This window comes from Magnolia sinica, chromosome 7, assembly GCF_029962835.1.
Source record: "Magnolia sinica isolate HGM2019 chromosome 7, MsV1, whole genome shotgun sequence".
Taxonomy (NCBI): Eukaryota; Viridiplantae; Streptophyta; class Magnoliopsida; order Magnoliales; family Magnoliaceae; genus Magnolia; species Magnolia sinica.
The window spans coordinates 55,356,930-55,417,877 of record NC_080579.1 but is presented as its reverse complement, the minus strand read 5'-3'; the positions used below and the strand labels follow the sequence as shown (position 1 = coordinate 55,417,877).

General features: G+C 40.0%; 3 protein-coding genes and 3 long non-coding RNA genes across 12 annotated transcripts in view; 4 read left to right on the top strand and 2 right to left on the bottom strand.

Annotated features, from left to right (window-relative positions):
- Window positions 1–10,645: 10,645 nt before the first annotated feature.
- On the top strand, window positions 10,646–17,906 carry LOC131250635 (putative receptor-like protein kinase At3g47110). Its single transcript, XM_058250919.1, has 2 exons — window positions 10,646–10,742; window positions 16,726–17,906. Exons 1-2 carry the CDS (start codon window positions 10,646–10,648, stop codon window positions 17,904–17,906), a joined length of 1,278 nt encoding a protein of 425 aa, XP_058106902.1.
- A 116-nt stretch (window positions 17,907–18,022) lies between these two features.
- LOC131250634 (probable LRR receptor-like serine/threonine-protein kinase At3g47570) lies at window positions 18,023–21,561 on the top strand. The gene is made up of 2 exons (XM_058250918.1): window positions 18,023–18,326; window positions 21,185–21,561. The coding sequence occupies exons 1-2, from the start codon at window positions 18,023–18,025 to the stop codon at window positions 21,559–21,561; spliced, it is 681 nt and encodes a 226-aa protein (XP_058106901.1).
- Window positions 21,562–23,354: 1,793 nt separating this feature from the next.
- Window positions 23,355–24,567, bottom strand: LOC131251364 (uncharacterized). The gene is made up of 2 exons (XR_009173778.1): window positions 24,536–24,567; window positions 23,355–23,724 (listed from the first exon to the last, which is right to left on the bottom strand). It is a non-coding gene; the product is annotated as an uncharacterized LOC131251364 (long non-coding RNA).
- A 17,402-nt stretch (window positions 24,568–41,969) lies between these two features.
- LOC131252079 (uncharacterized) lies at window positions 41,970–43,040 on the top strand. Its single transcript, XR_009174154.1, has 2 exons — window positions 41,970–42,415; window positions 42,698–43,040. It is a non-coding gene; the product is annotated as an uncharacterized LOC131252079 (long non-coding RNA).
- Window positions 43,041–49,746: 6,706 nt separating this feature from the next.
- Window positions 49,747–52,407, top strand: LOC131251363 (uncharacterized). 7 transcript variants are annotated; one of them, XR_009173774.1, is made up of 4 exons: window positions 49,747–50,013; window positions 50,523–50,664; window positions 50,877–50,990; window positions 51,224–52,010. It is a non-coding gene; the product is annotated as an uncharacterized LOC131251363 (long non-coding RNA). The 7 variants fall into 7 exon arrangements; XR_009173775.1 differs by lacking the exon at window positions 49,747–50,013 and adding an exon at window positions 50,248–50,409; XR_009173777.1 differs by lacking the exons at window positions 49,747–50,013; window positions 50,523–50,664 and adding an exon at window positions 52,094–52,407 and having other exon boundaries at window positions 50,671–50,990; window positions 51,224–51,750; window positions 51,968–52,011.
- A 3,123-nt stretch (window positions 52,408–55,530) lies between these two features.
- Window positions 55,531–60,948, bottom strand: part of LOC131251362 (small ribosomal subunit protein cS23-like) — a 12,879-nt gene continuing 7,461 nt past the window's right edge. The window contains exon 2 of the mRNA XM_058252045.1: window positions 55,531–56,040. Within this exon, the coding sequence (XP_058108028.1) occupies window positions 55,744–56,040 (297 nt within the window). The 3' untranslated portion in view covers window positions 55,531–55,743. The remainder of the gene's footprint in view (window positions 56,041–60,948) is intronic.

The following is a 60,948-nucleotide window of genomic DNA, read 5'->3' as shown; positions in this document are numbered from 1 at the left end:
TCCAGATCAGCACCAACAAGATAGACAGTTCGAATCTAGAGAGCGGATTAGGTGCGGCCTCGGACTCACCACAGACGGTGTGGCCTTTACTGTGGGGCTCACATTGATGTTTGTATTTTATATCCTCACAGAGATTCCTCGAATACACGAGGGATGAAAACGGAAAGAATTTCTAATAATTGGAAATAAATTGATTGATGAAAAATAAATAAATAAATAAATTACTATCCTTTAAGTAGTGAACTTAAACCTAGGATGAAGTTTTAGAATCAAACTCTAACTCAAACTCCTTGAAAACATGACTTATTATAATAAACGATAATGATTCCTACTAGACTTCATGGTTTTCTCTCAAAAATATTAAGTATCCAATTTGGCCTAACCACATTATTCTCCTAATTTTGTTAAGCCCTTTTCATGTCGGCCACAACTCCTAAAACGCAAAGGATCAAAAGTTATGATGGAATTAAAAGTTACTATTTATAATAAAAACAGAAATAAACTGGACATTCGACTGTCGATCTGATTGAATATCATACTTATACACCAAAATAATATATGATATGTCCAAAAACTCATTCCAGCTTGGGAGATAAAACTATTTTAAGGTTCTGACTGACCTGATCACTACCAACTCCGATCAGGCTTTCTCTAGTCCATCTTGGCCATGAAAATGACCACGACCCACTTGACATCAAGTTGTTACATCATGTATAGTTTAATCAAAGAACACCATCAGCGAATATGACTTTTAGGCCATGCTTTGTTCACATTGAACCTTGTAATGTTCAGGGTTTGAATTTCTTACATGCATACCAAATGTATGGTCAATGACGGGATAAACTGCTACCATTTTTAAATGGCGGTAAATTATCACCAAAGTCCAAGTCTAGCTTAGAAGGAAAAATGGTTGTTAGATAAACACTGATCAATTTTTGTAGAAAATGTGAAAATTATAGCCGTTGATTTAGAGTCATATTTGGCTACTCAAAAGGTTTTCATAACTAACTTGCTAGGTGGGGGACAATGACTGATGAAAAAAATAATTATTTTAACTCTTTCTTTGGGATCTTTTTGTGGGCCAATAACAGTAAGTTTAGTCTCTTTCACTCACAAGGATTTTTTCAGGCTTGCACGATTTTTAGGCTCAAGAATTAGAGTTCCTTACTCTAGACGGCAACCTGCTCATCCACCAATGGTGGCAATGGTCGTTGCACGGGGCTTTATCTGAAAATGATTGGATGACAATAGTTGTTCACCTTATGGTTGCTACCTTGGATGCATCGTTTTCTTAAATTCACACCCACGAAGATGGTTCTGACCATTGATATAGTTGTTTACCAACCAAAAAGAAAAATTTCAGCGTGCACATTGAACAATAGAAATCAGGGGTACCATCACAGTTTAAAATTACTATTTAAAATAGGTCGATCCAGATCACCACCAACAAGATAGAGAGTTCGAATCCAGACAATGGATTAGGTGCAGGCCCAGCCTCACCACAAAAAGTGTGGCCTTTACCGTGGGGCTCACATTGATGTATGTATTTTATATCCTCACAGTTATTCCTCAAATCCGCAAGGGATGAAAACATAAATAATTTTTAATAATTAGAAATAAATTAATTGATGATAAAAATTAAAATTAAAATAAATAAATAAGAAGAAGAAGAAGAAGAAGAAGCAAAATTACAATCATTTTAAGTAGTGACCTCAAACCTAGGACAAAGTTTTAGAATCAAACTCCTACTAGACTTCATGGTTTTCGGCCAAAAATAGTAAGTATCCAATTTTGACTAGCCACATTATTCTCTTAATTTTCCTAAGCCCCTTTCATGTTGGCCATGACTCCTAAAATGCAAGGATCAAAAGATATGATGGAATTAAAAGTTACTATTTATAGTAAAAATGGAAATAAACTGGACCTTCAACTGTCAATCTGATGGAATCTCAAAATTATACCCCAAAATCATATATAATATGTCCAAAAACTTTTTCCGGTTTTCGAGATACTGTTTTGAGGTTTCGACAATCCTAATTACTGCCACCTCCGATCGGGCATTCCCCGGTCCATCTTGGCCATGAAAGTGTTCGCGACCCTCTCTACATCAAGTTTCCATCATGTACAATTTAATCAAGGAACACTATAAGCGAATACAACTTTTAGTCCATGCTTTGTTCACATTGAACCTTGTAATGTTTAGGGTTTGAATTTCTTACATGTATACCAAATGTATGGTTAATGACGGGATAAACTGCTACCATGTTTAAATGGTGGTAAATTGTCAACAAAGTCCAAGTCTAGCTTAGAAGGAAAAAAGTTGTTAGATAAACAATGATTTATTGTCGTAGGATATCTGATGACTATAGCGATTGATTTAGAGTCATGCTTGGTTATTCAAAAGGTTTTTATAACTAACTAGCTACGCAGGGGACAACGACTGCTGAAAAAATTCATTACTTTAACTCTTTGGGATCCTTTTGTGGGTGGCAATGGCCGCTGCACGACGCTTTATTTGAAAATGATTGGATGACTATAGCTGTTCATCTTATGGCTGCTACCTTGGATGTACCATTTTCCTAAAATCACACCTACAAAGATGGTTCTGACCGTTGATACTGTTGTTAACAAACCAAAAAGAAAATTTTCAGCATTCACATTGAACAATAGAAATCAGTGGCACCATCACAGTTTAAAATTACTATTTAAAATTGGCCGATCCAGATCACCACCAACAAGATAGACAGTTCGAATCCAGAGAGTACAAAATACACATCTCCGTAATTCAAAATACGGTTTTAGAGCCTGTTAAATACCTTCTCTGATCAGTTCCAACTTAGATCCATATCCTTCTGTCCAAAATGCATTTGGAACAGAATTATGGCGTTTACAGCCTTCTCCTTCTCTGTTTCTCTTACTGCTGCTGCATGGGCAGCAACTCCACTGATATGGAAATCCTCCTATCCTTCAAATCCCAATTCAAAACCTTGGATCCCCAGAATGTACTTGCGGTCTGGAACAACAGCTTCCCTGTTTGCAGCTGGCCTCACATTTCCTGCACCGCAGACGGAAACCATGTCCGTGAGGTCGTCCTCCAAGGCTTCGGCCTCTCTGGGATCATTCCCCCACACCTATCTAACCTCTCTTTCCTCGAAACTCTTGACCTGATAACTTGTTATATGGCCCAATCCCTTCGCATCTTGGCCGTCTCACTCTCCTCCAGAACCTCTTCCTCTACAATAACTCCCTTGATGGTACTATTCCTAGCAATCTCTCTAATTGCTTAAACCTCCTACAAATGCATCTCACGTATAACCAACTGTCTGGAAACATACCTTCCTCGCTTAGCTTTCTCACACAACTCTTAAGTTCTTGATGTTTCCGTCAACAATCTTTCTGGCTCGATTCCCCCTTCCATTGGAAATCTCACCTCTCTCATCTATCTCTACCTTGCAAGAAATGGACTTTCCGATGATATTCCAGAAGAACTTGGCCGTCGCCAGAATCTCATCCATCTGCAGATCTCCCAGAACCAACTCAGTGGTGTGATCCCTTCCTCGATTTACAACATCTCCTCTCTTGAGATGTTCTCCGTGACAGGCTGTAAGACTCGTGTCCTAGTCCGTACTGTTCTGTTAGCTTCCACGATCCTTCCAATCAAATTCCGGCAACCTCGCACCATATCCGACGTTTGCGCGCAATCCTAAGCCAGGTCCCGCACACCAATATCGGCTCGATCCGAAACTTGTATCATAGCGACCGCATCGTCGCCGCAGTTCCAACGCCGTGACTTGCGCACCGAACCGATACCCAGGCTAGGAGACGTAGGCCAGCGTTTGTTTCGAAGAAACGCCGCGCGTTGCGAATTACGAGGGAATCTCTACGATATGTCCAATCAATCAATCAATCAATCAGTGTCAAGTACAAGTCAAGTCACACCTTACCCAAGTACAACAACCCATCCCTCTTTCTCTACAAAGTCAACTCTCCCTCTCTCTTCACCCATTCCTCTTTTCCCAAAATTTCAACCCAACCCATACCTTTCCTTACATCACCCATCACCCATCACACCTCACTCATCCATATCACTCCCATCCTCTCACTCTCTCTCTCATTTCTCAAATCTCCCAAGCAACATCCCACGTCCAAGCTTCCTCTCTCCCAAACCACAAGTGTGGCCCACCCTCTCATCTTTCATCCACACCATCAATCTTCCATCAACCTCCATCAAAAGGCAAGCTAAGGAGCATTGGAGTCTAAGGAACCAAGAAGAAGGAAGATAAGGTGGGTGATATACTGTTATTTCCAATTTTAAGGGCCACTTGTTGTGGGACCCACTTGATGTATGAGTTGTATTAATGGAGGGCCCATAGTGGCGGGCTCCCTCCTCTCTATCACCGTATATCTCTCTTTCTCTCTCTCCCTTTCCTCTCCCTAGAATGAAGTGGGCCTCACCAAATCATGTTAAATCCACTCCATTCATCAATGGTGTGGCCCACCACATCTTAGGCGAAATCCATCATCCATTTTGGGATGGTGGAAAGTTCCACATGTTATATAGTATATTATATTTATTTTTATATTAATATTATATATATATATATATATATATATATATATATTTATACATGGTGGAGGGCCATATACATGTGGGACCCACCATGGTGCATGTGTTGTAGCAACACTGTCCAGCGTCCAGGGACGTTGGACGTGTAACCGTGGACAGGAGAGGCTGACATGGAGTGTGTACACTGACGTAGGTGTGTACCAAGAAAAAAAAAGAAAAGGGAAGGAAGGTTGCTTTTGGGATGGGTCACGCATGCAGGCCCCACCTTGATGTATGGGACTGATCCACACCGTCTATCCCGCTACCCAGATTATTTTAATCGTTGAGCCAAAATTTGAGACCAATATGATAATCATGCGGGCCATACCATAGGAAATAGTAATTGTTACTGTTATAAAACCCACCCGATGATTTTACCCCCGAAACATACCCAATATTGGGCTTGTTTCGTCAATATTGAGCCATGGGATGTAATGGTTAGGATGGATTTTCCTGATGCGGGCCCCACATGGGAAAAACCGTGGAATTCCTTTTTTAAAAAAAATAAAAATAAAAAGTTAAGGGCTGCTGCCGTTGTCAGAGCGCACGCACGCAGTGTGCTGGCAGCGGACGACCAGCTAGGCCTCACGGCTCCAGCTATGGGCCCCCATCGTGATGCGTTTCGAACATCCACTCCATGCGTTTGATGGGTCCCCACAGACCAGATGTCCACCTCAAAAATCAGCCTTATATGGAACTCAGGTGAGCCACACCATCTAAAATCATGTGAAGACCTGCCTAAACATATAAAAATACTTGGTGGGGCCTACCTGAAATTTGGATGCCGCTGAAACTTGGTCTGAACCTTCAGCCAAGTGGGACACACATAATGGGTGGGCTAGATTTGGGAACCACATTTGGTGGGCCCATTTTTCCCAGGTCCACGTGACCTTTTAAATAGGTTAGATGCAAATAAACATCACCGTGGGCCCCCCTGGCCGTGTGACCTTATAAATAGCTTGGGTGGAAAGTAAACATTGCAGTGGGCCCTACCCCAGGTCCACGTGACCCTTTGAATAGGTGGTGTGGCAAATAAATATTACAGTGGGCCCAGGTCACGTGTGACCTTATCAAAAGGTTGGGTAGCAAATAAATATTACAGTGGGCCCTACCTTGGTCCACGTGGTTTTATGAACAGTTGGGTGGAAAATAAACATTATGTTGGGCCCTAAGTTGGGTGGAAAATAAACATTATATTGGGCCCTAGGCTGGGTGGAGAATAAACATTATGGTGAGTCCTACTTAGAACCCACCTATGTATGTATTGTAATCCACACCCTCCATTAGTGTGGGCTCCATTATGATGCATGTGTTTTATCCAACTGTCTAACCGTTTTGGAGATAATTTAAGGCCCATTGTTGAGGCCCATCTTGATGTATTGGTGGTCCTTGTTGAGGCCCACCTTGATTTGTATTAGGCCCATATTATGAGGCCCATTTGATGTACTGGAGGCCCATGGGTCAAGGCCCAATAGGACGTACATAAGGCCCATTGTAGTGTGATTCCACTATGATATATATATATATATATTGATTTTATAGTGGGCTATACCTTGGGAGTAATGATGGTTTGATGTCCACATTGTGAGGATGATGTTGGTTAAATGTCCGCATTGTCACTCTCTCCCTAAGGCCCATTAATAGGCCTATACCTGTAGCATATAGTCCGTCTATGCCCATATTCGTTTTGATCAAAACCCATCACCACATAACATGCTTAGTATAGATTCATGATTCATGATCATACGCATCATATGTATGCCTGATACGAGAAGTGATTGATCATAGCATATGCCTTCGGGCAGACCATTTATGGGCTCCCAGATAGGCGGAGTCGCCCCACATAAGCGCTCGGTACGCGCAGGATTGTTGTATGTTTGGTAAGGTGATTCATGCACTTACATTTGTGTGATTATGATTATTGTATGCCCTAGCAACATCAGGGCCATAGCCTCCACAGACTCATCATGAGTGGCTGGGTTGGATACCGAAAATGTTTGGTTCTAGCATACGGGCACCATAGATGTCCCTGGGTGAAAATTCCTAAACCCGATGGTACCAGAGGATGACTCCAATGTCCAAACCGAGTGGATATATGAGCGCACGAGGGCCGAATACCAGGAGGCCACGTCTCCCACTGTGTCGTGGTCGGTTGGAAAGGGGTGGGGCCTTACTCGCCCGAGGGTAAGGGGCAATACTAGGCTGAGTTTGACTAGCTCGTGAATGGGTCCGCTATTGACGTGCCGGATAGGTATTGGCAGACTATTGGCCAGGCAGATAATGAGGTTTCTTACGCTCATTTGGACTGTGCGGCTTGGAGAGCAGCAGTGCCTCTTGGAGTGTACTAAATCCCGGTGATTATCCAAAATGAGAACTGTACTGATACATGATGAGGATTGGCATGCTTGAGTTGCATCTTGCATCACATGGCCGTATTATGGCCGATAGCATTCATATCTTGCACCGCATAGCCTTGGCACGGCTGATCGCATTCTTATACTCATCATCATGATTCCACATTACTCTGACCTTGTATTCTGAGCACGCTCATATTGTACACACACTTACACCACCCTCTAAGTTTTCTATAAACTTATGCACGATTGATGCGTGCAGGTGACGCCAGGACGCAGCCATATCATAGTAGCAGCAGGAGAGTGCAAATGAGCTTTGTAGCATTATCTTGTATTTTTCCCTTTCAGACGCATTGTACTCAAAAGTTTTTGAACATAGTGGATTTTGTGGTGGTGTTCTTGTGGTTATTGCTCGTGGGTTATGCTTTTAGTTATGCTCATTATGAATCAGACTGATGATTATAAATCCTCCTTGTAATATCCTAGGATCGGAACCTGGTGAATGGGTGCCAAGAGCCGAGAATGGGGTTCTGCGGAGGTTGTCGGCGCCAGATTCGGCGATCGAGAATTTTGTGAGCCCGGTTTCTGAGTTCGGGGCATGACAGAAGTTGGTATCAAAGCATAACTTGGGAATAACAAAGAACAACATCATATGTTTGCTATGAGTTTAGGGTAATTAGGTTCCGAGTGCAATTCTCAAGGTTGATTAGCGTTCTTATTCTCCCTATAGGTCATGCCACCTAGCAGAGCGACCCGAGCGCACCCCGCTCCACCACCTGAGGCTCCAGCTTTACCATCTGCGCCTCCCGTTCCACTGCCAAAGATCCCTGCTCCCTTACCTGAGGATGTCGTTCCTCCACTAAAGGCCGGTGCGGATCCGACCATGCCTGTGAGTGCCTCTCAGTTACAGCAGATGTTGCAGGCTGTGACTGCTGCGCTTCAGGGGCAGGGGAGGCGCCCAGTTGTTTCTCCAGCCCAGGCCGGGCAGGAGCGCGCTAGCTCCCTTCTTCAAGAGTTCAGGTAGCTTGATCCTCCACGTTTCTAGGGCGAGCCAGATCCGAAAGCAGCTGAGAGGTGGCGCTCCGATGTGGAGAAGATCTTCAATACCATGTCATGCACAACCGAGCAGCAAGTCCGGTTGGCAGTGTTTCTTTTCCAGGGCGAGGCTGAGCACTGTTGGACCTCCGTTACCCACTTCGCAGGACCTGACTATGTCTGGACTTTATCGACAGATTCGAGGAGCAGTACTTCCCTGACCACATTCGATGCCAGAGGGCACTGGAGTTCGAGACTCTGGTGCAAGGGGGCATGACTGTGGCATAGTACGCAGCCCATTTCGTGGCGCTATTGAGATTCACGCCGTATATGGTTGATGATGAGGGGCGAAAGGCCCGCCGTTTCGAGAACGGCTTACGTTACAGCGTTCGAGGCCTTGTGATTGGGCATGAGCTTCCAACCTTTCAGGCAGTAGTGCGGAGGGATCAGATCTACGAGATTAAGTGGGCCAGCTCGCAGGCCGACAGAGATCAGAGGAGGGGTCAGAAGAGGCATACCCCCTTCAGTAGCTCCCAGTAGCAGTGACGACCACAGAGGTATAGGAGTCAACCACCTGCTAAAGCACCAGCAGCACCTCCAACGCCACCCCAGCAACCGTTTACAGGGACTTGTTTTGGATGTGGTGGGACAGGGCACCACTTGTCTGAGTGCCCTCGCCCTCATCTACAGCAGTCGAGAGGATCACAACAGCCTCATCTACAGCCACTGAGAGCACCACAGCAGCCTCTAGCACAGCAGCGACTTCAGCAGCAGCCTCCAGCACATCAGCGACTCCATCAGCAGCGATCACAGCCACCTCAGCCGCCGAGACCCCAGCAACAGCAGAGGCAACAGTATAGGCCGCCGCAGAGGCAGCAATAGCACTAGGGACCTCAGCGGAAACAAGCATCTCCCCAGCCAGCTCAGGCTAGATTTTACGCGGCTCAGTAGCACCCGCAGTCAAGCGGAGGAGTTGTCGAGGGTATACTTCCTGTCTTTTTATGCATCGCCCGAGTATTATTTGATTCTGGTGCTTCTCACTCATTCATATCCGAGGATTTCTGCCGATCGACTGGATTGCCGACAGAGTTTGCTAGTGAGGGGTTGACTGTATCGACGCCCTTGGGGAGGACCAAAGTATTGGGCCGTTTCTGTTCATCTTGCCCGGTTCTGGTCAGTAATATCATTTTGCCCGCTGATCTATTTGTGCTGCCGATGTCTGACTTCGACGTTATCTTGGGCATGGATTGGCTTGCTGAGTACCACACCGTGATGGACTGTTCCGCGAGGACGGTCACGTTCTGCATACCAGGCTTGCCACAGTTTTCAGTTCGTTGCAGAGCCTCGAGGAGAGCCGTTATCTTGCTTGATGTCCTACGCCGTTGAGGAGCCTGTTTCCATTTGTATTGATCAGTGGCTGGTTGTTTGCGACTTCCCCGACGTGTTCCAAGAGATTCCGGGATTGCCACCGTGCCGTCATATTGAGTTCCAGATAGACCTTGTGCCTGGTACCGCGCCTATCTCGAAGGCCCCGTACCGTATGGCACCGATGGAGTTGTGTGAGCTGCAGTGTTAGTTGGACGAGTTGCGTGAGTTGGGATTCATTCGTCCAAGCAGTTCACCTTGGGGAGCACCGGTACTCTTCATCAGGAAGAAGGATGGCTCATTGAGGCTCTACGTAGATTACCACAATCTCAACCGGGTCACGATTAAGAACAAGTACCCGCTCCTGAGGATAGACGATTTATTTGATCAGCTGCAGGGTGCACAGTTCTTTTTGAAGATTGACCTGCATTCCAGTTATCATTAGATTCGTGTCCGAGAGGAGGACATCCCGAAGACAGCCTTCAGGACGCGCTATGGTCATTTTGAGTTTCAGGTCATGTCCTTTGGAGTAACCAATGCACCCACGGTCTTCATGTAGTTGATGAACGAGATCTTTCATCCATATCTCGATCAGTTTGTGGTGGTCTTCATCGACGACATTCTGATATATTAAAGGACTCATGAGGACCATATGCAACATCTAGAAATCGCTTTGTAGACCCTCCATGCCCACCAGCTATATGCGAACCTGGAGAAGTGTGAGTTCTGGCAAGAGGAGGTGAGATTCATCGGTCACGTAGTGACGAGGGAGGGTGTCGCAGTGGACCCCTCGAAGGTTGAGGAAGTGCGTCAGTGGGGCCAGCCCACGACTGCGTCCGAGATCCACAGTTTCCTTGGTTTAGCAGGATATTATCAGCGTTTCATTAAGGGCTTCTCCCGTATTGTAGCCCCGTTGACCAGGTTGACTCGGAAGGGCCCAGAGTTTATTTGGAGTGACGCCTGTGAGCAAGCATTTATGAAGCTGAAAGACCGTCTGACGTTCGCTCCTATCCTCACTCTTCCCTCTGGGAGTGATGGATTCGTGGTATTTACTGATGCTTCGCGTATTGGATTGGGTGCTGTCCTGATGCAGCACGACAGACCTGTAGCATTTGCGTCTCGTCAGCTCAAGGTTCATGAGCTGAACTACCCCATGCACGATTTGGAGCTGGCAGCAGTTGTCTTCGCATTGAAGGTGTGGAGACACTATCTCTATGGGGTTAGGTTCGAGCTCTTCTCCGACCACAAGAGCTTGAAGTATCTATTCTCTCAGTCCAAGCTGAACATGAGACAGAGACGCTTGATGGAGCTTTTAAAGGACTATGATTTTGACCTCCAGTACCATCCAGACAAGGCAAATATAGTGGCGGATGCCCTCAACCGTCAGCCACGAGGCTTGGTGGCACATATGGTGATTCAAGAGTGGAGGATGCTCGAGGATATAGCAGAGTACGACTTCAACTTTGGTTTGCAGTCTTCTATCGTTCAGCATTCGAGCCTGTCGATTCAACCCTCTCTTGTGGCAAGGGTGATCGAGGCTCAGCAGACAGATGAGTCGTTACAGGATTACCGAGTAGAGGCAGCATCTGAGAGTCAGACAGATTGGCAGATTGGTGCTGATGGTGGACTTCGCTTTAGAGGCCAATTGTATGTCCCGGATATTCTTGAGTTGCGTAGAGGTCTTATGACCGAGGCACATCGATCGCGGTTTTCTATCTACCCTGGCTCGACGAAGATGTACCGTGATATGAGGCGACAGTATTTTTGGGCGGGGATGAAGCGCCAGATCACCAGTTTCGTGGCCGAGTGTGACACATGCCAGCGTGTCAAGGCCAATCATCAGAGACCCCCTGGTGTATTGCAGCCATTGAGCGTCCCGACATGGAAGTGGGAGCACGTATCTACAGATTTCATTATGGGTTTGCCGAGGACTCAGCGTGGTCATGACGCCATCTGGGTTGTCGTGGATCACCTAACGAAGTCGGCACACTTTCTTGAGATTCGTACGACTTGGCCTTTGGACCGGCTTGCGAGGTTATTCATTGAGGAGATTGTGAGACTGCACAGCGTACCAGTCTCGATCATTTCTGACCGAGATCCGAGGTTCACGTCTCAGTTTTGGAGGAGCTTTCAGAGAGCTATAGCACTGAGTTGCAACTCAGTACCGCATATCATCCGTAAACCGATGGCCAGACCGAGAAGGTCAACCAGATCCTTGAGGATATGCTTCGGGCTTGCGTGATTGACTTCGGTGGTAGCTGGGATGAGCATCTGCGATTGGCTGAGTTCGCATACAACAACAGCTATTAGGCGACCATTGGCATAGCTCCTTTTGAGGCATTATATGGCAGACCGTGTAGATCTCCGAGTTGTTGGACCGAGGTTGGAGAGCGGCGTCTCCTAGGTCCCGAGCTTGTGCAGGAGACATCAAAGGTTATTGATATCATCAGGCAAAGGATGCGCATAGCTCAGAGCCGGCAGAAGAGTTTTACTGATCGCCCGCGTCGTCCCTTGGAGTTTGATATAGGAGACCACGTGTATCTCAAGGTCTCGCCCATGAAGGGCGTAGTTCGATTTGGAGCGATGGGCAAGCTTGCCCCGAGATTCATAGGACCTTTCGAGATCACTGAGCGCATTGGCGCTGTGGCCTATCGGCTTACCTTACCATCTCAGTTGTCTGGCGTCCACAACGTTTTTCACATCTCTATGTTAAGGAAGTGTGGTTCAGACATCGTTCTTGTTATTAATAGGCAGCCATTGGAGGTTAATGAGGACACTTCTTACATCGAGCAGCCAGTTCATATCCTTGATCAGAAGGAGCAGGTCCTCCGAACCAAGGTCATCCCCTTGGTGAAGGTTCAATGGGGTCACTATTCCGTTGATGAGACATCTTGGGAGCGCGAGGCCAAGATTCGAGAGCGCTATCTTCATCTCTTTGATGATTGATTGTGTATTGTATCCTATATGTTGTCTTCGATTTGATACGATTATGCCTTGCTTCCTCTTCTATTATGACTTATGTTTTCTTGCGATGATTGTGTAAATTTCGAGGATGAAATTTTTATTTGGAGGGGAGAGCTGTAAGACCCGTGTCCTAGTCCGTACTGTTCCGTTAGCTTCCACGGTCATTCCAGTCAAATTCTGACAACCTTCGCATTGTATCCGATGTTTGCGAGCAATCCTAAGCCAGGCCCTGCACTCCGACATCGGCTCGATCTGAAACTTGTATCATAGCGACTGCTCATCGCCACGGTTTCAACGCCGTGACTTGCGCACTGAACCGATACCCAGGCTAGGAGATGTAGGCCAGCGTTTGTTTCAAAGAAACGCCGCACGTTACGAATTACGAGAGAATCTCTACGATATGTCCAATCAATCAATCAATCAATCAACGTCAAGTACAAGTTAAGTCACACCTTACCTAAGTACAACAACCCATCTCTCTTTCTCTATAAAGTCAACTCTCTCTCTCTCTTCACCCATTCATCTTTTCCTAAAATTTCAACCCAACCCATACCTTTCCCTACATCACCCATCACCCATCACACCTCACCCATCCATATCACTCCCATCCTATCACTCTCTCTCTCATTTCTTAAATCTCTCAAGCAACATCCCACGCCCAAGCTTCCTCTCTCCCAAACCACAAGTGTGGCCCACCCTCTCATCTTTTATCCACACCATCAATCTTCCATCAACCTCCATCAAAACGCAAGCTAAGGAGCATTGGAGTCTAAGAGACCAAGAAGAAGGAAGATAAGGTGGGTGATCTACCGTTGTTTTCAATTTTAAGGGCCACTTGTTGTGGGACCCACTTGATGTATGAGTTGTATCAATGGAGGGCCCATAGTGGCGAGCTCCCTCCTCTCTATCACTGTATCTCTCTTTTTCTCTCTCTCTCTCTCTTTCCTCTCCCTAGAATGAAGTGGGCCTCACCAAATCATGTTAAATCCACTCCATTCATCAATGGTGTGGCCCACCACATCTTAGGCGAAATCCATCGTCCATTTTGGGATGGTGGAAAGTTCCACATGTTATATAGTATATTATATTTATTTTTATAATAATATATATATATATATATATATATATATACATGGTGGTGGGCCATGTACATGTGGGACCCACCATGGTGCATGTGTTGTAGCAACACTGTCCAGCATCCGGGGACGTTGGACGTGTAACCGTGGACAGGAGAGGCTGACATGGAGTGTGTACACTGATGTAGGTGTGTACCAAGAAAAAAAAAAGAAAAGGGAAGGAAGGTTGCTTTTGGGATGGGTCACGCATGCAGGCCCCACCTTGATGTATGGGACTGATCCACACCGTCTATCCCACTACCCAGATTATTTTAATTGTTGAGCCAAAATTTGAGACCAATATGATAATCATGCGGGCCATACCATATGAAATAGTAATTGTTACCGTTATAAAACCCACTCGATGATTTTACCCCCGAAACATACCCAATATTGGGCTTGTTTCGTCAATATTGAGCCATGGGATGCAATGGCCAGGACGGATTTTCCTGATGCGGGCCCCACATGGGAAAAACCGCGGAATTCCTTTTTTAAAAAAAAAAGTTAAGGCAGCAACATCTGCTGCTGTAGCTGTCACAGCGCACGCACGCAGCGTGCTGGCGGGCGGACGACCGGCTGGGCCTCACGGCTCCAGCTGTGGGCCCCCATCGTGATGCGTTTCGAACATCCACTCCATGCGTTTGATGGGTCCCCACAGACCAGACGTCCACCTCAAAAATCAGCCTTATATGGAACTCAGGCGAGCCACACCATCTAAAATCATGTGAAGACTTGCCTAAACATATAAAAATACTTGGTGGGGCTTACCTGAAATTTGGATGCCGCTGAAACTTGGTCTGAACCTTCAACCAAGTGGGACACACATAATGGGTGGGCTGGATTTGGGAACCACATTTGGTGGGCCCATTTTTCCCAGGTCCACGTGACCTTTTAAATAGGTTGGATGCAAATAAACATCACCGTGGGCCCCCCTGGCCGTGTGACCTTATAAACAACTTGGGTGGAAAGTAAGCATTGCAGTGGGCCCCAGTCCAGTGGGCCCTACCCCAGGTCCACGTGACCCTTTAAATCGGGTGGTGTGGCAAATAAATATTACAGTGGGCCCAGGTCACGTGTGACCTTATCAAAAGGTTGGGTAGCAAATAAATATTACAGTGGGCCCTACCTTGGTCCACGTGGTTTTATGAACTGTTGGGTGGAAAATAAACATTATGTTGGGCCCTAAGTTGGGAGGAAAATAAACATTATATTGGGCCCTAGGCTGGGTGGAGAATAAACATTATGGTGAGTCCTACTTAGAACCCACCTATGTATGTATTGTAATCCACACCCTCCATTAGTGTGGGCTCCATTATGATGCATGTGTTTCATCCAACTGTCCAACCGTTTTGGAGATAATTTAAGGCCCATTGTTGAGGCCTATCTTGATGTATTGGTGGTCCTTGTTGAGGCTCACCTTGATTTGTATTAGGCCCATTTGATGTACTGGAGGCCCATGGGTCAAGGCCCAATAGGACGTAGATAAGGCCCATTGTAGTGTGATTCCACTATGATATATATATTGATTTTATGGTGGGCTATACCTTGGGAGCAATGATGGTTTGATGTCCACATTGTGAAGATGATGTTGGTTAAATGTCTGCATTGTCACTCTCACCCTGAGGCCCATTAATAGGCCCATACCTGTAGCATATAGTCCGTCTAGGCCCATATTCGTTTTGATCAGAACCCATCACCACATAACATGCTTAGTATAGATTCATGATTCATGATCATACGCATCATATGTATGCCTGATATGAGAAGTGATTGATCATAGCATATGCCTTCGGGCAGATCGTTTATGGGCTCCCGGATAGGCAGAGTCGCCCCACATGAGCACTCAGTACGCGCAGGATTGTTGCATGTTTAGTAGGGTGATTCATGCACTTGCATTTGTGTGATCATGATTATTGTATGCCCTAGCAACATCAGGGGCATAGCCGCCACAGACTCATCGTGGGTGGCTGGGTTGGATACCGGAAATGTTTGGTTATAGTATACGGGCGCCATAGATGTCCCTGGTGAAAATTTTTAAACCCGATGGTACCAGAGGATGACTCCAATGTCGAGACCGAGTGGATATATGAGCGCACGAGGGCCGAATACCAGGAGGCCGCGTCTCCCACTGTGTCGTGGTCAGTTGGAAAGGGGTGTGGCCTTACTCGCCCGAGGGTAGGGGGCAATACTAGGCTGAGTTTGACCAGCTCGTGAATGGGTCCGCTATCGACGTGCCAGATAGGTATTGACAGACTATTGGTTAGGCGGATAGTGAAGTTTCTTACGCTCATTTGGACTGTGCGGCTTGGAAAGCAGCAGTGCCTCTTGGAGTGTACTAAACCCCGGTGATTATCCAGAATGAGAACTGTACTGATACATGATGAGGATTGGCATGCTTGAGTTGCATCTCGCATCGTATGGCCGTATTATGGCCGATAGCATTCATATCTTGCACCGCATAGCCTTGGTACGACTGATCGAATTCTTATACTCATCACCATGATTCCACATTACTCTGACCTTACATTCTGAGCACGCTTATATTGTGCACACACTTACACCACCCTCTAAGCTTTTTATAAGCTTATGCACGATTGATGCATGCAGGTGACGCTAGGACGCAGCCATAGCCTAGTAGCAGCAGAAGAGTGCAGATGAGCTTTGGAGTTTCTATCTTTAGCATTATATTGTATTTTTCCCTTTCAAACGCATTGTACTCAAAAGTTTTTAAACATAATGGAGTTTGTGGTGGTGTTCTTGTGGTTATTGTTCATGGGTATGCTTTTGGTTATGCTCATTATGAATCAGACTGATGATTATAAATCCTCCTTGTAGTATCCCAGGATCGGAACCTGGTGAATGGGTGCCGGGATCCGAGAATGGGGTTCTACGGAGGCTGTCGCCGCCGGATTCAGCGATCGGGAATTTTGTGAGCCCGGTTTTCGAGTTCGGGGCGTGACACGGGCAATAAGCTCACTGAAGAGCTTCCAGTGGACATTGGTCTCCGGCTTCCCAACCTAAAGGAACTATATATGTCTGGAAATGAGTTCAACGGGCCCATTCCAAGTTCCTTATCCACCATCTCCGGAATTGAATATCTCTACTTATCAAGAAATAACTTCCGTGGTTCAATTCCTTCACTTGGAAAGATGACTAATCTTCTCGAGTTGAATCTAGCCAACAACGATCTCATTTCCACCACGGATCTCATCGGTCGTTTTTTCAATTCTCTTACAAACTGCACCAATTTGGAGTGTGTTCTCGTTGACAACCAACCGTTTAGCAGGCCAGCTCCCAACTTCAACCGGGAATCTCTCTGCCCATCTCCAAGATTTTAGTGTGGATAACAATCTCTTTTCAGGTTCCTTCCCACATGGCGTCCACAACTACCGCAACCTAACAATCCTAGATCTGCAACAAAACTCCTTCACGGGAAGCATCCCCAACTCCATTGGCCTACTCCGCAAACTGCAGAAATTCTCCCTCCAAGAAAACAGCTTTGCCGGAGAAATACCAGACATTTTCAGCAATCTTACACAGTTGTATCGGCTCAATTTAAGTGATAACCAGTTCTATGGCAGGATTCCGCAGAGCATAGGTGACTGTCAGCATCTGGGACTGTTGGATATCTCTGGCAACAAGCTCACAGGATACATACCCAAAGAGTTCTTCAATCTCCCAGATTTAACCTTCAACTTGAGCTTAGCTAGGAACTTTCTTAATGGTCCCCTGCCAATGGAAGTGGGTCAGCTGAACATGCTCGGTTTCATGGACATCTCTGAGAATGAGCTATCAGGGACTATTCCTGTCTCCATTGGTGACTGTTCCAGCTTACGAGGTCTGAATATAGCCAGGAATCGATTCGAAGGCCTGATCCCAGAATCATTTGGCCGATTAGGAAGCCTGGAGAGCTTGGACCTTTCATTTAAAAATCTATCTGGACAGATCCCAATTGGCTTAGAGAAGCTCGGGTTTCTGCAGAACCTGAATTTGTCCTTCAACAATCTCCAAGCAAAGGTGCCAGTTGAAGGGGTTTTCCGAATCATCGGCTGGGAATCATTGCAAGGAAATAAGGAGCTCTGTGGTGACATAAAGGATACACAGAAGAAGTTGAGGCTGCCTGCATGCAGCAAGAATGGGTCTTCTTCTCTTAAGCTCAAAATTGCTGTTCCAATTGCTAGCTCTGTGGCACTTTTATGTGTTCTCTTCTGTTTAATATCTATAGCGAATTCAAGGAAACGGAAAAGCAATATTGAAAGAAGTTCCTGGCATGCTTCCTTCAAAGGTCGACGTAGGAAGATACCATACCAAGATATTTTATCTGCAACAAACAATTTCGACTCGAGGAATTTGATAGGTGAGGGAGGCTTCAGCTCGGTTTATAAAGGAATTATTGGTGGTGAATATGAAATAACCACCACCGTTGCCATTAAGGTGTTTGACCTGAAAAAAAAGCAAAGCTTCTAAGAGCTTTGCATTAAAATGCAAGACTCTTAAGGAACATCAGGCATCGAAACCTGGTCAAGGTCATCACGTCCTGCTCAAGCATCGACCACAATGGAGCCGAATTTAAAGCTCTTGTTATGGACTTCATGTCCAATGGCAGTCTGGAGGAGTGGCTGCATCCAAAGGAAAGCACGAGTATGATGAGATTGAATCTGCTTCAGAGACTGAACATCAGTATAGATGTAGCTGCCGCCATGGACTATCTACACCATGATTGTGACCCACCTGTGGCCCACTGTGATCTGAAACCCAGCAATGTGCTCTTGGATGATGAGATGACTGCTAGTGTTGGGGACTTTGGATTGGCCAGACTTCTCTTTCCTTCAGAGAACCAGAGTAGCACAGTCGAACTAAAGGGATCCATTGGCTATATTGCCCCAGGTATCATTCCTAACTCCATTGATTTTGTAGATATAAAACATGTTAAGATTGAACCAGTCTGATTTTGGGCCTGTTTTTAAAATCAGGTTGAGTTTGGATCCACATCCTCAAACCATTTAGATAAAGGGTCCAATTGGATCGTGTATCAGGTACCCATATAAATAGTATAATATTATATATGGTGCATCAGGTACCCATATAAATAGTAATATTATATATGATAGTATTATGGTTACAATGCCTGAGACCTGTAAATAAGCTTATTCTATATAGGTCATATGGCCCCCAAAAATTAGGTTGATCCAACCATCATGTCAGCCATTAAATGAAATTGAAGATTTCCATGGTTGTCCATGTTTACTATGATGTGATGTATCTAATGATTGTAAAAGTTTAATATTATTTGGAGTATCCCATCATCATGGGTGGAACTCTGGTAATTCATGAGTTGGATAACATATAAACAATGTGGTGAAGCATAATGAAGAACCATGAGAAAACCTCCAATTTCATTTCATGTGCTGGGACGTGATGGGTAGATTGGTATGATTTTTGGGATGTCCAACTTTGAAGATGGGGTAACCCGTTAAACTTTTTTGGATTTCATAAACACACTCGAGTTCAACTCACTCGCAATAGAAGAACTTTACCCTAAAAGGACTTGCCCCATCTCTACAATGTGTATGGCATTTAGGAGTAGTTTTAAAATGGTCCATAAATCAGTCTAGGAGGAAATCGGTAAAGGATTTTTCCTAAGCATGCATACCCATATAAAGTTGGCATTTACAGTGAGGAGAAGATGAAATGGCTTCTAACCTAAACATGGAAGAGCAATCTCCTATGCCTACAGGCACCTGGTGGGATTATGTTACAACTTACAACCGACATTTTCCAAAGAATGGATTCAATAGTGGATGTCGCCCATGTTTTAGAAATAACAACTATAAAGAAACAGTTGTAGACCTGACGGGTACACTACGAACGCAAGTATGAGAGGATCCAAGCCTAGCTAGGAAGTCAAATATGAGAGGATCCAAGCCTAGCTAGGACGTCAAATATGGTACCTGGACTAGGGTATGACCTGACATATCCAGAAATCGGTAGACCGGATACTGGTTCAGACCAGGCCCATTGACTACTTCAGGTTAGGCTCGGACTGGAATATCACGCCCGAGGGCTGTGCCTTAGCATATAATTCAAGCCCAAAAATTAATGCTCCTGGGCTTGAGCATGCTTAGGATTTTTTCACATTTCCTGGTTAGTTTCATTGCTTATAGTGTATCATGCTTTGAAACTGAAAAATTAAACGCTAAACTCAGCTCAACTCAAAATCCAGCCATGCCAAGTAGACTCGAGGGCTCGAATAAGCAGACTTGATGAAATTCTGGTGGGCCATAGCAAAAGGAAATAGTTTCCTGCCTAGATTTGCATTTCTCTTTTCTATTACCCACCAGAGTTTTGTATCGGGCTGAAAGTTGGGCATATAAAGTTTCAAGGGGTTATGCATCATCTAGACTGTTCAGATTTTGTACCCAAAACATTTGCACAAAAGTGCACACGGTGTGCACGCAAGAAGGTGCCTAGGTGAGTTTGAGCTGTGTGAGCCCCACCGTGATGTATGTTGAACATCTGCCCCATTAGTCAGATGCACCATTACATGGTGGGCCACAGGCTTAAAAATCAAGTCAATCCATGACTTGGTTGGGCCACACCACATACAACACTTGAGAGGAGTTACCCTCCCATTAAAACCTTCATAATCATTTATTAGGCCCATCGAGATGTGGTACACAAATCCAGCCTATCTATTATGTGTGTCACACTTGGATGAGAGGTCAGACCAATTTCAACCTCATCCAAAACTCAGGTGGGCCCCACCAAGTGCATTTATATATTTTAAGCATGTCTTTACATGGTTTTAGATGGTATGGCCCACCTGAGTTCTGTATAGGGCTGATTTTTGGGATTTCCCATAACCTAAAGGGGACCCATTAAATGCACAACGTTGATTTTTGACACACAACTCGACCTCAGCTCAACCTTATAGTACCATCTATGTATATATCTCAAGTGCTGTTAAGAAACTAACAAACTAACCAACTAACAGACCACTATTATAATATATCTCAACAGCTAATTAAGAAATCAAAGAGCTAGTTTTAGGGAATCATCCACTTAGAAATTTTTGTTAAACATAACAATAAAAATTCTCCTAAAAAGAACCAGGACTATCAATTTCTGTATGGCCATCCTCAACAAAAATGTGCATGGGGTTTTTGGCACCATTTCATGCTAGTATGTCCAAAGCTCATTGATCCAAATGATTAATCTTTTGTCATCGACCTAGATGATGTATAAGTACAACCTAGAAATCTTCATGCTGGAAGATCCTATACATAAATCTTTAGCCTTATTTTTATATTTTAGCCATTTTTGTTTTTTTTTTTTTCCTTTTAATCATTTATTTATAGTACATTAGTCTAAAAACCAACCTCTACCAAGATTTTCACACTCTGAGGCCATTAGATAAAAGGCCTAGATCGTGCACACAAGTGTGATATTTCAAAGCGAAGGCATAGAAGGTTTTTAATCCATTATCACCGTAGAAGCTGTGGACAGGATCCTTGTGTGTTTCCGAAAACCGCAATAATCAGCATGGGAATTGCAGAAAGAATCCGAAGTATTTGTTTTATGTCATCATACGGTTCAAACTAATCAGAAACTAACTTATATATATATATATATATATATATATATATATATATATATATATATATATATATATGGTATAGGCAGCAAAGCATCGACAAGTGGAGATGTTTATAGTTATGGAATACTATTGTTGGAGATTTTCACAGGCAAGAAGCCCATGGATGACATGTCCAAGGATGGATTAAACCTGAATAAATTTGCAACTGCAGTGTTTGAGAATCGTGTTGTGGAAATTGTTGATCTGAGCCTGCTGGAAAATGATGATGACTCTGAGAGAAGTAACAGCACTAGCAGCAACACCAACACAAACAGCAATGATCGTATTACTGGTGGAAGTCATGGAAACACAGACAATGAGACAGAAATAGATTGGCAGAGTAGAAAAGAAGTGTGTTTGGAAGCTCTGATAAGAATCGGTCTTTCATGTGCGGCATATTCACCGAAGGATCGTCCCAGAATGAGAGAAATTCTAATTAAAATGCACGACATAAAAGAATCATTGTTTCAGTTTGGAGGGAAATGATTTTCTTTCATGATCAATTCTTATCATGATAGTAATTTGTGGTGGATCAAGACAGCCTTAGTTTTAGGTTAATAGCTTTAAGAGAGTCTTTTTATCTTGTGGAGTTTCCTCCTAAATAATACGACGATGACAACGAAATTGTGTGGCTTTTCTTTTATTATTGATTATGCAAAATTCTAAAACTTGTGTTAATATATGAAAGTTTGGATGGCAAATCAACATTACGGTGGAGAGTAGGATGTTTTCAACGATAGGCTTTAAATCCTCTTTCATGCGGTTTGTGTTATACTTGAGCCTTCGATCTGCCCTGCGCGGATTGGGTACTACCCACATCAGGACCTCGCTAGAGATGGATGGTCATGTCAGGGCCTCTGTGGGGCCCACCGTGACCTATGTGTTTTATCCACACTGTCCATCTACTTCAACAGATAATTTTTGAGGCCGTGATTCCAAAAAGGAGGTAGATCGAAGCCTTAAGTCGAACACACCACATGAAGCAGTGGGGATTTAAAGACCACCGTTGAAATCTTCTTTGGGGCACAGAAGTGTTGGATCAAGCTTATATTTATGTTCTCCCTTAATACACGTCTATGTGACCTTGTGAATCAGTTGGATGGAAAATAAAAACATCACGGTGGGCCGAAGGATGTTTTCAATGGGAGGCTTTAAATCCCCACCGTTTCATGTGGTGTGGTCCATATGAGCTTTCGATCTGCCTCCATTTTGGGCATATGCCCTAAAATGATCAGTCAAAGTAGATGGATGGTGTGGATAAAACATATAGATAATGGTGAGCCCTACACAGCCCTAACATGACCGTCCCTCTGTAGCGAGGTCCTGGTGGGGTAGTTCCCAATCCGCCCTTCAGAAAGGGATTAAGCTTCCGGCACCACTAATGTTCAACGGTAGTCATACAATCTTCACTATTTCCTGTCGTGTGACTCACATGAGCTTTGGATTGCCTCTTTTTTTTTTTTTTTCTTAGCACATGCCGTAAAATAAACTTAGCAAAACAGTCTGGATTCTGCAGAAAACCTCTCTTGCCTAGCAATTTGTGTCCATGGTGAGCGTTCAATTCCAACCATTTCCTTGCTGTATGGCCTCACTTGAGCGTAGATCTATGACATTTTTTAGATGCATGTCTCAAAATGAGTTGGCAAAATAGATGAACCAGGTAAATTTCTCACAAGCACCATGGTTGGCCCCACCTAGCTTCCAACCCCAGGCCACTCAGCCAAAGCGACAGCTGATCATCGGCTGGTGCCCATGTTCGAATGGCCTGACTAGGACTAGTTACTACAAGAAAACTGGCCTTTGCCGGCGACCGCTGGCAAAGACCAATAAAACCGCCGGCAAAGAGTTTGCCCGCGGTTATCTAACAGCCGGTAAAGCCTCAGTCGGTAAAGGCTTTACCGGTGGCCAGGACCTTTATTGACAGTTGTGCTTGACGCAGCTGAATCATCAGTTTTTGTTGAAAAATAGTCAAAAGCTACGAATAAAATCCGTAGCTAAATATGACTAGCCCCACAGTATGACCGTAGCCATTGGTACCATAGCCGCAGTAAATGCATAGCCTGCTAAGTGGGGTTCAGAAAATCAGTTTCACATCAGCTGATATGACAATGTTGAATTCATATCAGCTTACCCCAATAAGATATAGGGAAACTCTTACTTATTCTAGGTATATGATAGGCAATAAATAAAATTCATGGATGCCCTCCTAGGCATATACTGTAAAGAAATTGCTTCCTATTTAAGTTTTTAACTAACATACTACAGGCAGATAATGCCTATAGTGAAATAAATCAAACCTTAATTGAACAATTTCTATGAATTAAAGTACAGAACATATAACAAATATTAGCATGTGGTTACATATCAAAATATCTGAAACAAATCTTTATACACTGTATCCAAAACCTTAATGTGATTTTTCAGCTGTATCCAAAACCTTTCCAGTTTCAGCACATGATAGAATGTGAAACCATGGGTTGCTGCCAATATCTTTCCATCAGGTGAAATGCTAAGCCAGTCATAATGCAGAGTTGAGCCATTGGCATCATGGAGTAGAATGGGAAACACCTTCAAAGTCTTTGGGTCCTCATCAAGATGATAGCGAACTATTTAGGTAAAAGGAAGCCAGTGAACCAGGAAAATTTTTATCTGTCATAATAAGATTAAGAAGTGTGTGTGAGTGATCCAGGGTTCAATCCCTGGTAATGTTACTTTCCAAAAAAGAAATCTGTCATAACACATGCAAATACATCTGTCGACTGTCAATGATAAAATAAGGATTCAGATTAGATATTCAAAAGAATCCCATTCCCAGCATACCACTAAAACAAGAGCCATTGCAAGCATTTCAGTTTCTAAATAACTTAAACAATCAGAAGAAAAGAGCTTTATCAAGATCAAGAAGAGCTATCTGAAAAACTCCTGAACTCAAAATGGTTATTTAATGATCTGATAGCTATCTGAAAGTAAGGGACTCTTCTAATTGGCAATAGTTGTCCATTATCTTAATGGATAGCTTTCCTTTCTTTCAATTAATTTTCAACAAAAATTTCAGCATTCTAAAAAGATCTTGAGAGTTTCAATGGAAGATTTTCATGTGGAACAGTGGAAGCAACTCATGAGACAGTGGATTATTTGCAAAGCTATTTATTTGCCTACGAGAAAAACTCAGGTAGAGAGTGTCATTCCCTATATCAAGCATGCTCTTGACATTCTTTATGCATGTATTGTTTTATTATTGGTATGTGTGTGCACGTATTTGTTCTATTTGAGAACTTATCACCTGTTGTTGAAAAAGGAAAGAGTTGCAGCACACCAATAAAGGTCTTCCTTGAGTGCTGATTTCATGTTAGATTGCAAGATAACAACAAACTATAGAAGGCTTGCAATAGCCATTGCGTGAAGCCACACCTAGATATAAAACAGAAGGGGGGCCCAAACCCCTTCTCTATAGACATACCTCCACCGGCACACCCCTGACTTTTACAATCCACCCTCTAACAGCCCTATAGCACACAACATACAACAATAAGACAACCACCCATAAATCCATACATACAGCAAACACCAACCTTGTGAGCCCAAACATCCAGCCTCTAGTCTTCTACACAACTGCACATCAGCTAAACTACAAACATACCCACATGGTGGTGCATGATATGGAAACCTCTATAATACCTTTGAAATAGCCCATAAGTTAAAGTGGACTATGTACTCATCGCTTGTCATCAATCACGTCGAAATCACGAATTCCTCAATCGTGTAGGATTCACATCAGCTCTCGAGACCATGCTATGAAACCAAAGATATTAATCAATCATATGCTTCTTATGATTAAGAAAACTACATAAAATCAACTCAATGGGGGATTTTAAGAGGTTTAACCTCTTCCCGTTATCAGCAATGTCATCTATGAGAAAAACTACATATGAATCAGAGAATCATGTTAAATGGAACAAAGGGAAAGAGATATCAGGAGTGATAGCTTACACAAATGCATCTCAATCACAATCAAATGGTTGAGAAGATTCGTTTGGGAGAGAGTTATACTCTGTACTCAATGCCCTTGACCTACACGCAAACATAGATTTATGCATAATTGAGAAGATAATGTCATCAATTAGCTTTTGTTGCTCTAGTCTTGACTAGAAGATTGTTGGATTCTTTCCCACAATCTTTTTCTTTTCTTTGATCTAATTACATTCCCCTTTGTGGTTGCATCATCATATCATTTAACTTCACTAACTCCTAGGTAATTACAGTTTGAGCCAAATAACAGTAAAATCAAATGAAGAAACCTGTGCTCCACAGCAGGTAATATGAATCCTAAAAACAATAGTGCACTTTTCGATTAGACGGCTTAGAATGCAAGCGTTGTCATTACTAGCTAGGTTTTATTGCAATCATAGTTCCTTCTTACTATGATGCAACAACGAGCTGCATGTTCATTTTTTTCCCTACCTTCAATGTTTTGAGCTGCATTACGTGACCAAGAATACTCACGAGGTGATTAATCAACTCTTCTGATATTATTCCTTGGCTTGACTGCTGCAACCATGGAAATAGAATGCTTCAATTTCTCCCATGAACGCCATCAGTTTTTCAACGAAAACTGAAAGGAGATACAATTTCACAAATGTTACCTAGTACCAAAGGCATTATCTTTTTTTTCTTTTTTCTTTCTTTCTTTTTTTTTTTTCAATTTCTTTGTCTTTTCTCTACATCTTCTGTTTCCAAGGAAAGCAATTCTCTGTTTCCAAGGAAAGCAATTCTGCAGAATTAGATTGTTCATCTGCAAAGAATAATATATTTTCTTTAAAAACAGGGGATGTCTCATTACAAAATATGACAACTAAACATATTACTGGGTTCAAAACTCAAACCCAAAACCACATCACATTTCTCATTAGCAGGTATTGTACTGTATGCAGGCTGAGAGTTTGTATATGTGAGGCCCATGGTTCAGTGATCCACACCGTTAATATTGCTGGTCAATGTGGACGACCATGCACCAAAATGTCCCAGATGGTTAGAAATCCTAAGCCTTCAATAGGTGGACAGTACAACAACCATGTTTCAGTAGTTCTCATGGAAAACATCATAGAACAATTTTTATTATTTCCTTTCTTTTCCTTTGGATTCACATACCCAAACATGTCTTTAAGGAAGAAATACAAAAACAATTCACATTTAGCAAAAATTAAAAAAAAAAAAAAAAAAAAAAAGAAGAAGAAGAAGAAGAAGAAGAAGAAGAAAGGGCCAAATATTCTATAGCTACAATCTTCACATCTATGTGATATTTGGTGAATGGGTCATTGACAATAGGGTCCATTAAATTACATCCCAGTTTTTTTTTTTGGAAAGGTGACAATAAGTCCCATCAACTCAACAGTATGGATCAATGAACCATGGGCCTCGCTCATACAAACCAGAAACCTAAATGTACATTACAAACTCTTGGCCAATCATTCTATGACAACCCTTTCAAGGACAGCCAATTGTTCAGAGAACCCACTGAATTCATACTATAAAATCGTCAATGAAAACAGAGAATTTTGCATGAAAAAAAAGCACTAAAAAATAAACCTTTTTCTATGGCACTCTTGCTTTGCACCGAGGCCTCATCTCTTTTGGTAAGCTTCCACGACAGATTAATGTGTATGATAACCATCAATCATTTTTCAGCAATGATCCACGTCTGTAATGACCTGGAAAATTTCGTGCAAAGACCCGAGTACTATCTCAAATTCTTTAGAAGTTTAATGTGGGTTATTTAGCGCTAAACTCGATTGCTTGTGAAATTAGCATCAATGACTTTAAATTTGATCTGCAGGACTCAAAACCTGTAGAATCGTTAACGCTATGTTGCCTTGAAATCTAGGATTCAACGCTATATCCAGTTTCTCTCGAGAGCACTTAGAAACTTTGTATCGACCTGAACCGCGCGTCGAAAGTCCGATAGCGATGATCTTAGACAATTATGATCACCTGGTTGGGCTTGACCATCACCTCAAAAATCAAGTCTAAATGATGTCCTGGGTTGATTTGCTTCAGTCCGGAGTGAAGAGTTTGAGAAATGTGAGAAATTAAATATGATTTTATGAAATCTGAGTCGTGTCGCTTGCGCGAAGATTTTAAGCAATCTGACCGTTGGATTCTAACCCAATTTCACCCTCGGATCAGGGAAGATGGCCCAGGCATGTCCTACTGCCGGTGGACCTGATCGAGTTTCGGTGACCGTTGAATTGAGATTGGTCCACCACGGCTGATCTGTAAATCCGATCGGTACGAAAACTCAGACTGACCTAGATCCATGGTCAGTGAGCTTAAGTCCGACCGCACGTGAAAAAAGGACCACCAGAAGTGCTCCGTTGGATCGAAATAGACCCGGTTTGGTTATAACCTAAGTATACCTTGCCCTGGGGCTATTTTCATCAATGTTAGGCCTATATAAAGACCTTAAAACCCTCACTCTCAATTCCATATGAATTTTCTAACCCTAACTAAGAGAGAGAGAAGAAAAGAGAGAAAAAGTGAGAGAGAAGTTGGTGCATCATCTTGAGATTCTTCCTCGTTACTCTGCATCCCTAAACCGTCACTTCTGAATCGTTATTTCGGCGATTCTAAGTTCATTCTTGGGTAAATCAATCAAACCCTAGTATGTTTTAGAGCTTAAAATAGTCTAAGTGTTGATGTAGCTCATTTCTATTCATGCCTTAGGTTGTCTAGTCGCCGTTAACGAAGACTTATCGTCTGAATCAGATCGGTGTGCTTTTTCTGGTTTAAGGTGCGGACTATATTCGTATAGGTTATGGTTTTCAAGGCTTTCAATGTCGGTTAATGATTTATTATTGTTGTGGGTGTAATTTCACATGCCAAATGTGACGTTTATATTGCGTTCCTGATATATATGAGCTATATTGAGATTTGTGTATTCTATGTATATATAGAAAGTATCGTATACGTATGAAATACGAACATGTGTTTGCCATGATAAATTGTCATGTACTTGTGCTAGTTGTATGTGTGTCAACTCCTTGGCAAAAGGAATTGTCCAAATGTGTGTCATCACCAACATATGTCATGTATGTTGGAATATGTAGTCTAAGTGTTCGTAGAAATGTCTGAATGATCATGTGTGTAATATATTGTCTTGTTTACGGACGTTGAGAAGAGATTCTCAACTCTCCTATTAGTGTGTATGATTTCCTACATGCAGTTTACATTTTTTGTTGTTTAACTTCAAGTACTACTTATGTGTAAATCCATATTAAGTTGATATTCATCAAATGCTTCCATATTGTATGATTAGAATTGTTGTTCAATTACTGTTCTAAATTGTAATATGAATATCTATTATAATTGAATGTGTTTGGGACTATGAAATAGTCCAGGGAATCGGTAATAGACCTTGAGTTCGTGGCCAAGGTTGTTTTCGCCACGTAGGACGTGTTTGACGAACCCGAGTCGTATTAGGGTTGTCGGCAGTGGTTTGGCCACACGGAGTATTTGCGCACTCTATGTCATTCAACTCAACGAGCGCTCGTGCTAGTCGAACTCGTCAAGTAACCCGATTGTCCCGATGGATGTACGTCATGTATGGACACTATTGTTTGAATCTAGGTACCAAACTTACCAATGCAATCCCGTTAACCATTGTACCTTGATCCGCTAAGATTCATGAGTCGGGCATGGTGGTATGGGACACCGTGGTCGAGCTGTCAGCCTACGCTGGGGTGACGAGCCTCCCCGTAGTGACCAGTGAGCACACCAGACTCGTGAGCCGATTATGGTGGTATGGGACACTATATTCGTGCTGTCGGCCTACATTGATTGGTGACGAGCCCTTTGTAGTGACCTCGACCATACCTTGATACTGCATTGAGGCGACAAGCCTTAGGGTAGTAACGAAAGTATGATAGGCATGCATTGATTGGTGACGAACCCTTTACAGCGACCTAAAACCATATGATCGTATGAGATTGTCTAGGACTGACGACCTTAGAATGGATCACTATACGGGAGTTGATATGAGGAAGGTACCTTAGCTTCCCAATCCTACTGTATGAAAAGGACTAATAACAACTTGGTAACCATGTTCATGCACCGCATTACATGTGCGTTGGAGTCGTTGGCACTGCGAGAGGTTGTCATGCGTACCGTAAGATGAAGACACTGAGGGAGTGCAGGCGAGGGCATACATCATTCCTACATACATCCTTGCATTAACAAGAGTAATTAGGATGTGTTTGATTGTATTGCCTTATCATTACTGCTTGATTGATTTGATATCATGTTAACTTTTACTGTATAGTTCCACTGAGTTGATCACTCACGCCCACATTCTGGGACGGTGTTTCAACACCAACCAGATTCTGTCTTAGATGTAGATGATGACGCGACCCCTGAGGCAGAGCAGGAATATGAGGATGATGAGGACGCATTTTCTATTATACAGTTCTTAGGCGGGTTCATGTGAGCCGTGTCCTGATCTACGAGGATACAGGGTTTATTTTGTAATGGTTTATTTCATTTGATACTTGCATTTTGAGACACACATGAATGTAATTATGACCTGGCAGAGTATACATATTACAGGGACTTACACATGTACACATACATTTCTTTAAGTCTTTCGCTTGCGACTTTCACTTATCCCAGGATTATGTTTACAGTTTGGCTTAATCTATTCCATATTTTATGCACTCATACAGACAACATACATCCATCATTAAATATGTTGCATAAGTGATGTTTTGAAACTCGGGAGCTGAGTTATGCTCGACCCCCGAATTTCAGGGCGTTACAACGCCAAATGTCTACTTACACACGCAACACAATTAGATAATGATATTCAGATAATCGCTGTAAGAGTATCTCCAATTACAGCTACAAGAACATTTGTGTCTAGGTCCCATAAAGTGAGAACATCTTCTGCAGCACATGTCAGTGAACATTGTTATGAAGGAGAGATTGATGCATAGATATTTCAAATTATATAATGTATATATGGAAATGCTTGTAAAAGGACCTAGGACCACCTTGACCATCATCCTCATCAACAAGAGTAATCAGAAAAATTATTACTGATTAATATACTAGACTAAAAAACAATAATAGAAATAATGGAAGAACGGATACTTGCATCATACTGATGAAGGTCCATTTGAGTTCCTAATCATGATGATGTCTAGCTGATGGAGCAGATACAAAATGCAAGTAAGCCACATAACAGGAAAAAACAAAAATGGAGAATGAACACCCACCATTGAAACATTCACGAGGATATATAAATTTTGAACTAGGCTAGTATTTGTGTTTTCAGTTTAGAAAAGAGGCCATCTCCCTCTTCTCATAATAGCTTGCACTTCTCTGTCCATTTCCCTTCTCCTCAAGTTATCTTTTATGGGCAAAAACCTGCAGTTTGATATTGCACACAAGATGGGGTCAGATAGAATGTTCTGAATTTCTGGATCCTGCAGTAAACTGAAATGAACATAACAAGGAACAAGATTCAGTAAGCCTTCTTTCTGGATGAGTCCTAGAAGAATGACCCTCTTTATTAGAAGGATATCCAATTGGATATGGGAAAAATGAACAACTTCTAAATTACTGGTGCAATCAAATGAGTTGAGAAATGTTTACCCTATATCCACAGAGTGCTTGCCAGGAATATCATCCAGTGAAAAGAAGCACCTAAAACCAAAAAATAAATAAAAATTGGCTGCAGGCCCTATAGAGCTTTTAGGTTACAGGAACTAATGAAGGGAGTGCTATAAATGGATAGGGAAAAAAAAACAATAGTTACTTTAGAAGAACACATGGATAATCCCTTCCACAAACAAACTCAAATGCAACTATGCAAACCTTAAGGTCCTTGATAAACCTCTCGAAATGCAACCGAACATTGGGGAAGCTATAGGAACTGACCTGATATATCAACCCTTCGCTGCTATTTCAGCGAATTGCAAGACTTCAGCTATAGCTTGAATGATGTGCTCCTACAGTTCCCATTCTTCTGTTGCAGCCATGGCTTGAATGATGTGCAAAATAGTGAACAAATGAAGAGAGATAAAAAAAAATGTGAATACTAAGGGATGAAGAGATCATCAGGCCACCCAAATGAAGAACAGAGTCAGATCAGAGAATTTGCTTTGATTAAAAGGAACACCCAAGTGAATACTAAGGGATGAATAGAAGCAGATTAAAGTGCAGTATCAGTGCAATAAAAAAATGACAGACTGCTAGTGAAATTGGGTAGATTAGCTTTCCCCATTTGTGTACATATCAGTGCCACATCTAGGTTATATCATGAGCCATATGCTTGCGCAATAATCCATCGATATTTTTATAAATAACTTATTCTAACGATGACAAGTTTAGCTCTCGTCCAGCATTTTCTTGCACATAAATCAAAGGCCATGAACTTCCCAGATTTGCAAGAGAGTCAGTTTTTATATATTTGGAGGACTGGTGCTACATGAGTAAAACAATATTCTACACAAAACTAGTTTCCTGTTTTGCTTTGGACATGTAACTATGAATGATATGTGCATGTCTGTATGTGTAAAACATCATTATTCACCAAAGCCTAGTTTCCTATTTTTGTTTTTGACATGTATGTATGTATGTATGTATGTATGTGTGATGTGTATGCATACGTATGGGTTATAATACACCATTCTTGACAAGACCCTGTTTCCTGCGTTGCTTTCACATTTATGTATATATGATGGGTACATATATGTATCCATAAACTCCATTCTTCAGCCAATTTTGTTGTGTTTGCTTTTGGTATGTATGTGTATGTGTACATATATTGTATATATTGACTAAAGTTTGTATATGGGTACTTGTATTTTGAGCTGATTGATTCCTGTGGTTCTCATTTTTCTGCTATTTGGATTTTTTTTCCCTCTTTAAATTTCTGTTTCTTTTGCTTTTCGTTTTTCTTTTATGGTTGTTAATTTGAAGCTTCATGTTGTTGATAGCTTCCTTGTATATCTTTTGTGTTTGTGTGCTTGGTTATTTTATTGGATTCTTTTTGGGTGTTTTTTCCCCCTTCATTTTTCCCTTTTCCATTTGTTTGCCTTGATTGATGCTTTTCTTGAATATCCCCTTCTTGTGGGTTGTGCTTGATTATTTAATTGGATTCTTAGAAATGATTTTAAATATATATATATATAGATATATAGATATAGTTTTAGTTTTTTTCCCAATTCTTAGAAATTGATGCCTTTCCATTTGTTTTTTTTTTAATATCCATTTCTCTCTCTCTCTCTCTCTCTCTCTCTCTCTCTCTCTCTCTCTCTCATTGGATTGGGCTGTAATTAGTAATTTCATTTTCTATGTTTTCTTTTCTCTTGCTGATACTATTGATTGTTGTGAATTCTCATAAAGAAGAAAAGATTTTTTTTTTAAAAAAAGAAGATAAATGTGAGGGGTGTATGACAATCCTAACCCTCAATTGATGACCTTTTGTGGATGTTGGTACCTTCTTTAGGCAAAGATGACACACCAAACTTCCTTGGAAACCACACCCCCAAACCTCATCCTCGCATCACCTTTCGGGGAAATTGCATCCAAACAGCCCCTGACCACCTTATTTAGGAAAACATGATCCAACCAAGTACCTTATTTTGGAAACTATGCCCCCAGCCCACCATTCTCATCCTTTAGCATCACCAAGAATCCCACAGTTACAACTGCATTTCACCCTAACCCACTTATAGAAACTACTCTCTCAATCACACTACATGCCTTACTTCACAAGTACAACCAACCCCACACCTCACACTCTCCCTTCTGTTCTCTTACAAGACCTGCCACAACCCAGTGGTTACAATTACTTGTTAGAATTCTCAACCAATGGGCCATCATTGGCTAATAGTTTGGATTCAAATTTGATCAGATTGGTTTATCATGTATGAGATGTATGAGTATGCTGCAGGCCCTACTTAAGTGATCGTAAACATGATCCAAGGGGTAGCAAATACATGTATACTCATGGTACGTAGAATCTAGAATTGTGTGGTGTTTTGACTAGTGTGGAGTGTTAAAATATAGGAGTTTAAATGATAGCTCAGGACTCCCCTAAAGTCATAAGAATTGGCCTTAACTGTCGTATTCTGGAAGTCATTTTCTATGTTTTCTTTTCTCTTGCTGATACCATTGATTTTTAGAATTCTAGTTTAATTTCTGTTGAGTTCCATGCCTTAAAAAAATTTCAATTTTTAGAGAAGAATTCTCATTTGGTTTATGTGAAAGCATATGCATTCAGTGGCTAATGATATTCACGAATTAAGATTTCTTGCATGCCTATTCTACTATGTATAAGAAATTTTAGATCTAACATTTCCATACAGTTATAATGATACCAAGACTATCAAACACTGCTATTGTCTATACCTAGCATGAGAGGAACATCACAAACCGGTGGATATTTGATCACTCAATTACCATAACAGCCAATATTTTGTACTATGTTTGGATAGTGTGCTTCCAATTATATAAATGAATAACTGCAGATCACATTTAAATTTATTATTATTTTTTTTTTAAAAAGGCAAAGGAATCAATTATATAAATGAATAACCGCAAATCACATGTACTCTTGTAACCATCTTCCTGATATTACAAATATACATCCATATGAGATCTAAACAGCTCATCTGTTGTGCCATAAGCCAACAGTCAGGTTGATCGGAGCCCCTTATGGGAGAATTTCTGTTCATTGTATGTAAATCATTGGTCAGACTTTTTTTATAACCATCAGTTTCTAATCAACAAAAATCATCAAATCAGAGGATAAATTCATCCCACCGGCGTAAGTTTATAGGTGTAGCCCATCCAAACAGGGGCCTAGCAGATGAACGATCTCGATCCTATACATCTTTCCCACTGTCATATGAATGTAGATAGATAGCTCAATAACTATTCTGCATATTAGTCATTATGTTATTGGTTAGATTTTCTTCCCACACAGGCATTATCTCTAAAATAAACATCCCAAACCGCAATGGAAATCAAATACTGCACATATCAGTTTCTCAAATGCTACCTATTACCAAAAAAGGCATTATCTCTATTCTTTTCTTTTTTCTTTTTTCAATTTCTCCTCCCAATCAAAGAACTACACCAAAAAATGATCTCCTCCCCACAAATTTCAAATCCCTCAATTAAAAGAAAATTAAAAAAAATTAATTAATTAATATTCAAAAGATCTACATCATCAAAGCACAAATGAAAAATATCAGACAAAAGTTTTTAAAAATAAAAATAAAAATCCTATGAAACGATCTCAACATCAAAATGCAGCTCCAGAAACCCCCAAAAATCGTTGCAGAACACAAATGTGACTCAAAAAACCCTAGAAAACATAATGCAGTTCGATGAAACTCTAACCTTACAATGCGGGAAGACGAGATCGAAAAGATTGCGTTTGCTCTTACCTTAAATCGATAAAACGGGAATGGAAGCGAGAAAGTAAAAGAAACCCTAGATCCGATGTGAACACGATAACCAAACGGGTCCGCCTTTGACAACGTGAGCTCGTTGAAATCTGCGAATCCAAAGGAGAGCTCTCTCCTCCAGCATTTAAACTGAGAGAGAAAGAGATAGGGATGGAAAATCGGTAGTAGGGCTTTTTGAGAGAATCGAGGGAGCGGGTCGGAGAAAAATTCCAGAGCTTTTACTTTTATCGCTGCTGCCAGGTGTTGCAAGAAGGAAAAAAGGAAAGAAGATAAATACGAAGGACAAATGTCAGGGAAGCGGATTAATGGGAAAGGGAGAGGCTGAGTGCGAGAGAGAGAGAGAGAGAGAGAGAGAGAGAGAGAGAGAGAGAGAGAGAGAGAGAGAGAGAGAGAGAGCGTGGGAGATCGAGAGAGGGCGAGGGAAAGGGAGAGGCTTTTGGGTTTTGGGAGATGGGCACGCGAGAGAGAGGGGGAGATACGATGCAAATGGATGGGCCCTTATGTTTTTTTATTTATTAATAGAAAGGGACCTTTGCCCGCAGCCGTTTTTAACGGCTGCGGGCAAAGGGTAAGCCCATCAGTCGGCTAAGCCCTAATTTGTTGTAGTGAGTGGGACTTACCCTTGATGTTTGTGTGAAATCCACTCTGTTCATCCGTTTGGCAGCTCATTTCATGACATAAGACAAATCAGGGAGATCCAAAAGACTGGAAACAGTGGGAGAGGGAGTTAGGTTCAAACCTTTTTGGGCTCCACCATGATGTATATATGCCACCCAAACCGTTCGTAACACAGCCCAACCCTTCATAAGGTCATTCCCACTAAGATGAAGTGAAAGCACATAAATATTAGCCCAATCCAAAAAGCTTCTGTGGCCCCGCAAATGTTTCAACGGTGGGGATACAATCGCCACATTTTTTGTCGTGTGGCCCACTTAAGCTTTGGATCTACCTTATTTTTGGGCCCATGCCTTGAAATGAAACAAATGGACGTTTTGGATTTGACATGAAACATCTCTGACCCAGTGAATCTTTCAACAAATGGAGCACACAACACTTAGCATGCTTAACATCAAGCACTACCACGTCAGGCAAAGCAAGACCCTGTGCAACAAAACCAACTAGCCTAGCCAGTATGGCACAGTCCTAAAGTACCCTTCCAACACTCCGCTCATAATTTCAGTGTTATTGGCACTCCACAACTCCAAAATTAGCTCGTGCTATATGCAACCATGGTCGTCTGCACATTGAATAACATATAGCCTAAACACTACACGCGTCACAATCCCAGCACCATGTTCAGTTCTAACCTTCAATCAGCACTATATGCAACGTTGCACTCCCGGTGCTAAAGCGTGCAACATCTCCAATGATGCAGCACTACCACCCATGCTATCATAGGTGCAATTCACATGTCCTAATGCACTTATGTGCCCTGTCTCTGCGTACACAAATGTGTTGTGTCCTCTCATAGGCTGCCTTAGCTCATGTTCATGTACAGGTCCCAACTTGTGACTGCTTAAACATTTCCAACTGAAAATGAATTTGTTGTTGTACACCCACTGATCATGCACAAACATAAAGTAAAGGGAATCACATTAATTCTTACCCTAGGTTTGGGAAGTTTGAAATTTGAATAAGATTATCATATTTATCTTAATTCTCTCTTTCAGTTATTATATTTAAATTTAAATAGTTTTTTTTTTAATTTTTAATTTCATTTTTTAAATTCAGTTGTTATAAAATAAGAGTATTTAGAAGTGGAGAATAAGGAGTAAAAATTAAAGAACCAGAAGGCCCACCACCTGCAAAGTAGTTTCTTACCCCTTTCTTATTCTTTTTTCTCTATATTTTCCTGAGATATTTACGTAAATTCGGTATCAGAGTCAGCAATCTTTGGATTGTTCACAGATATTGTTAACCATGGTTTCCAATGTGGAGCTTGCACATGAGGTCAGCAATCTTCGTGGTCAACTACAAGCAATGTTAAATTGTTTTAAACAGATTGCTTCTTCCGTGCAACTCATGCAAGAAGAGAGTCAAATGGAGTTATAGCTGAATTCAGGGGTTTACAACGAAATCAGGCATACCATCGATTGGTTAAGCTTGGTTTTCTTAGATTTGATGGTCACGATCCAGCCAGCTGGATCTACACAGTCGAACAATTTCAAGAGTTCAACCAAATTTTAGACGATCAAATGGTGGGGCTACCTGTGATCATATTTCTGATGATGTCATTTCATGGTATTAGTGGATAAAGAAGATTATCAATGAAATGAACTAACGTCAATTTACTCGTGCCCTTTGTGTATGCTTCGGACTGGCGAATAGTGAAGACCCTAGTGCAAGTAATCTAAGCTACTAACCATGCACCACAATTTGAAATTATCAATCCCATTTAAGAAATTAGCAAGTTGCGCGATTGCCCAAATCTTTTTTAATTGAGTATTTCATTTCGAGGTTGCATGAAGATATTCAAGTAGGGGTTAAAATCTCTCAACCATCCGTTTTCGTAGAAGCATTCCAAATGGTGGCTTCCATCAACTAAACTTTACATCCCAATGGCTCACAACCTTCTACCTTATGACGACTTCCTCACACAAGGAGGGCATATCGCCAATTAAGTGGTTGACTTTACAAGAAATTCAAGAATATAGAATACATAAACTATGCTATAATTGCGATGAAAAGTTTATCATAGGTCATCAATGTAATGCACATTTAGCTACTCTCATGGATTCTGAAGACGATGTAGTGGAGGAAGAACCCATCATAAAAGTTGGCATCACCTAAGGATCCTAATTTTTTAAGGGGTGGGGAATGTTGCACGCCCCACTGATCATGCACACTAGTAGTAAAGGGAATCACCTTGATTGTTATCCTGGTTCTCTTCAGGTTATTCCCTAGGTTTAAGATGTTTGAAGTTTGAATAAGATTATTACATTTACTTTGATTCTCTTTTTTAAGTTGTTATATATATATATATATATATATATATATATATATATATATATATATATATATATATATATAAACTTGGTTGTTACAAGATAAGAATAGTTAGATATGGAGAATAAAAAGTGATGTATTTCTGAAAAAGAGACTAAGGAAAAATCGAAAAATGAAAACCACCATCCTCAAAGTGGTTTCTTAACCATTTTTAATTCTTTTATTTTTCTATGTTTTCCTAACATATTTACATAAATTCGTGATACAAGTTGAGCATCTTATTGAAAATTGCCTAACAAAAAATCCTTCGTAACCCTTGACGTGATAACACACTGCATACAGGTGTCAAATGCGAGACCTGAAGTGAAAAGTAAATATCCCCATGAAATGAAGAACAATTTCACCCTTTCCAATGCAAGCCAGATATCTAAATGTGCACATCACGGTTTTTCATCATGCCACATAAGAAGTTAAGAGGAATCCCCTATATAGGGAATTTTTGTCCTACTGATTCCCAAATTACATCCTCCTCCTTTCGATCCAGTGGTTTGGTGGTAGTCCCACCATAACATGCAATTCACAACTGTCCTGGTACCCAAATGACATAATCCTCTTCTTGATCCACTAGTTGGGTCAGTCAATCCCACCAGGCTAGGCAATTCCCGTCCTTCCCAATACCTAAATGATATCATCCTCTTTTCAATCCACTAGTTGAGTCATAGTCCCACCATGCACGGCAATTCACGTATGTCCCAATTCCCAAATTACATCATCCTCAGTTCGGAGACACTAGTTGTGCAAAGCGCATGTACACATGGGTTGACACATGTGAGGAGCCTGAAAATTGATGGTGTCACATACAAGTTCTTAAACATGAAGGTTGCACATATAGATCATTTACCTCATGCAAATATCACTTCCCAACTTGCACCGTACAAATGTTTTAGTATACATATGGTCTAGTCTTTTCAACCCTTTTACTAATGATAGACCATCCTTGAGTAACAGTCATATTGACTGTACATATTGTATTAATTTTCCTTTCTTTAAAAATGCATTAAAAAATTATTATTATTATTATTTTAAAATAGAGATTGAAAAACCACTAGCATGTTTTCATGTAGTATAGACTACACCAAAATCGTCATTTAGAAACGGTTTAAAACCGTTCCTAAATGCTTCAGGAACGGTATCAAACCATTTCAGAATGAGGCGTCGCAGAAAAACAGGAACGGTTCGAAACCGTTTTGGGTACCGTTTCCTTTTTTAGAAACGGAATTTTAGAAACGGTTTTAAACCGTTCTGGTGCCAACGGTCACATTTTAGGCACAATTTTCGAAACAGTTTTGAATGTTTATTAATGTTGCCAACGGTCAGATTTTAGGACAGAATTTTAAGAATAATTTTAAACCCCTTTGTTCATTGTATGAGAGAGAGTGTGGTATGTAATCTACTTGTACTATATGCTAGATAATTACACAAATAGAAGAACAAGACAATAGATCAACGGTTCCAATCATTGTGACACCTAACATGTGGGCCCACTAGCGGCGATGGACGATGGTCATGAGTCACGCAAAACGAACTGAGGCCTCATGCAGTTGGAACCATCTACATCCTCTCAATTTTGGGCTCATATCCGACAAAATGGATAGCATGGATAAAACCCCGTACATCACGGTGGGCCGCAGAGAGACCTGTCTGGACGGATTATCTTCAAGGAGGGGACAGGGCACAATCCACTTCCTGAGTTTTGGAGTTAAATGCGACCAATTGAAAATCATTTTTTCATTATTCTAACTCAAAAATGGACAGGGACAATCACAAACACTCATTCTGGCTCATTTATCATACATTCTAGAACATGAATGGTTCCGATGATTGAAACACTCATCTTGTGGGCCTCCGAGGGCGGCGATAGACACTGCACCTAAATCGCGACAGAGCAAAAAGCAACTATTTCTTTACTCCATTTTCTCCTGTCATTACCTCCATCCCTTCGTCTCTCTATCTTATAAAATACCGCCTATGGAAGCGGAGAAATCTTCAACAGATAAAGAAAACGCCACTGCCAAAAGAAGAGAAAAAAAAAAGCCCTTCAGAAGATTTTAGACGCGTATCATAAATAAATGCAATTCCTTTGTTCAAAGAAGTCAACCAAAAAACTAGAGGAGAGAGGGCTCCTACTGACCTTGTAACACCTCTATACTGTGATGTTCTCCGCCCAAATGTATCAATGGACTTCCTATGAACTGGCTGCTTCTGGCCCACCTTCCCAGCCCCTCTTCTCTGTGTCCATGGCTACAAAATCAGCCCCACCATGGGAAGATTCTCCTGCACCTGTTAGGAGAGAGTTGGTTCAAGGCTCTAAAAAGGGAATAGGAAGGCCCAAAAGGATGTGAGTGGAGCATGTGAGAAAAGACTTGCTGACCTACAGTTTAACTGACGATATCATTTACCATATTACAATATCAGTAATTTGAACTTAAGGCAAACACATAATTGAGGAAACTGTAATTTTCCCATCTGATTGAGTATTGAGATATTATAGACTAACCCTAGTTCCAATAACAAACGGAACCAAACCTGCTGCTGTCAATCACAGGCTCCACCAGATGTGGCTCCCCATTTATCAGAAATGCTCGAGCATAAAGCTCTCCTGCTTAAAACATTCCATGTGCTCAATAGAAATAATGGTATTGTCTAAGACTGCATCAATTTCTTTTCCTCTTAATTGTAACTAAAAGATTATTGAACCTGTGGTTTTGTCTTCAAGCTTGATAATGCACTCCTCCCATCTGCTGATTACTTTTAATGCCCCTTCCCATGACCATTTGTTGACATTCCATTCATCAGCCCTAGAACAAACATAATTATTTAGATACTGTCTCCCTTAAGTGCAATGCTTTTAAGTGCTCCCATGGCAACCCATGAAAGTAGGATCTCAATCCAACTTCCTAAAATGTACCTGAAAATCAGACCAATCCACTCATCAAGTGTGGACCACTGATCAATTCTCCTAACCATCCTTTCTTTGTACACATGGCCCATCTGATGACCATACATACCTGAAATTTGGGCTTTGGCACATACATGGCAGGCCCACCTGAGGAATGCCCTAGGTCTCTCACACACGCATGGCACATTCTCAACAGTATCCTGACCCGATTTAGCCCAATGAAAGTAAGGAGCGAGGTTCTTCTTCAAAATTTCAAAGTGTTTTTGGATATGATTAACTGTAGCATGCTCCAAATAATATGCACTCATTTCCTACCTGCAGTGCAAATAATGAACATTATCATTCTAGTAAGAGTGGAGCAGTATGCTTTAGGAATGACATTTACCGACTGAAAAAAAAAAAAAAACATGTTAAAGCAAAAGATTTGCTGAAAAGGAACCCATTCTTAGGTAAGCATACATTGTGGACTGACAGTCTAAACATGTATTGTGATCGTTGACAGACTGTTAGAGGTTTCAATATACAATATATATGTATTTGTGTGCTTGTCTGTGGAAGGAAAAAAGAAAAAAGAAAAAAGGACACAGATAAGCATACTAGTAGCAAACTTTATATAATTATGTGTTCATGTCTATAGAAGAATAAATGTACAATGTTCACAATCAAGCTTCCTTTATTTATTACAACTAGTAGAAGACTGGCATTTTGTCGAACATGTCAAGTTAACAAAATTTACTGCCTTACGTATACAGTTTGTGTAATGAGAACTAACCTGCAAATGATGTGTTTCTTAATCCTGCAAAAATGGCAGATAAAGAATTCAAATGAGCATATGTTAGCTAGATTGGATCATAATTAAAAACAGAATGCAAATATGACAACAGAACTTGATGGCATACTGCATATGCACCACTCCAAGTAATTCACAATATGAGTATACCAGATAAAAGAAGATCAGCAGCAAAAACAATATTAAATCACCATTAGTCACTAGCCAATGGCTCTTTGGATGACACACTTACCCCAAGTAGGCCCCATCGAATGAATCGCTCAGTGACTCGTTGGAACCCATGTCCAATAAAAGAACTACTTGTTCTTCTCACAAAAGAAGCTAAGTAAAAATGTACGAACTCAGATTTTGAAAAGTTTGCTACCTCCAAACACATTGTTTCACACAGCACATGTGCCAATCTAGCAAGTGTGTAGGACATCAGAGTGGTGCATAAGTATCATGCAATATATATCCTAATTTACTGAAGGTAATCAGATTAGAGAAAATTTTCAGATGGGAGAAAAATATGTATGTTGGTTGACAGTCAAGGTTTGGCAGGGAAACATGCAGAAAAGTGACAACTGGGATGATCAGTAATTGTGAGCCAATCCAGATGGGCCCCACTAGATGGAGAGCCAAGATTCATGAGTTCCTCATTTACTCGCAGTAAGCAAATCAGCAAAAAAAATTCCAATGCTAAAAATTATTAATGATTAATAGTCGAGGTTCAACCTGGAAAATCTGCAGAAAAGTGATGTCTAGGATGATCAGTAATTGTGAGCCAATCTAGATTGGCCTCACTAGATGGAGAGTCAGGATTCATGAGTTCCACATTTACTAATAGTAATCAGTTCAGAGAAAATTTTCCATTGCTAAAAATGAATGATGGTTGATAGTCTAAGTTTCAGCAAGTGAAGAAAAGTGGCGTCTAGTCTACGATCAATCAGTCATTCTGAACCATTCTAGGTGGGCTCTAGATGGGCAGCCAAGACATAAGTACGCCATTTGTTTGAGTGTAATCAGGTTAGAGAAAATATTCAGAAGGTAAAAGCAATGATGGGTAGAAGTCAGGGTTCAGTATGGAACACTGCAGAAAAAGTGATGTCAATGATCAATCAATAATTGTGATCCATTCTAGCTGGGTCCCGCTAGATGGACAGTCAAGAGTCATGAGTTACTCATTTAATGAGAGTAATCAGATCAGACGAATGTTTTCAGATGGAGAGGCTTCCAATTCCATCTCAGACAAGTGGGACATACAAAACAAATTGCACAGCTACAATGACCAGACCTCGGAGATGAAGTCAAGATAAACCACTAATACAATTTCAATCACACACAAAAAATTATATTATATGAAATTCAAATTCAATAGAACAATTAAGTAACAAAAAAGAAGGTATGAACAAGAACCAAATTGGCGTGACTACTTTACCAATTCATCCAATAGAGGATTAATTCAATAGATAGCAGGCATCAATATGTCAAACTAGAGAACCATTCATTTCAATACTTGAATTCTATGACTCATCACTTCAGAGCATTATATTCAAACCTCATGCTCATACGAGCAAAGCTTGATGATTCGTTGGTCAAGGACTGAAAGCTAGAAATACCTGCGAAACCAAAACAAAATAAAATTAAAAATAATGACATGAGAAGGCATGCACATATCCAGGAATCAGATGGATGGCAAAAGCAAGTTGTGATACTAAAAGAAATCAAGTTATGACTACTCTCCAAAATGTCTGAGAAACCCATCAAATATCCAAAAGCCCATAACTTTAAGAAAATAAAAATAAAAATAAACCAAAACCTGAAATCCCATGTACAAAACATGCAAGAATCAAAAGAAAAGGATGGCCACTAGAAGACAAAATGAAAGTAAACACAAAACACAACAAAAATTTTCATAGAAAACCCAAAACCAACAAATTTAAGAATCTTAGACAAAAATAACTTTTTATATGAAAAACCATTAAAAAATCCAAAGGCATAACCTCAACAAAGGTTGTGTGCAAGCACTTAGGAACAGAAGAGCCCCATTCTATGATTTGCCTACTACCCATTTACCAAAAAATAAAAATAAAAATAGCACAGCTGATTAAAAGTGGGCTAACAAGAAAGAAGATAGTGTGCTCAAGTTCATTAGACCTTAATTTTTTTTTGAATTTAGATGTCATTGAAATTTTTACTTTTAAGTGAATTTAGATGTCATTGAAATTTTTTGGGCCTACATATGACACATACAATTTCTGAGTGCATCTGTATCAGCTTGTCTTCTTTTCTTTCTTTTTTTTTTTTTCTTTTTTTTTCTTTTTTTTCTTTTTTTGATTTTTTATCGGTAGAATCATATTATATAGAAGAAAAAACTAACCTGTGTTCCCTTCTCAAGTAAGTGAATTGCAAAAGATGAGACTCTTCATACAGGGCTGCATAAAGACATAAAACACAAACCATTAGCAAAAAATCTAAATTTCTCTCTTTTTGGAAAACTTATGTACTACCTAAACAATTTTAATGATTTTCTTTTACCTGTCAATATTGCCTTTACAAACTGATATTTGGTGCCAAAAACATAATATCATAAAATTGAATCCTACTCCCACTTATAATCCATTTTTTAACATTATAATTAATAATAAGATTTATCAAGATTGAATCCTACTCCCGCTTATAAATATCATAAAACCAACAAGATAATTCACTTGTCATGAGATCACTCAGAGCTTGGAAAGGTCAACCAATAAACACTACTTAATAGTTTTGGAAGTGCAAAACCCTATCCTGGCTGCATACAGTTGCAAAAGTACAATTTTGAATTCTACTTTCCTGCACGTGCCAATGTGCCTCGTGGAAGTGAGATCTGAAAGGTACAAGGTCAGAAAATTGCTCAATCCACACGTGTAATCAATTAGCTATAGAAATCATAAAAAATGGTGGGAAAAAAAAATCTCATTAATCTGAAACATAATCTCAATACAATGTATAAAACTCAACAAAGAAAAGCTAATTGTGAAGGACAAAAACCAACCAACAATAAAGTCAGCTCAAATAGCTAACGGAAAAAGAAAAGGAAAAGAAAAGTATAACTTAAGCAGCCATCCCATGGTTAGCATGTGGTATCATGCTAATGTGTACATGAAGCAGTCAACTTGAAACAGAGGATCTATTACCTCACCCGCTGCTGAAAGTGAATATAAATGGCAGATGCTTCCACGCCCTCAGAAACAGAAGTTCTACTACCACCACTGCCATGAATTGCTGCCTAAACCTGAAAAAGAAAATAAAAAGGAGCTTATGACAAACTGATTCTTCAAGTACTCTTTCATAATTTGGTTGTTATTATTGTTAGGTAAATACCTGAAGTTGTAGGAATTTGACCAAGAAAATGCTGGATTCAGCATATTGTGGGTTGCTTTCAGCATACCTAAGCTTGATTCTGAATTCTCAATCAAATGCGATTTTTTTCTTTGATAACTAAGATTTAAATAAATAAATTTTTTTTTTTAAAAAAAAAAAAAAAAAAAAAAAACCTCAAATGGAAAAAAGTTTGGAATCTGCCAGCCCCAACTCAGAGAGATCTCATGGCAACTAGTAGCCAAATCGGCAAAACTGTCCAAATTATGATAGATGGACAATAAACTGAGAATTATGCAGACGACCATTTAATGGCCTGTTAAAGCAAATGTTATCCAGTGATCTGACTACTTCAAACTGGTGTTCACTAGCCAAAGGTTAGGATTCTACAACCACTCTGATTCTTGGATGATGATCAATCTAATCGGGACAGTTTGATATAAGGCATGCCAATGGCCACAAGTTGAGCTTTAATATAGACATCGACCCATTCTGGGGGCACAGACTCAGGGTCAGTGTAGGGCTAGGGCCCTTTGATACAAGCTAAAAGAATTATTGTTCCAGGAGCACCCGTTTGACAATGAACTGCATATTGTTGAAGATAGAATCTTGTTGTCAAGAAACAACTCCTGAAAGACTCAAGTGATATCACGTAAGAAACAACTTATGAAAGACGGAATTGAGATCTCATAAGGCCCAATTGAAAAGAAGCTCCAAGCTGAGATTGTGACTTAAGTACGCCGACTTGATGCTCAGCAGGACCCACCTATAGACCTACGCTGTGTTGTGTCGAGGAGCAAGCTTAGGGCTAGATCATGCTTTAATGATCTAGCTACAAATACTCATCATTAGGTGGCAAATGGGACCCACATAAAGATCTGCTCCAGAGAACACTTCGGATTAAAGGCCATAACATGATAAAGACGTGCAAAGTTTGATCGGATGAGCGTTCGAGGAAGAAACATCTCTCATGAGCATTTTATCGAACTGTATGTGTGCATCATTAATCTAACAACATTTTACATACATATCAATCAAAGAGGTCCCAACATACAGATCAAACATGAGTTATCAAGTACGTTAAAGAAAAAAGTCACAAAGGTGAGGAACTCAATCTAGCAAATGTAAATGTGTCTATGAAATCAACTAACCTAGATCAAGAACTGATAGAACAAACTATCAAAAAACTAAAAAGAAAAAACTAAAGGAAAAATATACTCCAAAAAATCCACATGGAAGAAGCATCAACTAATAATTCCAGATCTATACCATTTTATAACTTAAAAAATAGTAAAAAATATACTCCCAAAAATGCACATCAGGAAAATGCTACAGATCTCAAACTCTAAATACTATAAAAGAAAGAACATTTCTTGCCAACCCAAATCAGCATCTACAACTTCACATAGACAAAATCATATATATATATATATATATATATATATATATATATATATATATATATATATATATATATATAAACACTGATTAGAAAAATGGAAACAGAGGGGTTTTGAAGAAGATCGCCTCTCTTGCTCAGTCGTACCCCGAATCTAAGCTTTGGTGACCTTCTCGTCGACGTTCAAGCTCCAAGTTGCGAACTTGACCCCAATCGTCGACCTAAACTCATTCCTGGTGAACCTCGAGAGCGGATTTGACTTCCTAACTCTTGAATCACCGATTACAACGACAAAAAGGCAGGAAAGATGGCGGAATTACAAAAATACCTTGGCAGAGCTTCCACGGACCTCCGGAAAGATGACATTGTTGAGGTCATTGATGCCATTACAGAACTCGACGGCCACGATTCTTCGCCCTAGCGGCTACAGGCAGATTAGCAAATGCCCTAGAGCAATGACCACTGCGACCACTGCTGGAGTAGCAGCTTGGCCCTGATCTGCAGCAGTTGGCGCATTCACCACTTGTGCTAGAGGCTCCACACCTGTTACACAGAACGAGAGGGAGATCGAGAAAGGGATGGGGAGTGAGAGGGAGATCGAGAGAGAGGGTTGAGATCGGGAGAGGGAGATCGAGAAAGGGATGGGGAGTGAGAGGGAGATCGAGAGAGAGGGTTGAGATCGGGAGAGGGAGATCGAGAAAGGGATGGGGAGTGAGAGGGAGATCGAGAGAGAGGGTTGAGATCGGGAGAGGGAGATCGAAAGAGATGGAGATCGAGGGAGAGGGAGATCGAGAGAGAGGGAGGGAGAGTGAGAGGGAGATTGAGAGAGAGGGTTGAGATCGGAAGGGAGACGGAGATTGAGACAGGGAGACGGAGACGGAGACGGAGACGGAGACGTATAAAGATGGAGATGCGAAATGAGGCATTGCAGGGCTTTTGGCGCAAGGAAGTGTTTAAAACCCATCGGTAGTCTGTGGCAGATAGAGCAACGTGCCTCTTGGGCCTTGTGGGGTCCACTCAGAGTTTTTTAATTGAATCCATTCCGTCCATCTGTTTCAAAATAAAATAATAAAATATAATAATACTAAATAAGAAAATCAAACACTCAATTGGGACACACCAACAAAACGGTAGAAAGAACAACGCATAACACAATGACTCTGGTACGGATAATTAACGTGTCAAATCGGGAACGGCTTAGAGCCATTTTTGAACCAAATTCTCAACCGTACCAGATTAACGATTTTGGTGTAGTGATAGCTTTTAAATTACGACCTTGATTGCATCCAAATAGCCCCTGGAGAGTGTTAAAAATATCAGAAATAAAGGATAACATCAATCAACAGAAGTGAAGGAACAGCCAAATTAGGAGATAAATTCTTCAAATAAACTAATATAACCATATAAGATCATAAATACTAACAAAAAACCCCCACATATAAAGAATACCTACCAAGGTAATATGCCTAGACAACGAGGACCCATTTGGATCATCGCATATGTCAATCCAGGATTGGCCAATACAAGGACCCAAACAGCTCTAATGCATGACATCTACTACAACAAAACAGGGCTTACTCGACGGATGGGGTTACCCCCTTGTCGGCTGCCCGTTTTAACGACTGCAGGCAAAGGGTCTTATAAAATTATTTTAGAAAAAAAAAAAAAAAAAAAAAAAAAAAAGCCCTAATCACAAGGGTCCTATAAGATTTTTTTTTTTTTTTTTTTAAGCCCTCATCCCATTTCCCTTCCTGCGCCGACTCCCTCTCTCTGCCGCTCTCCCTCCATCTCCCTCTCTCTCTCCCTCCATCTCCCTCTCTCTCTCTCTCTCTCTCTCTCTCTCTCTCTCTCTCTCTCATGCGCGCTCTCCCTCTCCCTCTCCCTCTCCCTCTCCCACGCTCTCCCTTTCTCTCTCCCTCTCCGCTCGCTCTCCTCTCACTCTCACTCTCCCTATCTATCTCTCTCAGATATTCTTTTTAAGCATTTAGGTTTTGATCTATTTTTTTCTCTTCTTTCTTGAAGCTGTTCGAGTGATATGTAGAGATTGGGTGAATCGCTCTTGTAAACTGTGGAAAAGACTCTCAAATCTACATCTATCAGTAAGATCTATGTGCTTTTACATTAGAGGGATAGTGAGCCATTCAATCTCTTATATTTTAAATCCAAAACCTCTAGATTGCATGTTTGGACGTGGGTTAATAAATATGTATATAAGGTGTGAGGATTTGGCACATGCCCACAAGCTATTTGATAGTATGCCTGACAGGAACAGTGTCTCTTTAACTACATTTTTTTATTTCTATTTTTTAAATATAATCTTCCTACTTGCGATTGGGTTTTAGGAGGTCTTAGTTTGGATATTTGTGGTATTAAGGGCATTTGTTTTTCTTTTTTCCATGGGAAATTGGAGATGACTGGAGTGCCCTGAGTTTGAACCATTGCTATTTTCCAATAAATTTCGACCATGAGTGTAGTTAATTGACCAAATTAGTCTAACCTTTGGTTTAATTTGAGTTATGATTCTATGCTGCATTTACAATTTATTAGATCCTGTATATCAACCATCATACTCTGCCAGAATATAAAAAGTTTTCCTATAGTATCATTTTAACTACCACAAAATAGCCCTTTATTTCATAGAAAACAGTATACAAAACACCGATCAAATAAATAGTAGCATCTACTGAAATATTCCAATCTCTTTATGAGTTTCATGGGTTGGGCATGTGTTAGCCATTAACATATGTAATTTATTCAGGCCCTAGCGTGGCTTAGGGAAAAAAATCATTTCTTTCAGTTTCCAATATATTTGGCATGCATGTCTGTGCATTTACATACATGAGTGTGTAGACACATGCATTCATGCATATATACATATGTGCATATGTATGTATAGGTAATACTTGTAGTTGTCATGTGTATTTCACCATCATCATTTTCTAAACTATGTATTTCACTTTCTAAAATATTGGCCATTTAGTTATGCTTGATATCAACAACACTTCCAAATCTTTGGGATTCTCTTTTATGGCCTAGATCATCCAAATTATTGCATGGACCCCAAGCCCAGATCATGTCCATCGATGTTCCAAACCATTCATATCATGAATAGCTTATTCTTAGTGATCGAAACACGTTCATATGGTTTGGGCTATTTTCATTGATTCAAGCCTAGTGATAACATCCATCATTCATCTGATTTGGCCTATGGTTAGTGATCCAAACCCTTCATATGTTGGGGCCATTTTCATTTGTTCAAGCCCCCTATGTAGTGATTCATTGTGTTGATGATATACTTACGCTGATTTTCATTTGTTCTACTGTGTTAACCATCTGATTAACGACCATCAATTGGCTGGCTAAATGAAAAACAGTCTGGGATCCAAATTCAGTGGTTGAGATTGGATAGTTAAGACTGTTCAGTCAATGTGGTTGTTGGATTATGATCCATCCATAATGGGGCCCACAATTGGGGCACTCTGGATAGAATGCATTTGTGCCATGGGTAAGGTGGATGAGCCATTGCTGTTGGACAGAACTACGCTTTGTTTGTCATCATCCTCCGTGGCATGACCCATCCACCTCCACATGGCATAAATGTATATATGGAGATTCTTACATGCAACCTGAACCATCCAAATCATGAGGACTCTTTTAAATCCTGGATTTCAAATCCTCAAAAGGGCCTCTTTTAAAATTCAAGAGAAAAGGAGTGCAAAAAATCCTGAATTTTCAATCCTCTTCAACTTTCATCATTGAAGATTATTGGTTGATTCTTGTTTTAGTGCTCTTTTATAGTTTTAGTGCTCTTATCTATGAGCTGGATTTCATAATGCATTGAAGATTATTGGCTGGTTCTTGTTTTTCTTTTTACAATTTTAGTGCTCTTTTACACAATAAAACAATGTTGGTCTTCTTGTGAGTAAATCTCCGTATCCTTATAATTTTTTTGTGTTGGTTATTATGTCTCACAATTTGTCATTCACGTATAAGGCTTGCATATTATGGATATAGTCGTCAATTTCTGCAAGTTGGGTTGTTTTCACATTTCATCTTACTAGGGGATCTTTTTCCTTTTCATTTCATCAATTTCATTACTATATTTGTCTTATCTTTTTGCATTATCTCTATTCTAATGTGCTTAATCATGTGATTGTGTGTCTTCAACATAATCACGTGCAAATGCAACCCAGATTTGAATAGTTGAATGTGGACTGCATTTCTAGATTTAAAACCAAGGACTTCAAGAAAACCTCCACAGGTCAAGCAGCAAAAAAAAAAGAAAAAAAAAAGAAAAAAGAGAGAGACTTAAATGATATGTAGTCTCTTCTACAACACAACTTGATACTCACCATCAACACATTGAAACAAATTTTCTCAATGACAAAAAGTTGCTATACATGTTGTCTTCTCATATATCTTTTTGGTGATGCTTTTATTCTTCTTCATGTGTAATTTGTTAAATTTCATCTGTCAGTGCTTTTGTTTGACAGTATGAAGCTATAGAGTGATTTTTTTTTTTCTTTTCTATGGGTGTAGGATCATTTATGGAGATATTGGACAATTCATATGTGAAATGCAAGTTAGCTTTGGGACATCACTGGGACCTACAGTAAATGTGCCACTATAAAGAAAACACCACAATCCATTTGATGCTTCTAAGCATACATGATTTAGAAAAGTATAGCAATGGCTCACATTCTCTACTTGTCGGCGGTTTCTTCTAGTTAATCACTGTCTTTGGAGTGTTCAAATTTGAGAAACAATCTATTTAGCTAAGTGTATAGAAACCAACACATGTACATTGATGCATTTGGCATCCAAAGTCCCCCTATCTAGCTAATTAGTATTTGCTTCACTTTTGAGTTTCATCCAAATATTTTCTTTGTGAAGGACCATAGAATGGAAGATTACTGTGGCATGACTTGAAGAAATGCGATTTCTATCATCTAATGGCAACTCCAAAGTCCTTTCACTTATCATCTAAGTCTTGTCATCCAACAATATGTACGGTTCATCATATGCTTTCTCACTTTTAGCTTCCTTTCTCCTTTAAATATGTGAACTCTAGTGTAGCCAATAAATCAAACTTTTGGAATCTGTACTTTCTATATCTAGTGACAGTCTCTGTTTCCCTATTAGATACATTTCATTGATGATCTTAGTAGATTTTCTTTTGGAAAGCACTTTCATTTTTAACTCATTTTTCTTTTCTTATTTTGTTGGTGGCTGTGTTTCAGGATTTAAGCATTTGAAATGATGGCAATTGCTGTGGTAGGGAACAACCTCATATGTTTGTCTTTTCAGCCTTTAGACCTTTACTGCATGTCTGTCTTCAATTAGTTGGGTTTCCGGTGGTGCTGTGTAGCTTATAATTTTCTACTATCATTTCGAATTATCTGCCATAGTGTTCTTGCACCTGCAAGTTATGACAAAAATCTGGATTGCATGTGTTCATCTGAAGAAGTCTTCCAAGTCAAAGCCTAAACAATTTGGGATATAAGATTTTTTGCTTTGTTATGAAAATGTTGTGCATTAGTGATGTATAATTTCCATTATTGGTTGATATTAACGAGATGGTTGTTCATTAGTTTGACAGGTTTCCTTTGTTTGTGCAGCTATGACTTAAATAGTACCTAACCATCCCATTTTATAGGCTATTTGTTGGATGATTAGAATATTTGATTTGTGTGTTTTTGAAGTGTGGTCCATTGTAGCGAAATGACACACTGTATAGATGGAGTACAAAAGCCTTGTGAGCATACAAGTTTGGATGTTAAATCATTATTTGGATGCTCATTTCAGGTTTTGGTTTGTATCAGCATACAGGTTTGAAATGATTGTTTTGGTTGTTCATTATAGATTTCACATTTACATATGTATACTGAATTTTTTATTTTTGCTACTCATTTTAGGTTACGGTTTTTAACATCTTACATGTTTGAGCTCGGATGATAATTGTTTATTTTGCGTACTCATTTCAGGTTTTAGTTTATAACAACTTAAAGATTTAGCTTAATCATCACAGGTTTAGTGTTAACTTTTTCCTCGCTAGGTCCCAGGTTTTGATTGCCTGTAGGTTTTGATTTATCAACTATTTTCCTCGCTAGGTCCCAAGGCAGAATTCATGGGTTGTGGCCGCGAGCATGTTGTAAATTTTAAGTGGTCAAGTATGGAAGTTCTTGTTCATCAGACTGATGCCCATGCCTCTGAAAGATTTGGATTTTAGATACATGGAAAATGTTTGTATATGTCTGGACGCTGATAGCATAGTAGTTAGAATTTACAAACCAAGTCAGTTTGCTTTGCCCCCAAACTTTGTAATGCCCTTTTGTTAAATCTATCTTACAGGTGAAAACTATGAAAAAGATTGTGCTGAGGCTTCAATGCCAGAGCTGCAAACATGTCTCCCAACACCCAATTAAGGTTTGTTTCTCATATTATTATCATTATTATTATTATTATTTTATTTATTTATTTATTTTTTGTTTTAGGCAAGCATTCAACATTCCATGTTAGGCATCACTTTAGGTGGTCCTCACATTGTAAGGAATTTATTAGACATTTGGCTTGCAACTGGATGATTAAACTGGCATATAGCCAACAGGAAAACATTTTGTTCCATTGACCATACATAGTGGGATTCATTCTTTCCTCCTGTTTATTCTGTTATGAGAAATAGGGCTGGATTTTGGAGTGTGATGACTTTGATTTGTGGCCTTCACTTAATTTAATGTGATCAGTTAGACACTTTTTGGCTGGTTGATCTGATTCGATTGAAATATACTACTTCAGATATCATATGTTAAGTGAAGCATGCTTAGTACATTTTCAATTAAATTTTGTATTTCAAATAGATGTTGCTACGGCTGAAGGGTGTTACGTACCATTGGCAGTTCGTGCATACTATATCTATTTTGATAAGTTGCATTACTGGGGTGTTGTAATTTTACGTTTCATTTGATTTCTCATAGTTTGCTATTGGGACCATCTATAACAGGAAAGAAAAACATGGATACTCAGAGGTCGATATTGACTTTTAGGCTGAATTCAAATGTTGGAGTGAGTTAAGTTGTGAACATTCATGCTTTTCAAAAAATAAAATAATAATAATAATAATAATAAACAGAACATTCAGTTTAATTAAAAAAAGTTAATGGGTGCTTCCAGGTCATTCATAATGATGAAGTTGCATTGAAATTGCAGCGTGTTGCTTTTGAGTGGGTCATGACATATGACCAGTTGTAGGTTGATCATTTCTCTTGTCAAAATACCTTGAACTAGAAGAAAAGTAGAGGTGTTAAATGCTTTACAAATTCAATGTAGTGAGAACTTGGAAGGAAATTAGTAAAATATGGGCCAGATATGTAATAATTGGTAGGTATCATTTTGAGCTTCTACATGCACTTGGATACTCTCATATCTCGCTTTCTGGAAATTGGGTATTGCTGGTATTCTCAATTGGGTCTTGCATTTTGAATGTCTACATGCACTTGAACTCTCTTAAATCTGGTTTTTCGGTTATTGCTGGTTTTCTCAACTGGTTGTTGCATTTTTTTTATTTTTTATTTTTGATATGGAGTATGAATGTTCTTCTCATCATAAACAAGAGAAACGGTTTTGAATGCTTAATTGATGTATGAGTCTTCTCCTTGTGGTTTCTTTTCCTGTTTTGTCAAATCTATGGATTTATGGGGGGTTGGAATTGGTAAATCCACAGGTTCTGTAAATCTTAACTATAAAACAAGTTGAGGAGATTTGAAATCTGTGGATTTCACAAATCCATGATCCTGATCCCTCACCCAAAACAGCTTAATATGCATAATCAACCTTCATAGGCTTCCTGGTCTTGTTTGCAGATTAGATTAGGCTTTTAGGCCCATGACATGGAGATGCAGCTTTTGCGTCCCGAGTCCATGACTTGGAGATACCAGTTTCTCCAGATGGTTAAACAGCAACAATTTGCATTCTACAACTAGAATCTTCCAATCTATGGAAACTTTTGGTTCATTGGCTAACCATGACCAGGCCCAGCATATTAATGGATTGTATCACTAAACCATGGCCCCATTTGCACAAACTAAAAACCCAAATGTGCTGTATTTAAAAACCAAGTTGAAAAATTGGTGGGAACACATCACACTAGAAGTCCTTTAAAGGAGAAGAACATGTATGTTTTCCTCATTAGAGAATTAAAACTACAATTCATGCATTAATTTTGAATTCTTTCCTCTCTAGCTTTTCTTAATATACTGATGAAGGCATTGCCTTCTTTTTTTTTGTGATTGGTTCATATTTAAAGATCCTTCTGGTGTTGTTGTTACAACCCAGGCTAAAAATGTAAAGATTCTTCTTTTGTGGGTCACAGATATCTGATGTGGTTGATGAGGAAGTCTGCAAGCTAGATGAAAAGTTCAAGGGAGTCATGTTCGAGTTCGTGTTCTTGGTTTTAGGCATCTATAAGGATTGACAATGGATGTCTTAAAGGTAACCTAGTTTATTTTCCCCTAGAATAGCAAAAAGTGAGTTTGGTCCGGTCCCATCCACTATTGGTCCACTAGATCATCTGTTTGGATTATCTACATGGACCCCACTTCTCCAAAATCAATGGTCATAGTATTATTCTAGAAAAAAGTTATATTTTTGTTTTGTTTTTTTGTCCATTTTCTAAATTTGACCTTGAATCTTTTCTTTTTTGTTTTTATGTATGTAGTGTTTCTAATTGTCTTACAAATTCCCTGCTTTATCTTCAAACAGGTGACACGGGCACACTTCCTCTTCTCTGCCATTATTATATTATGTCAAGGTAAATTCAAGACGGATCTGTGTTTTACATGTCACAGCCACTCAGAACACAATGAATGGTGATTTGGAGTGTGAGCTAATTTTAACTGCTAACTGGTGCTGATCCCTTTTACTGCTAACACAGCTCACTAAAGATTGACAGAAGAAACTAGTCCCTTGGAAATAATGGCTATCATTGGCAACAAGGAGATCATTGACATTAACCAGGGTATGTTAGCTGTTTAGACTGGTGTTAAAAAAAAAAAAAAAAAACTAGGATACCTTTTCTTTTCTTTCTTTGGTTTTTTTTTTTTGTTAAGAAAGATTTTCTCTATGGCTATAGATTGTCAATGGCCATGAGCTCTATAGCTACGGATTTAATCCGGTACCAATGGCTACGGTTGTACTGTGGGCTAGTCATCTTTAGCTATGGATTTTATTCATAGCTTCTGACAATGTAGCGGCGGCCAGCACAACCGTTAGGAAAGGTCCTAACCGCTGGTAAAGCCTTTACTGACTGAGGCTTTACCAGCTGTTAGTTGACCGCGGGCAAAGGATTTGCGGGTGGTTTTCTGAGCCTTTGGCGGCAGTTTTGACCGCCGGTAAATGTCATTTTTCTTGTAGTGATCCTACATCCACCCTTAGCAGGGAATAAATAGATAAATAAATAAAACACATTGCTACATAAAAACTTAGAGAGTTAAAAATCCATGAAAATAAAGCATAAAAATCAACCAGCAGAAATCAGGGAAACTCAATCAAATTAGGAAACGTACAGAGCTATTTAATTGATATGGACAATTACTAATAGAAGTTTGTTTTCCTGGAAGAAACAAATGTGATTTAGATAACTGCTGAGCAAAAGAACTCCATATTCCATTAGAATCAGAAGGAAAACAAATAAATCAACCCAAAACCACCCTAGAGTTTACAAGAAGTTGAGCAGAACTTGTCATACAATGAAAACCGCTACAAATCAAAACAAGAAGATATACGACAAATTCCCACCACCCTGTTGCCACAAATTGATGATATCAGTGGCCTGAATAAGAAGGATAATCATCCTCTTCTGAGAAATCCATGGCTTATTCTCTAGTTTAGTTTTGAGTTCTTCCCATGCATCTTTTCTTGGCCAGAAATAGTAAGGACTGAGAGGGATGGTGCCATGGCCCGGTATGACCTGATCAAGGGCAAGACCAATGTTCTTCTCCAGCCAGATGAATTTCAGAACCAGCCTTGGTTTCTCAATCAGCTTCACTACCACCCCAATCTTCTGTAAATACAAGTAAAATAACACAGAGAAAAAGGACACAAGAGAACACCAGTAAGATTTCAAGGAACAGAGGTAAATGAATGAATGAACAGAATTAAGAAAAGAAATTACATGGCATTGAAAAAAGTTTAAACCTAATTGAGCTAGATAAAAGGTAAGTTTGATAGGTCAAAGAGATGAAGACAGAAGGAAACCAATAAGAACAGATTATCAGAATTGTCGACCTTTGTGTTTCATGGTGGATGGGCCACGATCAAATAATCACACAGAATGGATGATCCTAACCAATGATATGTGGAGTTGATTGTGAACCAATGGAAATTTAATTTATAAACAGTCAGAATCAACTGTTTGTTATGGGGCCCAGGACATGGACAGGTATGATCATCTGATAATCTGTGCATGAAGGCCCCAATGGGGTGATGCATGCTACAGAGCTGTATCAGCAAAACAAATATGATTAGAAACAATTCAAAAATAAGTAAATAAATAAATTTAAAAAAAAAAAAAAAACTGAAATGGTTAAGTGATTTAAGCAAACCACCAGTCCATGTGTCCCACATGGTCAGATGTGTGGGCCTCACATGGCCATACATGGCTCCACATGGCCCATACATATGGTAGTAGGGCTTGGACTTTTCCATTTGTTTAACGTTTAAAACAAATAGAGAAGAAGTCTACACTATCCTCACTTCTGTGCCTACTAGTGAATATTGCTTGAGGGCCTTTTGGTCCTTTCACCTTTAGGGTTTAGTCATTTGTTTCAAGATATAAATAAGCCCCTCTTGGGCATGTGATTCAACTAATGTAATGAATTATTTTCTTTTCACATTTTACCTATAAAAAGTGTTTTTTTTTTTTTCGAGAACTCTTGGTGCGTTGTTGGTGGCATGGCTTGCCTCTTTATCTTACCATGTGTTACTAGATCTTTCCCTTTTTCCCACATACATAGTTTTTGGTTTTTTTGGGTGTGTGTCTGTCTGTCTGTTGAATCACGGGAAGGCTGCCATCAACCTAGATTTTTCTTCTTCTTTTTTATTTTAAATCAAGATGGTTTAGGGTTTGGGATCAGATAATTGGATTAGGCAAATCAGGGTAGAGAGGGAACCAGGCGTTGGCGTTGCATTAATCAGCACTGGAGCAAGTTCCTCTTTTTTTCATTGCTTTTCTTTCCAATCCCGAAAACTCTAGCCGTCCCTCTTTCCCATCCCCAAAATTTATCCCCAACTGTTTCTTTCCATCTCCAAAACCCCAACAGCCACTTCTCCCTTTTAATCGGAGTCTTAGCTGCCACCCAAAAGACTCTATATATAATTCCTTACACCCACCAATCCTCTAATCCATCACATCCAACCCCATATCAATTCTTAAATCTACACCATAGTCATGATCAGCATTCATAGGCAGTGTAGATCAATCAGATTTGTTGATCCCTGGCAAGATCACTGTTTTGATCAAGGTCATCATTCAAACATTGCCTACAAATCGTATAAGACATCTGTGGCCAAATCAACAGTGGGATCTACCCATATTCAAGATTGACATTCATATGTTGTCCATAAATCGATCTGCTTATTTGAGACCATATCAATGATTGGATCTGGCCCATATTCAAGATCAATGTTCATATCTTGTTCACAAATTCGATTTTCTTACCCATCTGCCCTGAAATTCAAATATTTTTTTATGTGACTTTCAAGTCGGATCATGATCCATAACCAATCAATAGTCAGATCTGCCCCAAATTTCATATACCTGAACTATTAACCATCTTCAAGTCCATTCGGTGATCCATAACCTGATCAATGGTGAAATATGCCCCAAATTCCAAAACAACATGATCTTCAATCGATATGTCATACTTGACCTGATCAACGGTCAGATCTTTCAACATTTCATGTCTGCATTTCATGCACAATCTTCAAGTCAAATTGGTCATCTGAGACCTGATCAGTGTTCAGACCTGCCCCAAATTTAGATTTGCATTCTTATACTGTCTTCAAGTCAGATTAGTGATCTGTGACCAATAAAGAGTCCAATCTGCCCGAAATTTCATATCTGCATTTTTACATGTCTTCAAGTCAGATCTTTGAGCCATAAGCCTATCAACAGTGCAATCTGCACATACTTCAGAAAAGCATTTTTACGATATCTTCATGGCGGGTCAGATCTCCAAAAATTTCGCAACTGCATTTTTGGACGATATTCAAGTCGAATTGGTTGTCTGTGACCGAATCAGCAGTCAGACCTACCCCAAATTTTAGATTTGCACTATTACATGATCTTCAAGTCGGATTAGTGATATGTAACCCAACCAAGTGGCAGATTTGCTCCAAAATTCAGAACTGTGTTTTAATACGATCTATAAGCCAGGTTTGTGATATGTGTTCAGATCTGCCATTATGCACATTCTTTTAGTCCTGAGATGGACGGAGATGAGCAAAATGAATTACCTATGGGACATATGATGGAAATGATGACGAAACAAATGAACGGCATTAGTGGCAACCAATCAAATCAAGGGGCCCTGGGCTGATGGAGATGTTATCTCTTCTTAAAACACATACATCCCCGTTCATGGCCCGGACAGAAGAATCTGAGCCTCAGATTCAAGGGGAGGAGAGCAAGTGGTTAATTGTCCTGCATCAAGGGTTCTCTGTTTAATCAGTTTTAATAATTTGTTGGGTGGAGAAAGTTCACCAACTCCCCAAATCTGGGCCAACTGAATCCCATAAAAAATTGGGGCATTTGTATGGATAAATTTTTTTTACAAGATCATAACCATTGATCACATGAGATACTGCAAATGATATCTCTCAATATATGCCGCCTATGAAGCAAAAGTCATTACAAGAAAAGGGGGTTTTAGCCTCGGTTCAAAACTGTGGCTAAAAAGGTTAAAAACTGAGGCTAAAGCCTTTAGCCTCAGTTATCCACACCAAGGTTGAAACCCCAAAGCCTCAGTTTTAGCAACCGAGGCTAAATTGACTTTTATAGCCTTGGTTCTTCAAGTGAGGCTAAAAACCTTTTTAGCTTCAATTTTCTCAAAATGAGGCTAAATCAAAATTTTAGCCTCCATTGTTTTTGACGGAGACTGACTCTAAAGTTTAGCCTCAATTGCCTCCAACCGAAGCTAAATCTATTTTTAACCTCGGTTCTCAACAACTGAGGCTAAAGCCTTTAGCCACGGGAATTTCAGCCTTGGTTATCAATAACCGAGGCTAAATTCAAGCCTTAGTTACAAATTGAGGCTAAAAATATTTTTTTATTTTTTAAAATATTTATTTAAACTACTAATCCATTCATTCAATCCACTCTTGAAACAATCAATCATGAAAGCCACAATACCAATAAAATAGTTAACAACAGTTTATTTAAAGTTTAACTCAATCAAACTGTTACACAACATTAGGTTCCACAAACAATACAAAGTTATGGTCGCGCCCGTCATCATCAGTGCTGTCGGTGCTTAATGCGGCGGACTTCATCAGGTCCATGTTGTAGACTCTCAACCTATAGAAATTGATAAAAACCAAGATGAGGCAGGAGAAATAAACTTATGCATTGTAACATAAGACTTTTATCCTATGAAAGACAATGCATCATAAGATATTCATTCTTCAAAAGCAATTAATATGACCTTCTTTTTCTGATCCAAGCTATGTTTTTCACAATAAGCCTTGTGCTGAAAAAACTTGCCTCCATCAGTCTTCACATCCATGTGCAGGCCAACACGTTTAGCACAAGTAGGATGAAATGCAGTTTGATAGTCATCATGATTTTTTATTTATTTTTTGTTAATAATGCAACAGAGAAACATACCAGCTTGTTCGATCTGTGGCATTTAGATGCAAGTAAATGAAACCCAAGATCGCCAAAACAAGGATAGGAAAGGAGTATACAGCGAAATTAAGGCCTTATAAATCAGAGAAATATTGATAATTAGGAGGATTAATAAAGGAGAATCTCAAAGTGCTGCTGCAATTCCATTCAAAGAAGGCATGTGAAAGAAGAAGTAACTATAGTGAGAATTTAAGTACCGGAGTATCTGAAGAAGGTGGATTTGGCATCATCTTCAGCTACACGCCATGATTTTTTCCATATTCCAGTGGGGGTGATGAACCACACACATACCCAAGTGGTGAATATCAAGATCATCAGCATTTTCATTAGCAAGAATGACCTTGTTAGCTGTACAGTACAGATACAGTTGAGGACAGGGAAGCTGGTCACTTGAGAGGATGGAGATGATCTACCTCAACCTCCTATTTACAGCAACATACTGTTAGAAAAACTATACACAAAAACTTTAATTCGTGACTGAGTAAGCTGCATTAACTAAGATCATCAAAAGATACAATGGTCTGTAATCATTCAGTGCTGATCGAAGGAGGAGGGCAAACAAGATTAGCTAAAACATTCAGTGCTGGATGAATCACTTGCCAAATATGAACACATGCTGCAAATTCAGTTGCTCAAACCCACCTTGAAGCTCCTCCCACTGTGATGATTATAAACTCAATATATCGGTCGCAGTGGATTGATATTATAGAAGTGTACTTCATTGACTCCAGAAATGAGAATAATCTATCATAAACATCTATTATAAATGTTTGTAATTTGAATTCAAAGAAAAAGTGCAGTGAGAAAATAAGTTTAACCATATGATTTTTTCTCTCTTCAAATATGAGCCACTCACTATTTTACTTTGAACCATCCATTTGATAGCAATTAATTGGATGGTTAGAATTGCTTTTGGTAAGTGGATTTTTAGTGATATGCTCCATCCACAGTGGGATTCACAGTTCATGAGGTAAATTACCAAATTCAATCACTTGAATCAAATTGTTTCATAATCATACCTTGTTAACACTGCAAAAGTTACATCATGGTCATTTAAGAACACCC

Bases quoted from the DNA above. Each gene is read 5' to 3' on its own strand.
- LOC131250635 (XM_058250919.1), top strand. From the start codon at position 10,646: ATGAGACAGAGACGCTTGATGGAGCTTTTAAAGGACTATGATTTTGAC. The intron at 10,743-16,725 runs GTCAGCCACGAG...ACCGTTTAGCAG, and splicing joins AGTGGCGGATGCCCTCAACC to GCCAGCTCCCAACTTCAACC.
- LOC131250634 (XM_058250918.1), top strand. From the start codon at position 18,023: ATGGACTTCATGTCCAATGGCAGTCTGGAGGAGTGGCTGCATCCAAAG. The intron at 18,327-21,184 runs GTATCATTCCTA...AGATTTTCACAG, and splicing joins CATTGGCTATATTGCCCCAG to GCAAGAAGCCCATGGATGAC.